At 34.5% G+C, this 72,089-nt stretch overlaps 1 non-coding gene across 1 annotated transcript; it reads left to right on the forward strand.

Moving 5' to 3' along the window:
- The first annotated feature begins 21,662 nt into the window (after positions 1–21,662).
- TRNAY-GUA (transfer RNA tyrosine (anticodon GUA)) lies at positions 21,663–21,734 on the forward strand. Its single transcript has one exon. It is a non-coding gene; the product is annotated as a tRNA-Tyr (tRNA).
- The last annotated feature ends 50,355 nt before the right edge of the window (positions 21,735–72,089 follow it).

Here is a 72,089-nt window from a genome sequence, read left to right on the forward strand (position 1 = left end):
ATATAGCGTCGTTAAATAACCCACTAAAATAAAAAAAATATAAAATATACAGGGTGTTTCAGAAATACTTTGACAAACCGAGGGGATATGTGCCCCTCACCAAAACAAGAAAAAAGTTCATATAAACATATATCCGAAAATCCTTAGTTTTTTAGTTACCGAAATAGTTGTAAGCCGCACATGCTTACATAATTAACACGAGTAAGATCGGTATTTACATTCAAGTGTTAAAAGTAGTCTATGAACAACATGGGCCAAGGAAGTCTATGAACAACTAACCTTAAATTCTTGCCCTTGGACAAAATACATTTCCTAATTACGTGTAACAAAGCGATACAATAAAAAACCAAGACATCTCAGACCTTGAGTGACATTTATTAGAACTATTCCGTGAATAAAATGAAAATGTAAATAATATATCCCTAAAATTCGATTACAGATTGTTAATAATTGTATATTTATGAATACTTCACCTATTCAGAATTTATGAAGTCGAAATAAATGGATAAGATTACTGCAATAAAGAAATTGAATGTTATTCAGTAATGCCAATTCAGAAAAGCGAAATACAGGTTTAAAAATGTTAATTACATGTACTGCACTTTTCTTTTGTTATTATAACAGAAATACGTTTTCATTATCTGCTGAAATCATAATTTAATTTAAACATTTTATAGTATAATTACAAATAAATTGATTAATACATTAATTAAATGAACAATTGTTATGAAGAAGTGTCATTTTCTTTAGATACAATGGACATGGAATTAGAAGATGAATATATAGATACGGAAGTACGATTTCGCACTTTATTTAATACAATGGATTCATGCTCATCGATTTACCTGGGAACAGTTGGCGACACTGACTAAATAAAAGAACGACCATACGATAAATTGATAATGATAAATCGAGCTGCAGAAATTATCGCGATGTATGACTGTGATTGGTTGGAATTCAAAATTTAATTACACTTCATTGGCCGAAAATGGAATGACGTCATATAAACAAAATAGTCTGTAGTAATGTCACGAGAGGTCTGAGACCTATCTGGGAAATCTCACACCTCGAGTGACATTTATTAGACTATTTCGTGAGTAAAATAAAAATGTAAATAATATATCCCTAAAATTCGATCACAAAATGTTAATAATTGTTTATTAACGAATATTTAACCTATTCAGACATTGTGAAGTTGAAATACTCGTAGATGAATATCGATTACTGCAATAAAGAAATTCGATGTTATTATTCAGTAATGCCAATTGTGAAATACAGGTTTAACAATGTTAATTACATGTACTGCACTTTTCTCTTATTATTATAACATAAATACATTTTCATTATGTGCTAAAATCATAATTTAATTTAACAGTAACAGTGGGGACAGCTATATACCAATGCTTATGTATTCACAGTGAGACATGTTGCTACACAGTGAAGCCATCTCTGTATAGATAGGCCTAATTAAAACACGAATTTTATTACGCCATACGGAAGACAATTTGATCAAAAACCATATTATTACTATTCAAGGTCTTTGGGTTTGATATGCGATGATGTTACATAAATTTGAACATCTGACTTTCTATTAATTGTTTAATTTCATTCACAAAATACAAATTTTATAGGTTACAATTATAGGTGAAGTTACCTGTGGGAGCAGGACCAATGTCAGCTGTGCCTTATTTCGACCGTTACTTACAATCAGTGCTACAAGAAAGCATTTTTATAGCTCGACAAACGGATTCTCGCTGTAGTGTGTAACGAAACTAGAACTGCATCTACACAGTTCAATATTCCAATCGCGTATACGTGCAATCTGGGAAGAATATTGAAAGAATCAAGTTCAAAAGGTACGTTCAATTAAGATGCATGAACATTTTGTGTCTACATGGTGCGCCGTTTTGAACGTCGTCTTCACTGCGTAAATATATTAATTAATATTAAATATCAATCTTGCATTCATTTCTTTAAAGTTGAAAGGAAAGTGTAACCGTGTAGTTGCATCTTAATATATTCATGATCACCAATTTACGGGGAAACAGTTGGCGACAACGACTAAACAAAAGAACGACCATGCGATAAATTGATAGCGATAAATCTAGCTGCAGAAATTATCGCAAAGTGTGACTGTGATTGGTTGGAATTCAAAATTTCATTACAGTTCATTGGTCGAAAATGGAATGACGTCATATAAACTAAATAGTCGAAATAAATTAACAAAATACTTATTTCTAAAACTGTAATTCATTGCTTGCTTCTCAAGTTACTGTTCACCCACTCACACACCCATCCACCCAACCATTCATCCATCAATCCATCCATTCATTTACTCACTCACCTTTCTGAATATCATGAAAATCTCCATCATATTTTAATAATGAATTTCATACTTCTTTCTCCACTCGAGAATTAGTAGAAGTTTTAGTAATTTTATAACAATTAAAAGTTGAACCTATTGTTGACATCGTGGATGGATGAAGGACAGTCAAGCTGATCATCAGGTATCGATCAGGTTCGCAATTGATACTGGGACATAAATCACGGACTGTATACAATGCTTCATTAACACAGGTGTGCCACATCAATAGGAATATGGGACGCAAATGCGTCTTAAGTTCAATGAGGCGTGACGTAATCTGGACAGTATTAATCACTACCCCTAAAACCACAACCCTCATCAATTTCATTGAAATCAATCTAAATATTTCTAAACCAATTGCTGTACTACGTAAAGAAAAAAAATTCACATAGCGACGAAGTTTGTGGATAGTAAAGTATTAGAGAAAATAAAGAAAAGTGTTATTTCAAATAGAAACCGAGAAGGAAGGAAAATTAATTAACTGTATGAAAGTAGTTGGTTTGAAAACATGATCTTTTTATTTTATTGGGTTATATTACTCCGCTGTATCAACATCTAGGTTATTTAGCGTCTGAATGAAATGAAGGTGATAATGCCGGTGAAATGAGTCCGGGGTCCAGCACCGAAAGTTACCCAGAATTTGCTGGTAATGGGTCGAGGGAAACCCCGGAAAAAACCACAACCAAGTAACTTGCCCCAACCGGGACTCGAACCCGGGCCACCTGGTTTCGCGGCCAGACGCGCTGACCGTTACTCCAAAGATGTGTACTGATCATTTTATGTCTCTGACGTATCATGTTCTATGAATTTAACTTTTATTGTACTCTCAGGTAACTGGGAAATAGTTGGCCCATTTGGATGAGTGTTGTTAAAAAGTGTGGATACAACTTGTTGTGCAAGTCGTCTTTCACCAAATTCTATCACCAGAATCTCAATTCTCTCATTTTCTGTTAAGAACATCTTGTTTTATCTTGATTCCATCAATAAAACTGCTTTCATAATACAGGAACTAACAAAATATATCAGCAATTAAATTGTTATCATAGTAACCATAACCTTAGTACTTCTGTGTGACACAAATTAAAATTAATACTAGTGGCTTGTGCAGCAAATACTGCTGCAAACTAAGTTCGTTAGACGTTCAAATAAAAATTTGTCAGATTTATTTTCAATTAAGAATACTTGTCTTTTTGATAGTTATTTGTTTCCATAATAATGAAACATACTCCCTCTGAATGGATTTTTTTAGGCCAAATACTTTCGCTTGAACCTATCCAACTTCAGTTTTTGAGTTTCAACGCGAAAACGCAAGTATCAATGTCAGGACGATAGCAGTAGCTATTTCAGGTCATTGTGGATTGTAGGCGAAAGTTGAAAAAATGTCAGGTTTGCTAAGCTTTCGAACAATAGCATTTTCGTATAGCTGCTGCATGTAGAACTTGAAATGTAGAACGTAAAATCATTTTATCTTACTAAGAGATCTTGCTGAAATGATCTGGAGACTACAAATTTTTCTAGGGCTCTTATTTTATTAGTAAGTAATACCTTTTGATCTTTCCTTAGGAACTGTAATTTTTGCGCTCTCTCGAGCCAATACTGAAGACAATGACACATATCAATATCTACACTACACCGCCATTAAGTATATGAAAAAGACCCAATCCCACTGGGCTAATAAGTATAAAAATATTTGACTTTTAATAACAATATTATTATCTCACTTAAGTTTTGTAGTTATATATAGCAGCCACTCAGTAAATTATAGAAATGAAGATCTAAATTAAGATATTCTCTACATTTACTTACATAACCTCAAATCGTTTCACTTTCATGTCATCAATATAGCATCAATATTATGTACAATTAATGAAAAATAGGTGCATCAGATATTAACTATAATAATATTTAATTTCTAATGATAATAATGCCATCAAACCACCTCAAGTTTCGTAGATTTGAATATCCAATACACAGCTGTACTCAGAAAATTATTATACACTGCAGAATCAGTTTTTAATAATAAATTGAATTAAGCTCTAAATATGTCGGCAATCCTGCAGGTCATGGCCTTCGTGTAATAGCCTATTGTTTATTGTAGTGTGTGTTTTGTTCTGAAAGTCAGTCAAGTCGGCCGTGATTCGATAAAATTAGTTCTCAAAACTGACAACAGATGGATTTTGGAAAATAGGAAAATTGTTTAGGAAAATTGACATTTCACTGAAAACTACTACCTTTCCGAAAAACTTTGGGTTCCAAGCTTCAAAATGAGGGGCCATTTATTAAAATCCGTTCAGCCGTTTTCCCGTAATTTCCATTACCAGTTCAAATTATATATATAGATACAATTTGATCCGTTTGGGTATGGATAATATTAATTTATTATTATAAAGCTATTATGATGGTAGGAAAAATTTCTTGCTGGTTATATTATGATTAAAAGATGGGAGTTTCCATGACAATCAACAATGCATAATCTGAAAGGACAAATGAAAATCGTAGATGATTAAAATGGCTACTACAAATCAACAGCGGGCAGAATGTGTTCTTTGGTATGCCAAATTTGAGAGGGTTAAACGAGTTCAAAGGGAATTTCAACGTGAGTATGGTGTGCGTAATGTACCTAAATACGGTTCCATTATGTTGTGGTATCGAACATTTGTAGAAACAGGTTCTTTGTTAATATAATAGCCAAAGATTCAGATAAAGGCGAGTAATTTTTCTACTTCTGTTTTGTATTATTTATGTTTGCGCAACAGGAAATTCAAATACCAATTCGATAAACCACAGTAAACTTTTGATTTTATGTAGTAAATTACAGTTCCCATTGTATGTAATAAACGATAGATTGCTATTGTGCAATTTTATATTACCTATATTGATTTACTTCGAATGAATTGTACCTGTTTTTCTTACATGTTTGTTGCTTTAGTTTTGCTCACGAGTGTAGTAGACAGGGAAATTAACTTCCTGCTCTGTCGGGCATTCATTATAATACTAATCCGCCACTGCACACGAGAAACAGCCAGGATTTCAATCCCTTCTTCAGCTTTTCGGTTAATGAACTGAATGTTATCCGGGTTGCGTTCACTATGGATTCAGCGCAAATAGTTTTCTGTCCACCCCTGGACTAGACGAAAAGAGAATCGAGAAGAATCGCCTTGTTTGTATGGCAACCAGCAGAATGCGCGTGGCAGAGAAGTGGCCGCTATGTCAAGGCGTACTGCAATCCAAAACGTTATTACTGGCTTCATCTCGTATTTCTTCTGTCTGCCTTGACAGAATTTGTAAGACTGTATCATAGCAACGTAAGAACCTAATATAAAATTTACGATGTTGACATTCAGCTGTTCATGAAAAAAACCGAGATATGCGAAAGAAAGGTTTGATTAAGAAAATTTATAGCACGTAAAAGTAATGGGAAATTCGTTTTATAAATATTTATTTAGCGCTCATTGCGGGCTTGGTTTTAATGAACGCATAGTGTTTGCTGATGTCTCATTGAAAGCACCATCTCCTTGAAAGTTTGTGTTACGAGAAAATGGAAGTATCAAGTGGGAAAGAACTCAACCCTAAGAAAACAGAAAGGCTACAAAAAAGAATGTTGTGTTCTTACGGCCCCACCCGGTAGAGTGCTTTCAACTCTGTGCAGTAAAGTGGCCACCTGTAATCAGTACACCCTCCATTCAATATAGAGACATGGACTACGACGGAGAAACAGCAGACAATCAAAACAAATTAAAGGCGTGTACTAAGAGCCAGTTATAAACTGCATGCTTGCATTATATTTTAAACTAGCCGTACCTGTGCGCTCCGCTGCACCCGTTAGAAATAAATATAAAGTAATTACATTTGATCCAGGGAACATTCATGTTTGATAGAAGGATAAATCGTTTAATATGTTACTTAATTTAAATTGCATCCAAATAGGTAAAATGAGATCATTTTTGTCCAGAGACACTCATTTGGTTTTCTTAATTTTTATTACATGCAACCATAGTTTAATGAACATTGACATCATTTAGATTTAATGTGTATATTTTATTTTACTTGTTATATGTTTCCATTGAATTATGGTAATAACTTAATTTTAACACTTGTTTTCTACGTATTCAGTAAATGGCGCTTGGCCCACTATGGTTCTGAACCCTCCAAATAACTTAAATTATATTATATAATATTACATATTATATTATATTATATTATATTATATTATATTATATTATATTATATTATATCATATCAGAAGTTACTGTAATAACATTATAGCATTATGTCCATCTAGAGAAACTACACTTTCCAATGGTGAAATAATAATTAATTATAGAAATCGGTTAATTTAGCTTCCGATATTACTTCATACAAACTCAGAAACATTCTCTGTAGACTATCTTTCATAGCTTTCGATTGTTGCTGTTCAAGGCCCTTATAGACGAAGTCATTTGTTTTTTTAATTCATTACACGGCCTTAGACGGCAGTTATTTTAATTTTAAAGCTCATTTATCTCATTAAATATCAGTCCTATCAAAATTTTTCAAGGAATAAAACTTATCGGAAATTATATTTTTAAAGAAACTTTTGTTGTGTAACATTTTTCACAAAAATCAATAATAAGCGAGATATTTCGATTTATTTAATTCAGGCCCCCTTATAACCCCCCTTTTAAATAATGTATTTTGAATGCCATATAGCCTAAAATCTAAGTTACAAAAAACTTAATTTATATTCCAATTTTCATCGAAATACGTTCAGCCATTATCGCGTGAAAAGGTAACAAACATACAGACAGACAGATACACAAACAAAAATTTCAAAAAAGCGATTTTCGGTTTCAGGGTGGTTAATTATATATGTTAGGACCAATTATTTTTGGAAAATCGAAAATTGCCAGAAAAATTTCGGCTACAGATTTATTATTAGTATAGATTTGACAATCGAGAATAAGAGCTTCGCGTTAAAAATTAGGAGATAAGAAGAAATATAAGACATATGAAGAATATAATTAGAGAGAGGAGGAAAAGAAATATAATAAGATATGTGAGAATCGAAAGATGAATTCCTCTGTGAAGTACTGGAGGAGAATGAAAAATGTGAGCGATGAGACACTGTGGGAGAAATGGGGATGAAAATGATTTGGAGAGAAGCGTAGAAGCAAATAATGATGAAGTAATAAGAAGAAGAAAGAAACGAAGGAATTAAGGAGAAAGGTTAACGTATCTATATGGCAAAAGAAATTGATCGAGAAACAGACAAGCACAAAGGGTTAAGAAGTACATGAGGAGAAAGGAACAGAATAATGTAAAGAGGTTTTACATAGAAAGAACAAGAAAACGATGAATAGGAAAAACAAAAATGGAAAAAAAAAAATGTGGAAAAGCAGACAAAAAAATAGAAAGGGAATATAAAATTAATCTTCTTTGGGGTAGTGTACTGTAACTATGTCTCTCTTTTCATTAATAAAGTACGACTGTAACAGCCACTCTGCTAACACGCTTCTGCGAGGTGAATCCCCATCTACATCGACTCTGCGTGCTGACAGTTGTGGAATGTAATTGAACGGAGCGCCATGTTGTTTCCATTCTTTAGCTTCCTTTTTAATATTCGTCGCTCGCTGGTGGTGACATCTGCATCCCACGTGTTTCTTTGTACATGGTTGCGTAACGCAATATTAGTACTTGGTCAGCTTTATCTTTATTCGTTTCTTGTGACGCTACCCTTAATTGCTACAGCCAGCCAATATAGAAACTTTCTCCATGGCAACAAGCACAAAGAGCGAACAGTGTTTTTTTTTCTCTTCTTCAGAATTGAATGTATACACACATCGAGTTTTAGTAATGGAAAACTGGTTAATGCAATGAACGCCTTTAAACATTTTATTGTATTAAGATAACAGATGTGAAATATTTAGAGGAATGACTTTTTTTGTTAACGATATACGCGAAATGTATTACAAACTTAATTTTGGAAAATGAAAATACCTTAACGAAAATCTAAAATCTAAAATTAAATTAAATGACGAGTTACTACCTTGGTTTGAATTGTAAATTATTTAAAAATAGCGTGTAAGAGGGTCTTAGACTAGAAATGTTTAGCTTAAATGTAGTTCTGTTTATAATTATGAATAAGGTTGTAATTATTTGTGTTATTTGAACTGTTGTATCAGTGAAGCGAGGTGAGTCAGTGAAGTTATGGTTTTACAGTGCAGTGAACAGTTCCGATCAGTGATAATTTATAGCGTCAATGAAATGTGTTCTATAGTGTCAGTGAAATGTGTCATAGACTGTCAGTGAAATGTGTCCTAAAGTGTCAGTGAAATGCGTCTTAGTGCCACTACATTGAGTGAGATGAGAGTAAAGTGAAAGATTATTATCAGTACCAATGTGAAACTTATGTAGGGCCTATACATATGTAGGTTGTATTGTAAAATTAGGTTCACTTATTAATTAGGTTAGGTATTTTATGTATTAGGGTAAACTAGGGTCTGTTGGGCATGTTGGACACCCACTCGTGGCTACTTCCGTCATTGACATCTAGCAGAATGTGGTGCCCACAAGTGGCGTGGTAACACGTTAAAATACAGAGTGTCCAACATGCCCGACTGTCCAACAGACCCTAGTTTACCCTATTATTAATTGCAATTATTGCATTAAATTGTATTGTATATTCTTATTGTATTGTGTATATAATTGTATTGTGTATTTGTATTGTAATTTTATTGTGTACTGTTTATATTGTGTATACCACTGCCACCGGGTGCTTGCCCACTTGCAGTGTAAATAAATACATACATACATATCAGCGAATTTTATATAAATTCAAGAAATTACTTCATAATCACTATATTTTCAACAAAAAAGAGTTTTCGTGGAGATTTCGCACGAGAAATAATTCTTTCTTTCAATGAAAAGTGAAATTTTTTTCGTTATAAAACATACACGAACATTTTCTAATATTTGATCGTTTTGCATTACGTACGTGTGGTATCTGGGAACGATGAACACGTAGTTTCAGGGGCTACATCCAGGGAGCAGCGCAAGCAAACAAAGGCCATTTCTCAGGAGTGGACCAGGACAGCACGTTTGCACATCTTCTTTTCAAACTGACATGACGAGTGAAACGTACAGTTAAAATTACTCTAACGTAACCTAACCTAACCTAACCTAACCTAACCTAACCTAACCTAACCTAACCTATCCTAACCTAACCTATCCTAACCTAACCTATCCTAACCTAACTTAACAAAAAGGTTAGGTTAGATTAGGTTTGGTTAGGTTAGGTTAGAGTAATTTTAACTGTCCTACGCTTCACTCGTCATTTCAGTTTGAAAAGAACCCAACGTAACATAAAAAGGAGATGTGCAAACGTGCTGTCCTGATCCACTCCTCATTTCTCTTTTCCGCAACAACTATTTTCATGTAATCAAGAAAACACTGACGTCGCCTCCATGAATTATGAATTTAATTAATGGTGCAAACAATTTTCTGTTATTTTCAAAGGGATTGTCTCAATAATAATAATAATAATAATAATAATAATAATAATAATAATAATAATAATAATAATAATAATAATAATAATAATAAAACATATGTCATTCCTTTAAGTATTTTTGGGTGCAAAATACAGGGTTGTTTCCGATCTCTGGAAACAATTTTTGAATGACAACATGTGCGTCAGGAATTACACGACAACTGAACTGTGGTGAGAGGTGACAGACCAGTAGTGAGTGATTTCATAGTCAGAGTGCACGGTGTGTCACAGCAGGAATGCCCAAGAAAATCGAGCCTTTTTGGGAGCCGTACATTACGAGCCTTTCCAATGCCAAGTACAGTTATGTAACTTCATGCAAAGCTTGTCTTCGGACAGTTAACGAAACAACAATATACATACCAAATGATTTAATCTCCAAAGAAATCAATCTTGAACATTCTAATCCCGTGTAGCATTAGATATAAGTTATAAATTTCATCCTTGACAGAACAAAACAACGATAAGAATAGGCTAGTGATAATAATAATAATAATAATAATAATAATAATAATAATAATAATAATAATAATAATAATAATAACAACAATAATAATAATAATAATAATAATAATAATAATAATAATAATAATAATAAGGCACAAATGGGACACAAAGCATGGATCGACATCAATGCTAGATTAGCAACACCATCATACTTAGGCAGGGCAGATCATATTAGGAAGTTCAAATGTAGAAAACAAAGAACGGATGTGGCAAAATTTTCCTTTGTTAACCGCACAATAGTAGACTGGAACAGCTTACCTGCGGCAATCTTTCAGGGTGGTCCTCTCAAAATCAATACATTTAAGGAAAGGTTGAGAAGATTAGACTGAAAATGTAATTGTAGGGCAGTGTAATTATCTAAGTTGTGTCATATAATTAAGTTGATATGTAATTAATTAAGATGATATGAAATTAAGTTGATTTGTAATTAATTAAGGTCATATGTAATTAATTAATTTAGATTATATGTAATTAAGTTGATTTGTAAATAAATTAATATGATATGCAATTAATTAAGATATGTAATTTAGTTGATATGTAAATAAATTAAGGCGATATGTAATTAATTAAGATGATATGTGATTAAGTTGATATGTAAATAAATTAAGGTGACATGTAATTAATTAAGATGATATGTAATTAAGTTGATTTGTAATTCATTAAGGTGATATGTATTTAATTAAGATCATATGTAATTAAGTTGATATGTAATTAAGTAGCTTTGTAATTAATTAAGTTGATATGTAATTAATTAAGGTGATATGTAATTAAGTTGATATGTAAATAAATTAAGGTGATATGTAATTAATTTAGATGATATGTAATTAAGTTGATATGTAAATAAATTAAGGTGATATGTAATTAATTAAGATGACATGTAATTAAGTTGATTTGTAATTAATTAAGGTAATATGTAATTAAGTAGAATTGTAATTAATTAAGGTGATATGTAATTAATTAAGATGATATGTAATTAAGTTGATTTGCAATTAATTAAGGTGATATGTAATTACTTAAATTGGTAATGAAGTTAGGTTTACTTTTGCTTATTGTGGACGTTATTATAGAATAGTTGTTATTATATTTTTATGGCAACTATTTATTTATAGTTAGAAATAAATTTTAGGTTTATTTTATTTTATTATTTTTTTAATATTTTGTTATTTTTTTATTTTCATTTAATTTTTTTTTCTTTTACTTTTGTATCTATTGTATAACTGTAATGGTATTATTGTATATTATATATCACTGCAACCGGGTGTATACCCAATTGTACTGTTAATAAATACATACATACAAAATAATAATGAAGATGATAATAATAATAATAATAATAATAATAATAATAATAATACACAGTAAATAATTTGTGACACAACAAGACGTTCGAGATGGGCAGGGCATGTAGCACGTATGGGCGAATCCAGAAATGCATATAGAATGTTAGTTGGGAGACCGGAGGGAAAAATACCTGTGGGGAGGCAGAGACGTAGATGGGAGGATAATATTAAAATGGATTTGAGGGACGTGTGATATGATGATTGAAACTGGATTAATCTTACACAGGATAGGGACCGATGGCGGGCTTATGTGAGGACGGCAATGAACCTGCGGGTTCCTTAAAAGCCATTTGTAAGTAAGTATACAATAAGAAAGTTTGTAACAGATTATGGGCCAGTAATCAGAGAAGTGTAACATATGTGCTCAAGTATCTTCTCTTGCAACTAACGACGAGAGAGTTCGTAGATTAAGCAGCACGTAAATAGATCTAAACAATTATCTATCCATTTATCTATCGCCTTCCGTTATCCATTTGCCGCCCCATCACATTATCTCGTCCTATTATCTCTGCCTCATCCCCGAGGCGCCCTTAATTCTAGTCTCCTTCTCTGTCTGTCTGGATGACACTTGAGATTCTCATTACAGCAGAAACCCCCCCCAGACCGACTAGGGCATTACTCATCCTGATGGAAATTAATGGGACTCCTACAGTTTCATGTATGTCTTCTGCTCAATGAGCTCCGGTTCGAAGTCCGGCAAATGCGAATAGATCTGCCGGATTCATATTTCGTGTTCTATACTAGGGCTTCAAGAGCGGCAGATTCGAACGAAATTTTTAGTTGATGAAGACATTGTTTGAGATGGATTCTTCTGGATGCTCACATTTCTTCTCTTACTTACTTACTGACTTACTGACTTTTAAGAAACCCGGAGGTTCATTGCCGCCTTCACATAAGCCCGCCATTGGTCCCTATCCTGAGCAAGATTAATCCATTCTCTATCATCATATCCCACCTCCCTCAAATCCATTTTAATATTATCTTCCCATCTACGTCTCGGCCTCCCTAAAGGTCTTTTTCCCTCCGGCCTCCCAACTAACACTCTATATGCATTTCTGGATTCGCCCATACGTGCTACATGCCCTGCCCATCTCAAACGTCTGGGTTTAATGTTCCTAATTATGTCAGGCGAAGAATACAATGCGTGTAGTTCTGTGTTGTGTAACTTTCTCCATTCTCCTGTAACTTCATCCCTCTTAGCCCCAAATATTTTCCTAAGCACCTTATTCTCAAACACCCTTAACCTATGTTCCTCTCTCAAAGTGAGAATCCAAGTTTCACAACTATAAAGAACAACCGGTAATATAACTGTTTTATAAATTCTAACTTTCAGATTTTTTGACAGCAGACTGGATGATAAAAGCTTCCCAACCGAATAATAACAGGCATTTCCCATATTTATTCTGTGTTTAATTTCCTCCCGAGTATCATTTATATTTGTTACTGTTGCTCCAAGATATTTGAACTTCTCCACCTTTTCAAAAGATAAATTTACAATTTTTATATTTCCATTTCGTACAATATTCTCGTCACGAGACGTAATCATATACTTTGTCTTATTTGAAGGATTCGTAACAAGCTGTTTTTTTACGGTGATGGGTTGTTAGCCCTTCACCCAACTCCCAAGCTGGAGGACCACCCCTTATCGGCTGTCCGCGACTGCTTATTCAATATATTCACAGCTACCCTCCATATCTGGAGGCCGTCTCCTCGATCCGCAACCTGAGGACGCGCCATGCCGTGGTGATAGGACCCACAATACATGGCACATTTCTTCTCTTATAATCCCAAAAGTTATGCGTACTTCAAACTCATTCTCATTATAAACGCAGAAGTCCACACCTGTGGAGTAACGGTCAGCGCGTCTGGCTGTGAAACCAGGTGACCCGGGTTCGATTCCAGGTCAGGGCAAGTTATCTGCTTGAGGTTTTTCCAGAGTTTTACCTCAACCCAAAATGAGCAAATGCTGGGTAACTATTGGTGCTGGACCCCGGATTCATTTCACCGACATTCCTTGTCACAGGAAATCAGGAGCTGTCGGAGTCTAAAATCGTTTAAGTTGACTCTACTTGGGAATGTTTTTATTGAACAGAACTGGACTCTTGTGGAAGTTTCTAAATAGTGTTAAATAACCAAGTTATTATTATTTTTTCTCCTCTCTCTCTCTTTTTCTTTTTCCTTTTTTTATTATCTTAATATATTACGTAATAATTTGTATTTGTATGCCATTCAGTACGACTTTGCTAATCAACATTTTATGTCTTGTAACCCACATGTATTCTCCTATTAGTATATTAACTGTATAATATATCTCAAGTGAATTAATCGTCGAATTTATCTCGAGCATTTTAGGTCTTATAAATTGTGTATGTGTGTGTGCGTGCGTGTGTGTGTGTGTGTGTTCCCCTATATTATGTAACTTATTTTGATTATGTGTAATTTTCTACTTTATTTTATATTGTCCTTATATTATGTAAGCGATGTTGACTATTTGTAATTTTATATTATGTAACTGATCTTAACTATTTGTAATTTTCTACTATATTTTATGTAATTTCTAAGGTATCATCTCTTGTGTTGTTTTGTAATCTAATTTTGTATTTCTTGTATAGGGTAAACTAGGGTCTGTTGGACAGTCGGGCATGTTGGACACTCTGTACTTGAACGTGTTACCACGCCACTTGTGGGCACCACATTCAGCTAGAAGTCAATGACGGAAGTAGCCCCACTCGTGCCTACTTCCGTCATTGACTTCTAGCAGAATGTGGTGCCCACAAGTGGCGTGGTAGCACGTTAAAGTACAGAGTGTCCAACATGCCCGACTGTCCAACAGACCCTAGTTTACCCTATTATTGAAATCTGGTTGAGTGGAAGAGAAGGCCTTATGGCCTTAACTCTGCCAGGCAAAATAAAACTACTACTACTACTGCTACTGCTACTGCTACTCCTGCTATTGCTACTACATTATCATCTTAATCTCATTCAGACGATAAATAACCTAAGATGTTGAAAAGCGTCATAAAAAAACTTACTACTAAACGCAGAAATAATTTACTTGTGTAATTTACATCATACATATTTCTCCTCTCAACTTTACATATACTGTAAGATGGGATAAACATATAGCTTACTGATGTACAAGGCTACGTAAAACTATTTGTGGTATTTTGAATCATAAAGATTGTTTAACAGAGGTGCATCTATGTAAGGAAAGTACGACTTAATGGGTTAGCACCCTTCATTTTATACTTTTTGGGCTACACAACCGTTTCATTTCACATCTCGCCTCTTTCTTTTTTCGTCAATCATTAAATAATGCCTATAAATCGATCTCGCGATTTTCTGGTATAGCGCTTTGACTAGGTTGTTCTGCTTCTACCAATATTTCGTTAGGAATTTCAATGCAATACATTTCTACAAATTAATCTCAGACAAACGCATTTGTAGTAAACTCTTTTGTTTTTTTTCCTACTATAGTAACGGATTATGATGTTTTCCTGTCATGGTAACTGATTACGACGTTTCTCAATTGTTATTTTATCTACAAATTCTCAATAATTTCTGTTCCAACAACATGCCAAATACAATAAAATTATTAATTTTATTTTCTCTTAAGAGAGGCTATACGATTCAAAATACCATAAAACCTAGTATAATAACGACCGTTATAAGATCTTAACATGCTCACATGCTCACCGCTTTTGGCGCAAGAATGAGTCACAGGTGAGCTACGAGAAAGACAATTTAGTATTATATTCTCATATGGAAGTTCCAGCCTTAGATTGAATAAAATGAAATTTAAAAAAATTGGCACTTAGCACATTTAGAATGTTAAGTATTCGTTTATACTATAATTAAATTAGTAAAAGGTAACAGGCACTTTCTTTAACACGGTAGTGCATTTTATTTGATATTCGTGTATCTTACTATTTTATGTAACGAATTAATTGACGAATAAATAAATAAATAAATAAATAAATAAATGATCGACTCTGTGGTGTAAAAGTCGGCATGCTGGTTTTTCAGGGTTTTCCCTCAACAGTAAGGCAAATTCCAGGAAATTCGGGCCACAACATCTCTGAATATCACCGACCTCATTCATAACACATCAGTAATACATACATTATACAGTCGCCATTTAGTTCACAACAATAGAACCAGTCTCAACAATAGTACATAGGCCTTCGGATTTAAACCAAAGATTAACTCGCGATATGACCAGAGATATTAAAGTGAGTGCAAATAACAGCGAGGAAAAAATAAATAAATAAATAGATAAATAAGTGAATGAATAAATAAATTAGTAAATTAATAAATAACTACATAAATAAATAAGTGAATAAATGAATAAATAAATGAGTAAATAAACAAATAAATAAGTAAATAAGCAAACAAATAAATAAATAAGTGAATAAATAAGTAAATACATAAATAAAGTGAATAAATGAATAAATAAACAAATGAGTAAATAAATAAATAAACAAATCAATAAATAGGCCTAATTAAATAAATAATCAAATAAATAAATAAGTGAATAAATAAGTAGGGGAGAGTCGGGTAGTATCGGACATCGGGTAGTATCGGACAGTGCGTTTTTTTCATCTACCACCATATGGCAGTACCTGAATGACATGGTTACATTTCTCTATGCGACATCACAAAAACGTAATCATGTCAATCAGGTACTATCATCGTGTGGTAGATGAAAGAAACTCACTGTCCGATATTACCCGACGTCCGATACTACCCGACTCTCCCCTAAATGCATAAATAAATAAGTGAATAAAGGAATAAATAAATGAGTAAATAAATAAATAAACAAATCAATAAATAGGCCTAATTAAATAAATAATCAAATAAATAAATAAATAGATAAATAAATAAGTGAATAAATAAATAAGTGAATAAATGAATAAATAAATGAGTAAATAAATAAATAAGTAAATAAGCAAACAAATAAATAAATAAGTGAATAAATAAGTAAATACATAAATAAATAAGTGAATAAATGAATAAATAAATGAGTAAATAAATAAATGAGTAAATAAATAAATAAAATCAATAAATAGGCCTAATTAAATAAATAATTAAATAAATAGATAAATAAATAAGTGAATAAATAAGTAAATACATAAATAAATAAGTGAATAAATGAATAAATAAATGAGTAAATAAATAACTAAATAAATAAGTAAATAAATTAATTAATGAGTGAAGACATAAGTAAATAAATAAATGAGTAAATAAATAACTAAATAAATAAGTAAATAAATTAATTAATGAGTGAAGAAATAAGTAAATAAATAAATGAGTAAATAAATAAACAAACAAACAAACAAACGAATAAATAAATAAATAAATAAATAAATAAATAAATAAATAAATAAATAAATAAATATCTTGTTCCTTATCAAAACGTAGATAAAACTTGAAAATACTTTCATAATTATATCGATGCTACGGGCTGGAACATATGTGACATATGCCACTGATCCATTCATCTCCTCCAGCCTCGCACTGGATCTTCGTAAGATCAATCGATACCTCTGCGAGGGAGTGGATCGTATTAATACATTTGTCGGCCGCAAATTCCATTATCACGAGTGTGCGATGTCGCCATACCAAACAAACTGCCTCCACACATCGGTAATCGATCTTGTACAACGCCATGCGGTCCAGTATTTCTCTGCTCAAGCGAATCTACGTGGGGTGAGTGACTAATAACTAGATTAACCCCGTTACTATAGGAACGAGCCAAGGCCTCAACTAGGTTACAATTTTTAACTCTAGATAGCAGGTAATATGAAACAAAATATGACCATAAAAACTTCTATTGTTGCACGTATGCATAACATAACTACTATTTTATTAATGTTTTACAGAATTATGAATGTATTATTTTTTGTTACTATCCTGTAGAGATGAATTTTAGTATGTGTTACTCCCTGTAACATATTCTGAAAAAAAAAAAAAAGAAATAATTTCTTATACAATGTATATGACAGCAATGTAAATTTATTGTCTGTAATAATGTCACGAGAGGTCTGAGATTTATTAGGACTATTTCGTGAATCAAATAAAAATGTAAAAAATATATCCCTAAAATTCGCTCACAAAATGTTAATAATTTTATATTTACAAATACTTAACCTATTCAGACATTGTGAAGTTGAAATACTCGTAGATGAATATCGATTACTGCAATAAAGAAATTCGATGTTATTATTCAGTAATGCCAATTGCGAAAAGCGAAATACAGGTTTAACAATGTTAATTACATGTACTGCATTTTTCTCTTATTGTTATAACATAAATATATTTTCATTATCTGCTGAAAACATAACTTAATTTAACAGTAACATTGGGGACAGCTATATACCAATGCTTATGTATTCACAGCGAGACATGTTGCTACACAGTGAAGCCATCTCTGTATAGATAGGCCTAATTAAAATACGAATTTTATTACATTATACGGAAGGCAGTTTGATCAAAGACATTATTACTATGCAAGGTCTTTGGGTTTGATATGCGATGATGTTACATAAATCTGAACATCTGACTTTCTATTAATTGTTTAATTTCATTCACAAAATACAAATTTTATAGGCTACAATTATAGGTGACGTTACCTGTGGGAGCAGGACCAATGTCAGCTGTGCCTTATTTCGACCGTTACTTACAATCAGTGCTACACGAAAGCATTTTTATAGCTCGACAAACGCATTCTCGCTGTAGTGTGTAACGAAACTAAAGCTGCATCTACACAGTTCAATATTCCAGTCGCGTATGCGTGCAATCTGGGAAGAATATTGAAAGAATCAAATTTAAAAGGTACGTTCAATTAAGATGCATAAAGATTTTGTGTCTACATGGTGCGCCGTTTTGAACATCGTCTTCACTGCGTAAATATATTAATTAACTAGCCGTACCCGTGCGCTCCGCTGCACCTGTTAGAAATAAATATAAAGTAATTACATAATTAAAATAGGACGTTTGATCCAGGGAACAACTTTTACAACAGCGCAAGATAATCTGCTTCGCTCATTACCCAATTTTTTTTTGCATTGCATTTATTGCATATATATTTTATGTATTTTAACACGATTCAATTGAGCATAGTTAAAATTTGAATTATAAAATAATGGATTGCTAAGCTAACGTACTATTACTGCATACTAAATCAATACACTCTCGTTGTTCGTTAATTCTCTGAGATTAAAATGAGTATACATAAATATTATTTTAAGAAATGCAGAAAACAAATGTACAAAATAGCCTATCAGATTTTCTGTGCATAAGAAGCTATTTTAATCTTACCTGTCCTCGATTTACTCAGAAGTTACTGTAATAACATTATAGCATTATGTCCATCTAAAGAAACTACACTTTCCAATGGTGAAATAATAATAATTAATTATACAAATCTGTTAATTTAGCTTCTGATATTACTTCATACAAATGCAGAAACATTCTCTGTAGGCTATGTTTAATAGCTTTCGATTTTTTATGTCCAAAGCCCCTGTTTCGATTGTTGTTGTTCAAGGCCCCTTATAGACGAAGTCATTTGTTCTTAATTCATTGCACCATCTTAGATGGCGTTATTTTAATTTTAAAACTCATTTATCTCATTAAATATCAGTCGTATCAAAATTTTGTAAAGAATAAAACTTATCGGAAATCATTTTTAAAGAAAGTTGTGTTATTTAACATTTTTCACAAAAATCAATAATAAGTGAGATATTTCGATTTATTTAATTCAGGCCCCCTTATAATTCCCCTTTTAAATAAAGTATTTTGAATGCCACATAGCCTAAAATCTAAGTTACAACGAACTTAATTTATATTCCAATTTTCATATAAATCGGTTCAGCCATTATCGCGTGAAAAGATTACAAACATACAGACAGACATACAAACAAAAATTTAAAAAATGCGATTTTCGGTTTCAGGGTGGTTTTTTTTATATATGTTAGGACCAATTATTTTTGGAAAATCGAAAATTATCAGAAAAATTTCGGCTACAGATTTATTATTTTATAGATATTAAATATCAATCTTGTATTCATTGCTTTAAAGTTGAAAGAAAAGTTTAACCGTGTAGTTGCATCTTAATGTATTCATGATCAATTCACGGGGAAACAGTTGGCAACAACGACTGAACAAAAGAACGGCCATGCGATAAATTGATAGCGATAAATATAGCTGCAAAAATTATCGCGATGTCTGACTGTAATTGGTTGAAATTCAAAATTTCATTACAGTTCATTGGTCGAAAATTTGATAACATCATATAAACGAAATAGTCACTATAAATAAATAATTTCTGAATAAAAGTTTGTACTTACCAATGTTCGCCTTCTTCTGAAATCCCTCTGCTAAATCCTGTGAACTTCGTAGTGGAGAAGAGGTTTTCTTGAACTACTTCGAGATCCCTTGTTAATCTCATTGGATCTGTGTTCCAGATTGGCCATAGATCCTGAAAATGAAAGAGAACTAATGATTTTCTGAACCTTGTTTTCAAAACTGTTTCCTCTTTATTCAGCCTTAATTAATTTCAATGCTTATTGTAATTTATGATTTCATTTTTCGCGAAGAATTAATATCGTGTACTGTTAATGCACCCGCAAAAGTGGGGAAAGTTGCAGAAGTTCAGTTTTGCTCAGGATTTTAAAGTTTCTTTATGCTCGACCATGCCGAAATGTAGTAATTATACACCTGGTAGCAACCTTTAATGCGTGTCATTAAAGTACACCTACTCATTAAAGTACAGGTGTTCAGCCAATGACAAGTCAGCTTACAGGTATTCAGCCAATGACAAGTCAGCTTTGTACCGTTATAAAACCGCAAGTATCGATTATACTCGGATATGCAATCGAAAGAGAATTAGCGAAAAGTCACGGAGGCTGGAAATCCAATACTGTCGCAGAAGGTTATGTTCTGTTACAATAATAATTAGAGTTAATTGTAAATAATATTCAAATAAATTCAATTCTAAATCAATTTTCAGGTTATACCGGAGTAATGTTCATTTTATTCTGTGCCAAGGTCAATGAAATTCGGCCTCGGAAAAAAATCAATATTTTCGCGTCTGCGCACATCTCACAATTCAGGTCAGTTCGCACATAACCATAATTTTGAATATTTTCAAGTTAGAAATATGGTCGAGCATAAAAAGTCGTATGAAACTTGCCTATAATTGTAATTAAGACGCTCGTATGAAAATTATGAAACTCGCTTGCGCTCGTTTCTTAAGCAATCATACTTGCGTCTTAATTACTACCATTATAGGCTCGTTGCATAATGTACTATTTACCAACAGAAATTTCATTGTAACTACACTCACAAATTTACCTCAAAGTGACGTAAAAACAAGGTTAAAAAGTCAGGTATGAATTTCGGGGAGAAATGTCCATGGAATTATACTGACAATTAGTGAGAAATTCTTCTGGGTAACAGTCAATGGATGCCTCATTGGCGAGACTCGTTATATTTAAAGAATGTTGACGGTAATGGTGTTAGTCTTGGGAAGTCCAGTTGTCAAGACAGGACATACATTGTTGGAAATGTTTTCTGTGATACTTAGAGGACTCTCATTTGGCGATACTTTTAAAAGCACATTAAGTTCCTTCAACGGAATGGTGGGAAACGTAATGAGCCGTGTCCAACACGCTTGGAGCTGACATAGATTCTTCCTCATAGCCCCAAATTCCCTTTGTTTTGTTTTTTTTTCCTCCCAGCTTCTCTTCTTTCATGATGAAAGAGTGATGGAGCGGAGAAAAATTCTCTCCAGCGCCGGGATTTGAACCCGGGTTTTCAGCTCTACGTGCTGATGCTTTATCCACTAAGCCACACCGGATACAATCCCGACGCCGTTTAGAATCGTCTCAGATTAAGCTCCATCTCTTGGGTTCCCGGGATTGTATCCGGCGTGGCTTAGTGGTTAAAGCATCAGCACGTAGAGCTGAAAACCCGGGTTCAAATCCCGGCGCCGGAGAGAATTTTTCTCCGCTCCATCACTCTTTCATCATGTGATGACGCAGAATATCTGCATGGAAATATATGTACTTCGGTACATCAATATATATATGATATGCGTACACTTTGTGATTTAAGACGGCGCCTATACCGTCGGATCCCGGCCAATCAGTCACTCATCTGAGTGCACCTCAACACATGTATGGACTTCGGTCCTGCGTTCATAGACATCTATGACGTAGTGCAGAGGGCGGCCACCAGAGGGAACCCAAGAGATGGAGCTTAATCTGAGACGATTCTAAACGGCGTCGGGATTGTATCCGGCGTGGATTAGTGGATAAAGCATCAGCACGTAGAGCTGAAAACCCGGGTTCAAATCCCGGCGCCGGAGAGAATTTTTCTCCGCTCCATCACTCTTTCATCATGTGATGACGCAGAATATCTGCATGGAAATATCATATGTACTTCGGTACATCAATATATATATGATATGCGTACACTTTGTGATTTAAGACGGCGCCTATACCGTCGGATCCCGGCCAATCAGTCACTCATCTGAGTGCACCTCAACACATGTATGGACTTCGGTCCTGCGTTCATAGACATCTATGACGTAGTGCAGAGGGCGGCCACCAGAGGGAACCCAAGAGATGGAGCTTAATCTGAGACGATTCTAAACGGCGTCGGGATTGTATCCGGCGTGGATTAGTGGATAAAGCATCAGCACGTAGAGCTGAAAACCCGGGTTCAAATCCCGGGGCCGGAGAGAATTTTTCTCCGCTCCATCACTCTTTCATCATGTGATGACGCAGAATATCTCTCTCGTGTATTTGTCTTCGAAGATATTTTTGTGCGAGATCGTGCGTATTTGCTTGCTTTCCGCACAGAACCAATACGCGGTAAGTGTGAAATACCACATTCAGTATTCACAACGTAACACACATAACAATTTCCCTATTCTTACCGCTTAAGCGTCATATTCATTTTACTGCTTTAGGCTTTTAACATATTATTTTTAAAGACGTTCAATATAGTAATAATTATAAATTGGAAACTTACCACTGCAATTTCACCTAAATTGCACTGTTAATTATTGTTTTTAAATATTTGCAAAAATTAAGTAAACTCTACAACTCCACTAAAGTTACTGCATTTGTAATGCAAGTAACATTAAGGAAGCCGTGAAAAAATCAACAAGATTCCAGTCTCATCATAGACTGGTGGAAAAAAAAAGACAGACGTATATCACGGCCTGCTGGAGTATAGTAAACACAGAAAACATTTTATAGGAACAATGTTGAAGATAGATATATTTGTTTTCCAAAGTTGCCGTCATTGAACAGAAACCAAGATGGAGATTTCATTGCAACTAATTAGAAATTCCTCTTTCAGGTATGTAATAAACGATCTTTGCACAATATAATGTACGATACAAGAGCGGTATGTTTGTTTTAATTTCCTCGAACATGAAAACGTCAACATACCGCTCTTGTAACGCATATTACTATTGTTTATTGTATTATATAATGATAAAGATTGTTTATCTAGATAGAGGATTCTAGGTTAAGAAAAAAGCATTGGTTTTATGGGCCTTGCCTAGTACATTGCAACTCTGTGGTAGGTAGGCGTATCTATGGCAACTTGTGATTTGATGGAATAGCTCTATTATATGCCCAGGCCTCTTTCTTAACCTGAAATCCTCTATAAATTGACGAAAGTACAACTTATAACAGTATTATGTATTCATTCAAAGGCCAAGTATATTTTACAGTGAACATCACTAAAGTATTGCACAAGGTTGCCATGTTTTGGCGCTTTACATGACGAAGTGTCATTTTGAATGACTTTTTCATGCTCTCTGCAAAAATAAAATCCGTTTTTCGTCAAACAGTTTTTATATAATTCCTTAAGTGCGCTATATTTAAATTTCGCCGTATTCTTATACTATAATCGATATAATCTACCGTAAAGTGATTGAACACTATCGATTGCGAAACAATCGATACTTCTCCAATTGTCTAGAAGTACAGAGAAGAAAAATATCATTACAGAACGTCTTGTGAAACGAGAAAAAATCATCTTGCCACTTCTTCACATGAAACTGGGAATAATGAACTGTATGTGAAAGCATTGCATAAATATCGTGATTGTTTTAAATATAGCCAAGGAAGCTTTTAATATAAAAGAAGAATCTTTTGCGGACCTCTGGAAAAAGTACTGAGGAAGAGACTAGTGAAGTGCTTTTGTATGGAGTGTGGAATTGTATGGGGCAGAAACAGGGTCATTACGACAAAGTGAAGAGAAGAGAATAGAAAAATTTGAAATGTGGATATGGGGAAGAATGAGAAGTGTGAAGTGGACAGACAGAATAAGAAACAAAACTATGTTGGAAAGAGTGGGTGAAGAAAGAATGATGTTGAAACTGATCAGGAAGAGGAAAAGGAATTGGTCGGGTCACTGGCTGAGAAGAAACTGCCTACTGAAGGATGCACTGGAAGGAATTGTGAACGGGAGAAGAGTTCGGGGTGGAAGAAGATATCAGATGATAGATATATGGATCATATGAGGAGACTAAGAGGAAGGCAGGCATAAAGTAGGGAAGATTGGAGAAAGTTGAGTTTGCAGTGAAAGACTGCCCTCGGGCAGAACACTAAATGAAATGAAAAATGTATTAGATACATGATTTGTTTCGGAAGATAAAAGAAATTGCTATGAAAATGATATCAGGAGGTATAATTTTCCGTAATAACAATCCATCAATAATTATGTACTTCCGAAAAAGTATTATTTATTTCCTAATAAGACTACATTGTTCATAATGTCATTAACAATCTGTTGCCGTAGAAACATTACGGTATGCCTGTATGTACACCCACAAAACGCAAAAAATGATGAAAAATTAGAATTTTAAAAATAGCCTATAACTATTTTAATAGAGAATTTTCTCCCCTTTAATTTGATATAAGAATTTTCGATTTATGCCTTATGGTTTTTCAGATAAGTCCCACTTTCCAAAATGCTGCGTCATCAGCAACGGTCACTTACTTTTGGAGTACATTACTTTTGGAGTGATCTTCGTAGCAGTCAATCCCCTCGTCCAGCATTGCTTGTAAAATAAACTTCTGTCTAGTTCCGAAATATATGCATAGACATCTGAGCATGATCATTAGATTGAAAACACGTTTTTACATAATGAAGTAATTTATAATCTTTTACTGTTAGTCATAAAACTGTAAATTTGTGTGTCAATGATGTTGTACGTCATTTTAATAAGAGTCCAAAAATAGAAATTACAATTCTGAGGAGGATGGGCATAAGTCCTGGGACAAACACCATCGCAGGATTTGTTGCATCAATGGAAATAGGGACAAAATGCCAAAAAAAAAAAACATTCAACATCTGAAGTTAAAACAAGGCGGAGGTATTTGAGAGGCAGAAAGAAGCTAAAACTGGACCAACATGAAGCTGCTTAAGGGGTGATATATGATGATGGAGTCTTCTAGGCTCTGAAAGTTTGTGGCTCATTTCCTGTAAATAGTAATTTTAGAATATTTAATTCTTTCAAACATGATATCTCAGCCAAATATGGTGATACCAAGAATATATTGGTGTCATTTTGAAGTTTGAAATGTCTCCCAGTGCCTGACAATGAGTAAAATAACATTAATATAATTAATATTTATCTATGAATGATTTATGCAACATAAAATATTATTGTAAGTTACGTACGGTATATGCTAATATTTAATTAACGTAAATAAAAATAAAAAGTAGCTCTATGTCAGGCACTAAATAATAGTTTTAGCAATAAAACAGTGAAAAAACTGTGGTTCTATCTTTAAAAAGGCATGAGCTATCATGTTTCAAGTTGCATGTCAAAATTATAAACAAAATAATTTTTATAAACAATTTAGACATAATTTCAAGGGATCTGTTCACTTCATTCTCTTTCTGGTACCATTCTCAATTTTATAAAAAGTTTACAGAGCAAAATTATACAAAACAAAATTTTTTGTATGTAAAGGTGTACATATACCTTAAGGTCAAGTGACATATTACGAAAAATAGCCTATTTTTTTAGACAAAATAATTAAAATGATATGTTCACTGTATGTCTGTTCATATTATACTGCACACACGAACGTCTTTTGTTTGTATATATTTTCTTATTTTAATTAAAGTTAATGGATAGAATATCTAATCTACCGCAAGTGCGATAAAAACAGCTGAACCCAATTCAGAAAGAGTTGAAGTTCTATCTTGCAAATCAGTTTTTTTTACCCTCTTCCTATACTTTTTATTTTACTCCACTCAACGCGATTCCATTGGAATTCGAGGAACGTGATCCTTCGCAGAATAGCAGACGGGGGGGGGGGGGAGGCGAAGTCCATTAAAATAAAGCCTACATGTCACATGTCCAATCATTATTCACTTTTGTGTCCCAGTCATTCATTATGAACTCTATGTCACGTCACAGACTCGTTTGCTGAAAATGCTAAATATTATTTAATGCAGACACTTTAACAAATGAACGCAGCTGTTTTATAAACCGATACATATGTAGGCCTACATCTGAAATGCAGATCCTGTCATATCCCTGTCTGTGTCAGATGTCACTACTGTGTCTGAATTTAACATACTTTGTAACTTTTTTTTTTGTACATGTGCTCTGAAATTAACTACAAGTGCTATGAAATTAATTAGAATCTATGTACATTCTGCGAATGCATCGCTTCGTTCACTTCACACTGCGTGGTTTTGTAGTGAAACAGAAATGTCTGTAAAATAAATACATTCCACATTTTGTAAGATGTACTATCAGATTAAACAAAGCTAAGGTTGTACAGTGAGAGATAAAGTGTGGATTTAAATTGAATAAAAATAGTACATTATATTAGCTACAAACATATCACAACAAAAATATATATACACTGAACTCACATAAATTGAGGGAAAGAAGACAGAGGACGGACACTGGAAAGTTTTCTTTTCTCAATCGTGCTATCAGGGAATGGAATGCTTTACCTGCAGACTTACTAAAGGCTTTACCAATAAGCAAAAATGTATTTAAAAATAGGATTAAGGACTTTACTAATAGACGGTAGTATATTATGTATACTATTTAAAGGGTGTAATTGATGCTTTGTTATTTGAAGTGTTGTATCAGTGAAGTGTGTTGTGTCAGTGAAGTGTGTTTGTGTCAGTGAAGTTTTATAGTTTATAATGGTAGTGTAATGTATTTGATCAGTGGAATGTGTTTGAAGTGTTATTGAAATCAGGATAGTGTCAGTGAAATGTGTCGTAGTTCCAGTGCAGCGAGTGTAGTGCTGAAAGGTACGTGTATATGTATGAACATATATATACTCGTAGATTTAAGTTCGAACCTAGGATTAAGATACAAATTGGATTTACCTTAATTGTTATTTTAAGTGATCGTGCTTCATTTATATTAGGATGCTCTCTTCTAATATTATTGTACTATTGTTATTATTATTAATACTATTATTTCATTATAATAATAATTATTATTATAATAATAAAATATAATAATAATAACAGCAATAATAATGTATGTATGTATGTATGTATGTATGTATGTATGTATGTATGTATGTATGTATGTATGTATGTATGTATGTATTTATTCACAATGCAGTGGGTATATACCCGGTGGCAGTGGTAACTAATTAAACTCAATAATGACAATAATAAACTTATTAATTAAAATACAATTAAAAATAATACTAATAATTAATAGTAACAATAATTAATAACAACAACAACAACAGGGAATATACTAAATTAAATGAAACGATCACTTAAAATAACATTTGAAATAAATCTAATTTGTATCTTAAAACTAAGATCGAACTAAAACCCACGAGTATGATATGTTCATATTTGCACAAGTACCTTTCAAATTACACTCATTTCGCTGTCAACTCACTCACTGCAATGGAACTACGACACATTTCACTGATCCTATCCTGATTTCACTAACACTTCAAAAACATTTCACTTTTCAAATACTATGCACTGTCACTATAAACTATAAAGCTTCCCTGACAGGAACACGTTTCACTGACACGACATACTTCTTCACTGATACAACACACTTCACTGACACAACATAATTCTTCACTGATACAACACTTCAATAACAACATATCATTTACACCCTTTAAATACTGTGTATAATTACCGTCTATTAGTAAGGTCCTTAAGCCTATTTTTAAATACATTTTTGGTTGTTGGTAAAGCCTTTAGTAAGTCTGCAGGTAAAGCATTCCAGTCTCTGATAGTACGATTGAGAAAAGAAAACTTTCCAGTGTCCGTCCTCTGCCTTCTTTCCCTCAATTTATATGAGTGGTCGTTCCTTGAAGAGTAATTTGGCGGCTGCAACCTATTTTTTATTTCTCTCCAGGCAGGCTCACCTCTGTATGTTTTGAACATTGCGCATAATCGAATTCGCGTTCTCCTGTCCGTGAGTGTGTCCCATTTTAATGGTGAATTTTTCCGACAACACTTAAGAGCCCGTTTTTGAATCTTTTCCAGTGTCTTAATATGTTGTAATCTGTAAGGATCCCAACATGCAGCACCATATCCCATTACTGGACGTACTAGTGATAATGAAAACAAAATAATAATATAATAATAATAATAATAATAATAATAATAATAATAACTATTATTTATTATTAATTGTAATTTATTATCAATTGTATTCAATATTAAATGTCATTATTGATTGTAATTAGTTACCACTGCCACCGGGTGTTCACCCATTTGCACTCTGAATACATACATACATATATAGGGTAAACTAGGGTCTGTTGGACAGTCTGGCATGTTGGACACTCCTACTTTAACGTGTTACCACGCCACTTGTGGGCACCACATTCAGCTAGAAGTCAATGATGGAAGTGGCCACGAGTGTCCAACATGCCCGATTGTCCAACAGACCCTAGTTTACCCTACATACATATATACACACATACATACATACATACATATATAGGGTAAACTAGGGTCTGTTGGACAGTCGGGCATGTTGGACACACTGTACTTTAACGTGTTACCACGCCACTTGTGGGCACCACATTCAGCTAGAAGCCAATGACGGAAGTAGCCACGAGTGTCCAACATGCCCGATTGTCCAACAGACCCTAGTTTACCCTACATACACACATACATACATATATATATATAGGGTAAACTAGGGTCTGTTGGACAGTCGGGCATGTTGGACACTCTGTACTTTAACGTGTTACCACGCCACTTGTGGGCACCACATTCAGCTAGAAGTCAATGACGGAAGTAGCCACGAGTGTCCAGCATGCCCGATTGTCCAACAGACCCTAGTTTACCCTACATACATACATACATACATACATACATACATACATACATACATACATACATACATACATACATACATACATACATACATACATACATACATACATACATACATACATACATACATTTCACAAAAGTAGGAGGAGTAGGACAAGTGGAATAGAAATTTCGCCCTTCACCCCCTTTTCAGTGGACGTTTGCGAGGGTTTTTAACACTATATTTTGATGACATTTTCCTCAGCAATAGTCAGTGCACAACTGATGGAACTCATGTTTACTAAACGCAAAGAGCTAGGAGTTAGGGAATGAAGAGTGATCTGCTTATTTCTTATTTTAGGGGCTGTTTTGTAACACGCAAAATGCAGACGTCTGCTTTAAAGGTCTTCTCGCACTGTTGGTGCCAGGAGTCGAAAAGCGGACCCAGTAAACGAGGTCTGAACGTGATTAAACTCAGCGGTGTGAAATGAAGCGCCTTCATTTATTTTGATGACACAGGCATAATGGGAGGTTGTAAAGCGATGCGTGAGAGGCCCTCGAAACCGTGTCACTTGCCAGCGGCGTGCTATCAGCCTCTCTCCACGCACTCTACGCGTGTCCAAAGATTTTTAGACACTCAGTACCTTCATGAGATGACAGTTTTCAAGAAATAATCCTGGAAACGATTCCGGACAAATAAGACAGTAAATCTGTTACGTGGAAATACTTTCATTTGTTCTGCATCATGGCCATATTAAAATTTATTTTAAAATACCTTCTATAATATAAGGAGTGCTGATATTTTTTCGATAATTTAATTCAGCGTAACGAATATAATTATCTCACGACAATATACACGAGTTTAGAAGCTCAATTAAATGATCCCAGAGAAAATATCAAGCACGAATTGTATTCAGTGAGATAGGCCTAATTCCGATGCGAGAAAGATGCCATTTTGATTGAAATTTTTATAATACAGTCATGATATCAATGTTCATGGCAGTGACTTACCTCTTTCATCTTCGTAAAACAAACAGATTTTATTACCTTTATTGCAAGGAGAACAACGCGGATATCTGAACTGTAATTTATTTAAAAACAACTGAACATTTCAGGTTATAGCAACACTAGTGGCTTGTGCAGCAAGCTAAGTTCGTTAGACGTTCAAATAAACATTTTTCAGATTTATTTTCAATGAAGAATACTTGTCTTTTTGATAGTTATTTTCTTCCATAATAATGAAACATACCCCCTCTGAATGGATTTTTTTAGGCCAAATACTTTTTTATGAACCTACCCAAATTCAGTTTTTGAGTTTCAACGCGAAAACGCAAGTATCAATATCAGGACGATAGCAGTAGCTATTTCAGGTCATTGTGGATTGTAGGCAAAGGTTAAAAAAATATCAGGTTTGCTAAGTTTTCGAACAATAGCATTTTCGTATAGCTGCTGCATGTAGAACTTGAAATGTAGAGCGTAAAATCATTTTATCCTACTAAGAGATCTTGCTGAAATGATCTGGAGGCTACAAAATTTTCTAGGCCTCTTATTTTATCAGTTATCTGTAATTTTTGCACTCTCTCGAGCCAATACTGAAGACAATGACACATATCAATATCTACACTACACCGCCATTAAGTAGCCTATATGAAAAAGACCCAACCCCACTGGGTTAATAAATATAAAAATATTTGATTTTTAATAAGAATATTATTATCTTACTTAAGTTTTGTAGTTATATATAGCAGCCACTCAGTAAATTATAGAAATGGAAATCTAAATTAAGATATTCTCTACATTTACTTACATAACCTCAAAACGTTTCACTTTCATGTCATCAATATAGCATCAATATTATGTGCAATTAATGAAAAATAGACGCATCATGATATTAACTATAATAATATTTAATTTCTAATGGTAATAATGTCATCAAACCACCTCAAGTTTCGTAGATTTGAATATCCAATACACAGCTGTACTCAGATAAATATACACTGCAGAATCAGTTTTTAATAACAAATTGAATTGAGCTCTAAATATGTCGGCAATCCTGCAGGTCATGGCCTTCGTGTAATAGCCTATTGTTTATTATAGTGTGTGTTTTGTTCTCAAATTCAATCAAGTCGGCCGTGATTCAATAACATTAGTTATCAAAACTGACAACAGATGGATTTTGGAAAATAGGAAAATGATGTAGGAAAATTGACATTTCACTGAAAACTACTACTTTTCTGAAAAACTTTGGGTTCCAAGCTTCAAAATGAGGGGCCATTTATTAAAATCCGTTCAGCCGTTTTCCCGTAATTTCCATTACCAGTTCAAATTATATATATAGATAATGAACCGCCATTAATCAATAGCAGAATGCATGTTTTCTCTACGTAATTAAATGAACCAGAGATGGTAGGAATAAAACAAATGAATTATAGAAGAAAACTAAACATTTGAGGTTATACACACATGCATGAGTACAGTTTTTTAACACTAAACTTAAGGTTACAGGCCTAATAATTTTATTAACTCTTTTACCATCAACTTTTATTTGTAATAATTAATGATACAATTTTATTGTTATAATTAATAACTGTTCCATGTTCAGAGTTAGATATTAGCGTTTGATTGTTGATATTTTCTTGGAGTGAATATGCATGTGTACAGGGTTACTATCGAAGCAGAGATGTTGGTAAAAAAAATGAATGTCAGGTAAACAAATGAACGTAAGAGAAAAAAAATTATGCCTTATTAATTTTATTTTAGAGCACCATGCTCTGTACTATCAGTATAATCAGATTCTCATGGGTCAATCGAGTGTCTATGAGCTGGTTGATTGGCTTTATGGAATTATCAATAAAATTTTATATTTTCTCAGTTACTTTTCCTTTCTTTATGTCATCTTTCTCTTTTATCTCCCTTCATATTTCTTCTCCGATCCATTCTTCACTATTCCGCTCTCATTTCTTCTATAGCTGACATTTTTCGTCGTCTATTCTCTTTCCCTTCTCTATTTTCTCGTATCTCCTGTCTTAGTCCCTCCACTTCTTTCCTCCCACATAACTTACACCACCTTCCCTCATTTTCAAATTCTCTCTTACTTCTCAACACCTGATATCTCTCCTCTCTTATTCTGCCCACCTAATATATGACCTATATCACCTCCTATTCATCCCGCGCCGTGGTGTCGTGATCTAAGTCATCCTGCCTAGGACTCGCGTTATGGAATGCGCGCTGGTTCGAGTTCGCGTGAAGGCCAGTGTGTGGGATCGGTGCCCAACTAGCATCGTGATGAATTTGGAGAGCTATGACAGGTAGCGAAATCGGTTACAAAATCCAGCTACAATGACTGGGGGCATCTTCGTGCTAACCACAAGATACCACAAATCTTGTTGGATGATCGTCCACCTCTGTTTCGGCATGTGGACGTGATCCAGCAGCGGGCTGGTCGGTCTGTGTTCTTAGTGGGCTCTAGCCCTGCGGATTATTAATATTATTATTGTCATCACTTATTATGTCATCTATATCAACTCCTAGTTTCTCGTTTTTTCATCATAACTTATTTTTTCGTCTGTTTCACCTCTTATTCTGGGTCTGTACCACCTCCTATTCTATTGTCTTTCATTCATTTACTGTTCTACCGAAGGGCAGGTCTTTCACTGCAAACCCAGCTTTCTCCAATCTTTTACTATTTTCTGCCTTCCTCTTCGTTTCCTCATATGGTCCATATATCTTAGTGTCGACTACCATCTGATACCTTCTTCTGCCTCAAACTCTTCTCCCGTTCACCATTCCTTCCAGTGCATCCTTCAGAAGGTGGTTTCTTCTCAGTCAGTGACCCAACCAATTCCTCTTTCTCTTTCTGATCAGTTTCAGCATCATTCTTTCTTCACACACTCTTTCCAACACAACTTCATTTCTTATTCTGTCTGTCCATTTCACACGTTCCATTCTTCTCCATATCCACATTTCAAATGCTTCTATTCGCTTTTCTTCACTTCGTCATAATGTCCACGTTTCCCATACAATGCCACACTCCAAAGAAAGCATTTCACTAGTCTCATCCTTAGTTCTTTTTCCAGAGGTCCTCAGAAAATGCTCCTTTTTCTATTAAAAGCTTCCTTGGCCATTGCTATCCTTTTGACTTCTTGGCATTTATAACCTCCTATTCAAATGCAATAGGAAGGACTGGAGAATGCTGGGTTTGCAGTGAAAGACCTGTCCTTGGGCAGAACTCTATGAAGGAATGAATTCAGACGTATAAGACCTCACGTTATTTCTTCTGCATTCTTTATTTCCTCTCTTTTTTGAAGTCTTACTCTTTCTTCTCTCTCACACCTTATCCTCTCTCGTCTATAACTTGCCATTCTCTCAGATCTCTCGTCCTTTCTTATCACCTCTTATAATTCTAATCTCTTCTTCAGTCTCCTACATTGTATTATTATGATGTACTGAAGTACAGAAATTCTGCGTCATCATATGATGAAGGACGGATGGAACGGACAAAAATTCTCTCCGGCACCGGGATTTGAACCCGGGATTTCAGCTCTACGTGCTGACGCTTTATCCACTAAGCCACACCAGATTCCATTCCGATGCCGGATTGAATCCTCTCAGTTTAAGTTCCACCTTTTGGGTTCCCTCTAGTGGTCAACCCTCATGCACTGCGTCATAGATGTATGACAGTGGCACAATGTCCAACACATTAATGTGCAGAGGTGCACTCATTACGAGTGACTGAGTGGCCGCGATCCGACGGGATGGAACCTAAGAAGTGGAATTTAAACTTGGTGTAGCTTAGTGGATAAAGCATCAGTACGTAGAGCTGAAAACCCGGGTTCAAATCCCGGCGCCGGAGAGAATTTTTCTCCGTTCCATTACACTTTCATCGTATGATGACGCAGAATATCTGTATGGAAATATCATATGTACTTCGGTACATTAATAAAATATATATGATATGCGTAAATCACTTCGTGATTTAAGACGGCCCTTATTCCGTCGGATCCCGGCCAACTAGTTACTCATGACGAGTACACCTCAGCACATGTGTGGACTTCGGTCCTACGCTCTTAGACATCTATGACATAGTGCAGAGGGCAGCCACTAGAGGGAACCCAAGTGTTGGAACTTAAACTGAGACGATTCTGTCCGACGCCTGGATGGGTATCCGGTGTGGCTTAGTGGATAAAGCATCAGCACGTAGAGCTGAAAACCCGGGTTAAAATCCCGGCGCCGGAGAGAATTTTTCTCCGTTCCATTACTCTTTCATCGTATGATGACGCAGAATATCTGCATGGAAATAGCATATGTACTTCGGTACATTAAAATAATATATATGATATGCGTAAATCACTTCGCGATTTAAGACGGCGCTTATTCCGTCGGATCCCGGCCAACTAGTCACTCATAACGAGTGCACCTCAGCACATGTGTGGACTTCGGTCCTACGTTCATAGACATCTATGACGTAGTGCAGAGGGCGGCCACTAGAGGGAACGCAAGAGTTGGAACTTAAACTGAGACGATTCTGTCCGACGCCGGGATGGGTATCCGGTGTGGCTTAGTGGATAAAGCATCAGCACGTAGAGGTGAAAACCCGGGTTCAAATCCCGGTGCCGGAGAGAATTTTTCTCCGTTCCATTACTCTTTCATCGTTAAACCGAGAGGATTCAATTCGGGATCGGAATGGGAATCCGGTGTGGCTTAGTGGATAGAGCGTCAGCACGTAGAGCTGAAAACCCGGGTTTAAATCCCGCTGCCGGAGAGAATTTCTCTTCTTTCCACCCATCCTTCATCCTTCATCTCCTATATTGTATTTGCTGCCTTCTTTCTTTTCTACAATTCACTTCTTCTTGCATTTCAACTTGTGAAATCTAAGATAGGATGGCAAGAACAGGAATTCTGACCTACTGTACTCTAACCACGAGAAAGTCTCCAGGGAATGAAGGGAAGCGGGGTAATGCTGTGAATGAATGTTGATGTCATAAGATGTCATAAGGTCACACACGTGGGTACTCATATCTCTATTGGTTATGTCTCAAAACACAAACCATAACACATTTTTATACTACCTTAGTTACAAAATTAGATCACTGTTAATCTCTTGGGGTGGTATTCATAGACATTTCGCTAGCCCGGTCTACGAGCGTGCTAAACAGGATTCATATCATATCACATCGCTGACACTGGTTTATGAATACGAAAAACCTTAGTTCGCTGATCATCCACCGAAAGCCCGCGCTAAGAATGTCTATGAATACGGCCCTATGTCTTTTAATACCTCCATACAGGAAATAACATATGGAGGCGAGCGCATGATTTTTAAACTGACGTTATAACTCTAATATTATCTATCTGATTCGCTCCAATAGATGACGCAATAGTAAGCACATTCCTTTCACGGTTTATCTCCTGGTTGGAGAAAAGTAGGCTACTAATGACAACGGAATGCAGAGGATCAACAAAGGGCATGCGATGAAAAATAGAACGGATGACAAAGGAAGCTGATGAAGAAGCTTGCAGACATACAGTAGTGATACGATATAAATGTGAATAATGGGGAACCTGGCAGCGTCGCCTGTTTGGGACGGACGACCGAGTTTTAACTAATGGCAGGCACAGGGGCTTGAAGTGTTGACACGGAGGCATGGAGGACACATCAACTCCTCTTTTTTCTGCTCCTTGTTTGTCTTCTCTCATGTCACCAGCTGAACAATAGCCAGTCCGGTCACTCAAGACGGAAGCTACAATTCTCTAGTCCGCAGGCTTGACTTCCATTCTTTTTTACCGAGAAGTTCCTTTTCTTCTTTGCTTTACCTTGGCCATTACGGCGTCTGCCGGAATCTCTTAGTGGGCGCTAATGGAACTCTGCCCTCTCCACTCACAGTGCAGACGGGGGGAAATGGACAGCCGGCACAATTGCCTCTCTAGCTCCTTTGATTGGCCTCCGGGCACAGAATCAAGGGTTCAAAGAGAGTGAGCAGGAATGTGTCTAGAACAGTTGAGGGAGGAATTTCTCTAGGACTGGAACAAAGACTTTCTAGAGCTCAACCTTTAGTCACCTACATGAGCATCAATTTTTTAAATAAGTAATTTCAGTAAATAAACTTAACAACATTTTTGATATTGTATGTATTTATTCACACTGCAATGGGTATATACCCGGTGGCAGTGGTAACTAATATTTAGGGAACGGAATTTGGAGTAGTAAAAGCTAGTATTGGTATCTACACAACCATTTGTTTACAACCCTTTATACCAAGTCCTCCCCTCCATGACATACTCGCAGATCCCTGCACGTCAACAACAGGTGAACGGGGCAGTTGTCGCATAAGAAATTCAACATGCAGGTTTGCAGTTCAGAGTAGTGAAGTGCAGGTACAATGCCGAAAGTGAAACCAACTAACAATACAAAATTGAAAAATATATTTGTAAAAGCTCCAGATCGAGTATTAAAATTCAGGAAACAATTCCCTAAATTGTCGCTTCCCACAAGTCCAGTCCTTAAGAGCTGGGGGTCATGGTTAGAAGCTTGCAATTATTACGCACATCACCTCCAATCTGTGAAGAAAGTGGTCCAGTCTTTAGATTCCCGATGATGCCGCTGCGACGATTCAAATACGCCAGGAACTGCTAAATGATAGAACAATCGAGAAAGAAGTCACGGATATTAAGTAAAATTTTGGATATTTACCGGATGCCATTATTCAATTAGGAAAGTCAGGAGTAGAACTAGTTGAGCAAATAAATATTATGAGGACTATTGTAAATAAACTGAGTGCAGTAGAAGGTGAAGTAGGAAAACGTGTTGGTGAAAAAATGAACAGGGTTTTGATTAAAAATGATGGGTACGGTATTCTTAGTCGAATTTCAGATGTACTAACAAAGACGTGTTCCAATGACGTCATTCAACATGTGAATTTAGTTGACGTATCTTGTTTCAAGTACTCTACAATTGTCTCTGCAGATGCAGAGCGGAGTTTTTCCATGTTAAAAAATTTCCTTCCTTTCAACAGAGCAAAATTGTATTTTGAAAATTTGAAAATAATATTTACAATTTATTATAACAAGACATGGCAGGAATAATTGTTTCATGAACAAAACATAGCATTAATTGAAAATGTAATTTCGTTTGGTTCTACATTTTGTTCAACATTTAATGATACTGTATTAGGCAATGTTGTAAATATTGTAGTATATTGGATATATTGTAAATACTGTAGTATACGTTGTATAGGTTACATATTATCATATTTCATAATATTGTAAATAAAGGTTTTAATTTAACACGCTCCTGACAGAAAAACATATATATTCAAAGGCGAGTTCCATACAGAAGACAACTGTCTATCAACCATCAATATGTCCACTGACACGCGAGGATGCAGAGGTTGATATTTAACTATGTATATTTGTAATGTTGTTTATTGGTGTCTTATGCGTTACCAAGAAAAGCACATGTAGTTAAAAAAGAAATGCAGATTATGTATGTAGGTCATTATAAATCATTAAACTATAACAATTGTTTATTCTGCAATACGTTCACAGCACGTTGCGTGTAAGTTTCTATGAAGTGTCCTGTACCCGTAGATGCTCTGAGACGCAGCTCGCTTGGCAGTCACTGAGCTACGAATATCTATACTACGTTTCACCATTCTTTATAATACTCCAAATCCCTTTCCCTGCTAATTACACTCAATAATGACAATAATGACCATCATCATCACCATCTTCATCATGGCATAAGCCTTGTGGCTCGTTCCGTCTTCAAGAAAACTGATCCGACCATCTCATCCGTGGCCTGCCGACATTTCTTCTACCTACAGGTTTATACTTATTTATTATTTGTGGTATACGATCTTCATCCATTCTTTGTATATGATCTTGCCATCTTCGTCTGTATTCAATAATTGTTTCATTTAGACTCTGAATTTCCAATTCTTTTCTAATATCTTCATTTCTCTTTTTGTCTGAATCTATAACCTGCCACCTGTCTCAAAAATTTCATCTCAGCAGCCTCTATTTTCTTCTGCTGTGAGACAGTCAAGACCCAACTTTCACACCCATAAAGCAAGGTTGGGATCGCCATTACTTTGTAAAGTTTTAACACTGTTGCTCTATTACAATTTTTAAAAGTTCTTTTTATTGTACCACATAGTGTTTGGAATTTGTTTAATTTATTTTGCACATCTCTATTGCCGGTATATGACACTATGTAACCAAGATAATTAAAATCACTTTGTTGTTGGATGGGCTTATTATTTATGCAAATTTTTGCTCTTAACAGATCTCTTCCTCTAAGAGCCATTATTTTCGTTTTTTCATATGAGATTTGAAGATTATATTCACTTGTAATACTATTTAATTCATGTATGGCTCTTTGTAAATTATCTTCCGAATCTGCAATTAAGATCTGGTCGTCAGCAAACAACAGTGTATCAATGTTTCTCCCTTTTATTTTAAAATGTGTTTTAAGCATAGTCTGCCATCGTACAACTGCGTCATTAATATATATATTAAATAGGGTAGGCGATAATGGACACCCCTGTCGTACTCCTAAATTAATCTCTAATAAATTATCCTCTTCTATGGATTTCTCCAATTTAAACTTTGTATTTGTATACATACTTTGCATTACTCTTATAAGATGTTGAGGAAAACCATTTTTAATCATTATTTCCCATAGCAAATTTTTTTTAACTTTATCAAAAGATTTTACATAATTTATAAAAGCTATTAGAGTTGGTAGGTTATATTCTCGTCGTTTCTCCATAAGTTGTGTTATCGTGAAGATACAGTCATTGCAGGAACGCCCTTTTCTAAATCCTATAATAAACTTGTTAATTAAAAATACACTTAATAATAATACCAATAATTAATACAAATAATTAATACTAACAATAATTTATAATAATAATAATAATAATAATAATAGGCAATATCCTAAATTAAATGAAGCACGATCACTTAAAATAACATTTAAAATAAATCTAATTTGTATCTTAAATCTAAGTTCGAACTAAAACCCACGAGTATGATATGTTCATATCTGCACAAGTACCTTTCCACATTACACTCATTTCGCTGTCAACTCACTCACTGCACTGGAATTACGACACATTTCACTGATTCTATCCTGATTTCACTAACACTTCAAAAACATTTCACTGTTCAAATACTTTGCACTGCCACTATAAACTATAAAGCTTCACTGACAGGAACACGTTTCACTGACACAACACACTTCACTGACACAACATAATTCTTCACTGATACAACACTTCAATAACAAAATATCATTTACATCCTTTACATACTGTGTATAATTATCGTCTATTAGTAAAGTCCTTAAGCCTATTTTTAAATACGTTTTTGGTTGTTGGTAAAGCCTTTAGTAAGTCTGCAGGTAAAGCATTCCAGTCCCTGATAGTACGATTGAGAAAAGAAAACTTTCCAGTGTCCGTCCTCTGTCTTCTTTCCCTCAATTTATATGAGTGGTCGTTCCTTGAAGAGTAATTTGGTGGCTGCAACCTATTTTTTATTTCTCTCTAGGCAGGCTCACCTCTGTATGTTTTGAACAGTGCGCATAATCGAATTCGCGTTCTCCTGTTCGTGAGTGTGTCCCATTTTAATGGTGAATTTTTCCGACAACACTTGAACACTTGTTAACTGGGACTGTTTCGTTTTCGTTGTTGGTAACTCTATAGCATCTATTACATGCTTTATGGTTGTACTCTCAGATGGAGTTACTTGTCAACAATGTGACGCTGAAACGTGTTCAGGTTACTGCCCAGCGACAGCCCTGATTTATTTTTATATATGTGATGATTAATTAATATTAACCCGGTACACTCACATTCACACAAATTTCCAGACTCCAGACACCCAAAGAATTCTTCCTCTTCAATGAAAATTCACCGAGAGCCGAGCCCGGGAATCGAACCCGTCACTTCTTGATCTGGAAACCAGCATGCTGACCAACAGACCACGGAGGCAGTCCGGAACTGTTAAATAAAAAAGCTAACTCGGACTGGAGCCAGGAATTGCTGTTATTTAATAGTTGTATAGAGTAGATCGGGGGAAGATGCCTCACATTTTCTATGAATGAAAATCTAAGATACTGTTAATTTAGTTTTGAATTTCATATTATTGAAATATCAAAGTCTGGAAGGTATTTTGAAACTATATTTGTGGTAGAAAACAGAAAACATTAATTACCTTCCTTATACAGTATATACAGGTTTTCTTCTTACCTGCACTGTAGGCATCTTTCCCCGATAGTCGGGTAAGATGGCAAATGCAATTAACACATTTACTGATATATGTATTTTACCTGAACTTGGTTTGATACATCTATATAACAGAATTGACTTAAATCTTAACCAACTTTTGTCTTGTGGCAGATGATTCACAATTGTTTCTTCCCAGCTATAAACTATAGAAGGCTATGGAGGAAAGTTTTCGATGTGGGTCTCTGGCGTTTCGTCAACCCACGTGAGTTGTGTGGATATAAAGGGAAGAATTGAGACGGTGTCGGGTAGAGTTCCCGGGTAGCTCAGTTGGCAGAGCGCTGGTACGTTCAACCAGAGGTCCCGGGATCGATACCCGGCCCCGGAACAATTTTTCCCTTGAAATTATTCAAATCTGCTTACAGGGAGCTTTACCTGAAAGACTAGATTTGCATAATATATACGTCACTGTGTACGTTAACAGAAAACCACAATTCCAAGTCACACAGAGATTGTGTGCACTCGATGTGGGTCTCTGGCGTTTCGTCAGCCCACGCTAGTTGTGTGGATATAAAGGGAAGAATTGAGACGGTGTCGGGTAGAGTTCCCGGGTAGCTCAGTTGGCAGAGCGCTGGTACGTTCAACCAGAGGTCCCGGGATCGATACCCGGTCCCGGAACAATTTTTCCCTTGAAATTATTCAAAGTTTTCGAAAATCTAAAACAGGCTAGGTGCAAAGAAAGCTCAAAGAAACTACCGACAGGAAATCTAGCATAATTGTAAACCTTGAAACGAGATAACGCATTATAAAAACATTGAACTTATTACAATCCTTTTTGAAAATTACATTCCGCCACTGATCGGCCAGAGAATGTAAATAACTCTGCGTGGAAGTAGATCATCCCCAATGGGAGTGGAGTGAGGCTGACGTCATACTTCCCCTACTTCCCCTATAGTGATCTTAGTGTTGAATTGTCATTGAGGCTTCAGCGTGTTCATAATGCTTGTGTTCGTTTCATTTTTAACAGCCGTCGCTATGATCATGTCTCCGAGTATTTCTTTCAATTATCTTGGCTTCGTTTACGGGAGAGACGTTCAGTTCATTCACTCTGTTTGCTGTATCAGATTTTAAATAATTCCACACCTATTTACCTAGTTCCTCGCTTCACACTTTTAGCATCCCACCACAACCGTGATACACGTTCACAGCATAACCATGTTCTATCAATTCCATTCCATTAAACATCTCTCTACTCTGCTTCCTTCACAATACACACAGCCTGTTCCTGGAATTCCTTGTCACAGGAAATCAGGAGCACTCGGAGTCCAAAATCTTTTAAGTACACTCTACTTAGAAATGTCTTTAATGAACAGAACTAGACTCTTGCGGTAGTTTCTAAATAGTCTTAAATGACCAAGTTATTTTTTTCTCCTCTTTCTTCTTCTTTTTTTTCTCTTTTCTTTTTTTTATTATCTTCATATATTACTTAATCATTTGTGTTTGTATGCCATTTAGTAGGACTTTGCTAATCAACATTTATGTCTTGTCACCCATATGTATTCTCCAATTACTATATTAACTGAATAATATATCTCAAGTAAATTAATCGTCCAATTTGTCACGGGCATTTTAGGTCTTATAAATTGTGTGTGTGTGTGTGTGTGTGTGTGTGTGTGTGTGTGTGGGTGTGTGTGTGTGTGTGTGTGTATTCCCCTTATGTTATGTAACTGATTTTGATTATGTGTAATTTTCTACTTTATTTTATATATTATGTAACTGAACTTGACCATTAGTAATTTTATATTATGTAACTGATCTTGTCTATTGTAATTTCCTACTATATTTTATGTAATTTCTAAGGTATTTTCTTTTGTGTTGTTTTTTAATCAAATTTGTATCTCATGTATATTATTGAAACCTGGTTGAGTGGAAGAGAAGGCCTCATGGCCTTAACTCTGCCAGGCAAAATAAACCTACTACTACTATACTACTACTACTACTATAACTACTACTATACTACTACTACTATACTACTACTATACTACTACTACACTACTACTACTATACTACTACTACACTACTACTACTATACTACTACTACTACTACTATACTACTACTAACTACCACTACTACCTACCACTAACCACCACCACCACTACTACTACTACTACTACTACTACTATACTACTATACTACTATACTACTACTATACTACTACTACACTACTACTACTATACTACTACTACACTACTACTACTACACTACTACTACTATACTACTACTACTACTATACTACTACTAACTACCACTACTACCTACCACTAACCACCACCACTACTACTACTACTACTACTATACTACTATACTACTACTACTATACTACTACTATACTACTACTACTATGCTACTACTATACTACTACTACTATGCTACTACTACTACCACTACTACTATACTACTACTACCACTACTAGCTACCACTAACCAACACCACCACCACCACCACTACTACTACTACTACTACTATACTACTACTACTACTACTACTACTACTACTATAACTACTACTATACTACTACTACTATACTACTACTACACTACTACTACTATACTACTACTACACTACTACTACTATACTACTACTACTACTATACTACTACTAACTACCACTACTACCTACCACTAACCACCACCACCACTACTACTACTACTACTATACTACTATACTACTACTACTATACTACTACTACTATACTACTATACTACTACTACTATGCTACTACTACCACTACTACTATACTACTACTACCACTACTAGCTACCACTAACCAACACCACCACCACCACCACTACTACTACTACTACTATACTACTACTACTACTACTACCACTACTAGCTACCACTAACCACCACCACTACTACTACTACTACTACTACTACTATACTACTACTAACTACCACTACTAACTACCACTAACCACCACCACCACTACTACTACTACTACTATACTACTACTACTATTACTACTACCACTACCAGCTACCACTAACCACCACCACTACTACTACTACTACTACTACTACTACTACTACTACTACTACTACTACTACTACTACTACTACTTACGAGTTCGGCAGGCCTGGGGTAGACTGATGTGAAATTTCAATTTTCTAAGCTATTCTAGATCTCTGAGATTTTGCACAATTGTCCTGCTACATATAAATAGTCTCTGTATTTATCCCTAATGCTGGAACATAGATTACGCCCTTGACCCGGAGCCTGCGAAATGGGGATGTTCGCGAAATATTGTGGAACATATTAATACGAATAGCACGCCTGTGCCTCTGTATGTATGCAGACCGCAAAACTTCCGGACGGCATGGACGCACGTGCGCTACGCGCTGGTCACGTTCTACGGCTCTGCGACGTGTGGCTGCAAAGAATACAGTTCCACGGCCCCCTGCAACATTCTACTCCACCCCAGCAGGAGGCAGCGGAATCTTCAGTGGATCAACAGCTGCAGTTTTTGTAATACATTGAGGAAGAAGATATAGCCTAAATTTCCTGACGCCTATATACACAAATTTTTTACTTTCTCATTGCATAAAATCAATATATATATATATATATATATATATATATATAATTTGAACTGGTAATGGAAATTACGAGAAAACGGCTGAACGGATTTTAATAAATGACCCCTCATTTTGAAGCTTAAAACTCAAAGTTTTTCACAAAAATAGTAGTTTTCAGTGAAATGTCAATTTTTCAACATAATTATCCTATTTCCCAAAATCCATCTGTCGTCAGTTTTGAGAACTAGATAATTGCATTTCAGAATAAAACAAAACACACACTACAGTAAACAATACTACACGAAGGCCATGATCTGCAATAGTGCTGACATATTTAGAGCTCAAATTAAATTGGTTATTGAAAACTTAACTTACTAAAAATAATTTACAGGTTCGATTCTGTGGTGTGTAATTTTCTGGGTACAGCTGTGTATTGGATGTTAAAAGCTACAAAACTTGAGGTGGTTTAATGACATTATTACCATTAGAAATTAAATACTGTATTTTTCTAGTTAATGCCATGATGTGACTATTTTTAATTAATTATACATATTAATGCTATATTGATGATATGAAAGTGAAACGTTTTGGGGTTATATAAGTAGATGTAGAGAATAACTTAAATTAGATTTTGATTTCTATATTTTACTGAGTGGCGGCTATATAGTATATATAGTATATGTTACTGAAAGCTATAAAACTTACATAAGATAATAATATTATTAAAAATCAAATATTTTTATAGTTATTAATCAAGTGGGGTTGGGTCTTTTTCATATATTTAATGGCGGTGTGGTGTAGATATTTATATGCGTGGCTCGAGAGAGAGTGTCTTTCATTAGTATGGAAGCAAATAACTTTCAGAATATCTGGTATGCTTCATTGAAAATAAATCTGAAAAATGTTTATTTGAACGTCTAATGACCTTAGTTTGCAACATTTGCTGCACAAGCCACTAGTATAAATAGAAAGTATTCTAATGCGGAGAATTTCGCCTTCGAGACTTCCGAGATAATATCACCCTTTCTCAGCACCACTAATACACAAACATTCATAATCTAGCGACAATTTATTGAGGAATTATGCATATGAAGTACGTAACAACTTAATAGAATTAACGTATGTATTTATTCACACTGCAAATGGGCAAATACACGGTGGCAGTGGTAACTAATTACACTCAATAATGACAATTAATAATAAACACAACTAATAAAAACAATAATAATTAATAATTATGATTAATAATAATAATAATAATAACAATAACAAGGAGCATCCTAAATTAAATGAAGCACGATCACTTAAAACAACATTTAAAGTAAATCTAATTTGTATCTTAACCCTAAGTTCATACCTGCACAAGTACCTTTCGGCACTACACTTATTTCGCTATCAACTCCCTCACTGCACCGATTCTATCCTGATTTCACTAATACTTCAAAACCATTTCACTGTTCAAATACTTTGCACAGCCACTATGAACTATAGAACTTCACTGACACAAACACACTTCACTTACACAATAGACTTCACTGACACTACACACTTCACACTTCACACTTCACTGACAATACACACTTCTTCACTGATACAACACTTCAAATAATAAATATCAATTACACCCTTTAAATAGTGTGTATAATATACTACCGTCTATTAGTAAAGTCCTTAAGCCTATTTTTAAATACATTTTTAGTTATTGGTAAAGCCTTTAGTAATGGAGAATGGATTGGTATGAACTGATGGGGACCTTAAGAAAATGTGTGTGGATTGGAAAGACAGAAGACTGCTCAATAATCTTTATATGAAACGAGTTAAAGTCAGGATAGGAGAAGAAATGTCAGAAGGAAGTGACATAGGGAGAGGAGTACGACAAGGATGCCATTTATCACCTACACTGTTCAACTTTTACTTGGAGAATTTAGTGAAGAACTGTTTTCAGAACATGGGAGGAGTGATAGTAGGAGGAAGAATAAAGTGCATAAGATTTATTGATGATATGGCGTTGTTAGCAGAAGAGAAGATGATACTAAAGGATATGCTACTGGAGCTAAATGACATCTGTGAGCAGTATGGGATGAAGATAAATGCTAATAAGACGAAGACCATAGTCACAGAAAGAAAAATACATAGGATAAACTTTCGAATTCTAAATGAGGCAGTAGAGCAAGTGGACAGCTTCAAATACTTGGGGTGTACTATAAGCAGTAACATGAGCTGCTGCCAGGAAGTCAAAGGGAGGATAGGAATGGCCAAGGAAGCTTTTAATAGAAAAAGGAGCATCTTCTGCAGAGCTCTGGAGAAAGGATTAAGGAAGAGACTAGTAAAGTGCTTTGTATGGAGTGTGGCATTGTATGGGGGCAGAAACATGGATATTATGACGAAGTGAAGAGAAGCGACTAGAAGCATTTGAAATGTGGAAATGGAGAAGAATGGAACGTGTGAAGTGGACAGACAGAATAAGAAATGAAGCTGTGTTTGAAAGATTGGGTGAAGAAAGGAAGATACTAAAAATGGTCAGGAAGAGGAAAAGAAATGGGTTAGGTCACTGGCTGAGAAGAAACTGTCTACTGAAGGATGCACTGGAAGGAATGATGAACGGGAGAAGAGTTCGGGGTGGAAGAAGATATCAGGTGATAGACGACATTAAGCTATATGGATCATATGAGGAGACTAAGAGGAAAGCAAAAATAGGAAAGATTGGAGAATGTGAAAGTGACCATGCTTCTTCAATTACTCACTTACTTACTGGCTTTTACTGGAGGTTCATTGCCGCCCTCATATAAGCCCGCTATCGGTCCCTATCATGTGCAAGATTAATCCAGTCTCTATCATTATATTTCATCTCCCTCAAATCCATTTTAATATTATCCTCCCATCTACGTCTCGGCCTCCCCAAAGGTCTTATTCCCCCAGCCTCCCAACTAACACAACTAACTGATTTTATTGTAATTGTAAATTTAATTCTAATTGTAATATTATTTGTAATTGTAATTGTAAATTTAATACTAATTGTAATTTTATTGTTGATATTGTAGTTGGAATCTCCTGGTAGAGGGGCAGAGAAGGCCTGACGGCCTTATCTCTACCAGGTTAAATAAATAAATACTAATACTAATACTAACACTCTATATGCATTTCTGGATTAGCCCAAACGTGCTACATGCCCTGCCCATCTCAAACGTCTGGATTTAATGTTCCTAACTATGTCAGGTGAAGAATACAATGCGTGCAGTTCTGCGTTGTGTAACTTTCTCCATTCTCCTGTAACTTCATCCCTCTTATCCCCAAATATTTTCCTAATTACCTTGTTGTTAAACATTTTTAATTTCTGTTCTTCTTTCAAAGTGAGAGTCCAAGTTTCACAACCATACAGAAGAACCGGTAATATAATTGTTTTATAAATTCTATCTTTCAGCTTTTTTGAGAGCAGACTGGATGATAAAACCTTCTCAACCGAATAATAACAGGCATTTTTCATAATTATTCTGCGTTTAATTTCCTCCCGAATATAATTTATATTTGTTACTGTTGCTCCTAGATAATTGAATTTTTGCACCTCTTGAAAGGATAAATTTACAATTTTATTATTTCGATTTCGTAGCTACAATATTCTGCTCACGAGACATAATCATATACTTTGTCTTTTCGTTCATTACCATGTAAAAGAGGAGTATGCTTAATTTCAGACCCCTAGTCCCAGTACTTTCTGAGAAAAATGTTCCTAAAATACTCATGTTTTAAACTTAAATTTAATTAATATTTTTTATGCTCGACCATGCCGAAATGTAGTAATTATACACCTGGTAGCAGTCTTTTAATGCATGTCATTAAAGTACACCTATTCATTAAAGTTCAGGTTTTCGATTATTCTTGGATATTCAATCGAAAGACAAGTAGCGAAACGTCACGGAGGCTGGAAATCCAATACTGTCGCAGAAGGTTATATTCTGTTACTATAATAATTAGCGTTAATTGTAAATAATATTCAAATAAATTCAAATTGTCATCCCGTTTTTCAATTCTAAATCAATTTTCAGGTTATATCAATATTAGTTCATGTTATTCTCTAGATTGTATCAAGGTCAATGACATTATTGTTCCTCGGAAAAAATATCAATACTTTCGCGTCTGCGCACATCTCACAATTTACGAGCTATGCACAAGGTCACTTCCGCTCTCCAGTCAGATACGAATAAAATGAATACTTCTGAATAATTTCAAGTTAGAAATATGGTCGAGCATAAAAGGTCGTATGAAACTTGCCTATAATGGTAATTAAGACGCTCGTACGAAAATTATGAAACTCGCTTGCGCTCGTTTCATAAACAAACATACTCGCGTCTTCATTACTATCATTATAGGCTCGTTGCATAATGTACTATTAGGTCTGAAAATGTTTATAAAATCAAGTAGGCTATATGAGGTAGAAAGATAATCTAAAAACCAAAATATACCTGCAAATATTGTGTGTATTCTGTAAAAATTTTGTAAACTCATATATTCAATAGTACAAGAGTAATAGCAAATTTTGTTCATTTATTTCACTTTTGCACCACAGCCATTACGCTCAGATACCCAGTACCCTTAATACGAGTAAAGACGTTGTACGTATCCATTGAAATTTTATTAACTTCTCTGTAATTTCCTTTGTATATACTAATCCCCTATTATTTTATCTCCACTTTGTATTTTTATATCGACACCTCTTAGTAATATACAGGTAACTGCGCTTTGCTTCTACATTACAGCTTTTTGGTGTGGTATTATTTGTGACGCATGACTACATTGAAACAAAGGAGAGTAGCGCAGCTCCTAAAGCTATTTATAAGGTTGGTTTCAAAAGACTCAGAACTTTTGAGAGTTTAAACGGCAGGATCCTTAGACTTTGCCTATTTCTAATGAACTATCGAAGTTGAGGAGCTCTACCCAACGCTCTGAAAGGCACCCCAGCACAATCAATATTCTCTCTTGCGACAGAATACTTCAAAGTGAACAAGTTTGCGCCGGTCGCTTTTCATACACACGACTTTGAAAATCGTGTGCAAACAGAGTTCTGTACAATCTGATAAGTAAAAGTTTATTGTCTATTCTAAAATGTGGATTAGATGGCCTTAGAGTACGGAAGTTATCTTACCTTGTGTTCATTTATTGGAACACAATGGGGGAGAGATTATGGAAAGGACCCAGAACTGTAGAAGATTATCCCCCATTGTTCCAGCGTTTCGTTTATATACACATCTACACCCCTGAGAGACGGAGCTGAGTGCCAACTGTGCAGCAGTTTTCTGCGATTAAGACCCTCCACCCTCCCCCCAGGATTCTTACCTTTCCAATGTTAGAATAATAGAAGCCTTTGCACCTCAAACTTAGACACAGGTGCTTGAGTCTTTCGGGTGCATTAATGATAAATTTTCCTTCTTCAAATATTAGTTTTACCAAGCTAAATAGGAAAGTTAGCACCAGATAACATAAAACAAAAGAATTTCTAAAGTCAAAAGCCATTAATCTGTAATAAAGGCGTTTCCAAGGAAACAGCTAAGAAGAGACGAAGGTAATCATTTTTCTTCTGAGTGCTTGGACCTGGAAATAGACTATATCATTTACACGAGCCTCAATTTAAAGAAGCATCGTGATAATTACAGCCCTAATTGTCATCAATATTATCATCGCCATCAAGTTCATGGTCATAATAATTGTCATCATCATCATCATCACCATCATCATCATCACTATTATTGCAGTCATAATAAAAGTCAATATTAACAGAATTGTAGAAAATATCGACATAATTATCACCAATGGCATAATTTTCATCGTCAACACATTAAAATCGCCATCAATTTCATTACTGTTGTCATGGATACCATGACTGTTACCATAATCGATTGAATTACGGCTAGCGCGTCTGGCCGCGAAACCAGGTGGCCCGAGTTCGATTCCCGGTCGGGGAAAGTTACCTGGTTGAGGTTTTTTTCCGGGGTTTTCCCTCAACTCAATATGAGCAAATGCTCGGTAACGTTTGGTGCTGGACCCCGGACTCCTTTCACCGGCATTATCACCATCTCATTCAGACGCTAAATAACCTAAGTTGTTGATAAAGCGTCGTAAAATAACCTACTAAAAATCGATCGAATTATTATCATAATGATCAACATAACGAGTTTCGTCATCAACATAATCAGTTTTGTCACAATCGATATTATCAGTTTTGTCACCATCGACAGTATGAGTTTCGTTACAATCAACAACCATGGTTTCGTTCCCATCGGCATGATCAATTTCGACATCATCGAAATCATCAGTTTCTTCACCATCGACAACAGTTTTGTCACCATTTACATCAATTTCGTCACCGTCGACATTATCAGTTTCGCCACCACTGGCATAATCCCTTTCGTCATCATTGACATCATCAGTATCAGTTTCGTCACTAACGAAAATATCACTTTCGTCACCAACATCATCAGTTTTTTCATCATCGACATCATCAGTTTCGTGAGCTTCGGCATCATTTTCGTTTTACTATAGACATTATTAGTGCGGTCTCATCGGAATCGGTCTCGTCACCATCTACATCACCAGTTTTGCCACTATTGACACTATGAGTTTCGTCACCATCAATATCATGAGTTTTGTCACCATAGACATCTCCAGTTTCGTCAACATTATGAGTTTCATCAGTCATCACCATTAACATCATGAGTTTCGTCACAATCGATATCGTTAGTTCGTCATCATGGACATCACCACTGTCATCATATCAGTTTCACTATCACGGACATAATTATTTTCGTCATCAAATCATTGCCATTATTATATCACTATTTTCATAATCTAAATACGAGACTAATGCCATCAGCGATATAATCACTTTTGCCATCACATTAATACTTTTATCGTCATCATAATCAACATCACCATTATTAAAATTATCATCCTTATCATTATTCCCATCATCGATGTTAACATTGTCATTATGATTGACTTAGTAATTGCCATATCCATATTATTGCTATCGACATAAGTTACGTCATCATTTTTAGTTGGTTATTTAACGACGCTGTATCAACTACTAGGTTCTTTAGCGCCAATCCATTTATCTGGCCCTTTATTATCTGGTATGCAAAATTAGATACTATGTAGTATGTACATGTACTTAGGAAAGAATTTAATTCTTTCACAGTTTTTTGCCCACGGTCAGGTTTTTCACTGCAAACCCAGCATTCTCAATCTTTCCTATTTTGTGCCCTCCAGTCTCTGCATAAGATCCAAATATCTTAATGTTGTCTAGCATCTTATATAGTCTTGTTCCCTGAATTTTTCTCCCGTTCACTCTTCCTTCCAGTGCATCCTTCAGTAGGCAATTTCTTCTCAGGCAGGGACCCAGCCAATTCCTTCTTGTCTTCCTGATCAGTTTCAGCATCATTCTTTCTTCACATGTTCTTAGTTCTCAAATTCTCTCCGACAATTGAATGACAAAATTATTCCAAATCCATAGAACGTCGCTTCATCACCGAAAACAACATTTTTTTTAATACACGTTTATTTGTCACGTACAATTTTCACATGATATATGACATGAGTTATATAACACTATTTACACTACAATACCTGAGATCTTGTAACACATTAATTAGGCTACATAATAAACATTATTTTATGACATTACGCAAAAGAACATTTGGAGGTTGTACTACGATAAAACCTGCCAAACTATAACATTTATTTTGACAATATATGCACATATGAAACAAAATACTGTAATGCTAAAATATATTCGATCTTAAATAATTTTTGGAGGCTTCCATCACTATTTACAAAACAACTTTTGGAAACTACACCTACAGTTAATATGGTAGAAATTTAAAAAATATAGGGGAGAGTTGGGTAGTATCGGACATCGGGTAATATCGGACAGTGCGTTTCTTTCATCTACCACCATATGGTAGTACCTGAATGACATGGTTACGTTTCTCTATGCGACATCACAGAAACGTAACCATGTCAATCAGGTACTATCATTGTGTGGTAGATGAAAGAAACTCACTGTCCGATATTACCCGATGTCCGATACTACCCGACTCTCCCCTATGTATATACATAGGCCTATATATTAACAGAGTACAATTAGTAACGTAAATTATGCACATAATCGCCATATCTTTTTATACAAATTACTGAGTTTTATTTTCATATACTGAGAATGTTTTTCTTCTTTTCAAGTATTAACAAATTGTTACGTCCTTTTCTTCTCAGTTTCCTTTCAGCTTCCATTAGTAACTTTTGTAGTCCAGCTATCGTTGGATTGTTGTCACTGATCATGTAGTGTAAGTATCCCATAATTATCCATGTTAGTGCGAATTTATTGCTGTGGGTGGGCATGTCCAGTTGAAGTACCATCCTTCGAACGTCGTTCGGGTTGTCCGTGTGAGAGGCATTTATTAGTTTTCGACACAACCAAGACCACACTACAGGTCGGCATGTTGTTAATCGATCATTAAGGAAGAACTGATCATTCTTAACTATGTGGTTTAGAATCTAGAGTTTGTCGGTTGGGTCCTGTTACACCCTGTATAAACATGTAGTTTTAGTTTCTTGTGCGTTACCTTATGCACTGTTGATCTTTGTATATTGAATTCCAAACTTGTTCTTCCTATTGATCGCCTTGAACTCCTGATAATTGCTTGTTCAATATTGTCAACAGCGTCTGCTGGGACGCAAGGTCTTCCTACTCCTTTGTGATGCAACACACAGCACGTATCTGAAAGCTGTTGCAGCCACAGTCTAAGCGATTGTGCAGTTGATGGGTCTTTGTGGAACTGCGCTGGAAGCGTCTTTGTGCAGACACTGGGGACTTGGTTTCCAACAGCCACAACACACAATGCTATCTCTTCTGGAAGAGCCATTTTAGCAGCTGCATTATTGAAATGCATGATGTAATTATTCTGGTGAACAACAACGAAATTTTCTGAACTATTTTGGGATTTAGTTTAGTACGAGACATGTCTCTAATTTCGACCCAAGACTACACAATTAATTTATTAAAAATTATCCTCACCTAACATTAATGAATGATTTTGGTTTAAGGGGTTAGGTACAGCTTACAGCAGCAAAATTTTGGAAATATTCAACATTTTTTCCCTCCATTACTGTATCTTATACACTAATGAAAATAAGTATGTGTAAAACACTGTGCTTCTGCTATATAAAAAATATTTTACAATTTAAAAACAATTATTTACATTTTTTTTTTTTTTCAAAATTTAGTTCACTGTGCAGTGACGAAGCGTTTCCCACATAACTCAAAAACTATCCAACATTCTGTGATGAAATTTTTTGTGTGCATTTATGCATGTCATGTCTCCAATATGATATAAGATCTCTTTTCTAACGTTATTAGATTGTGTGATAAAAAATAAATTAATTTAAAAAATAGTCAAATACTTACTTACTGGATTTTAAGGAACCCGGAGGTTCATTGCAGCCCTCACGTAAGCCCGTCATTGGTCCCTATCTGAGCAAGATTAATCCATTCTGTATTACCATATCCCACCTCCCTCAAATCCATTTTAATATTATCTTCCCATCTACGTCTCGGCCTCCCTAAAGGTATTTTTCCCTCCGGCCTCTCAACTAACACTCTATATGCAAAAAATGGTCAAATATCAGTATTTTCTTCTAACACAAAATAAAAAAAAATATTAAGGAATGTAGTTGAAAGAGCATGATATTGTAAACATGAGTTTCAGCAATAAAATAAAAGAGAGAGAACATGAAAAAGTTAATAAGGTTATGAGTTATGAGGGAAACGTTTCATCACTTAACAGTGAATTGCCACCATTTTGAATTGAAAAATATATATAAATAATGTTTTAAATCGTAAAAACATTTTTTCCCATAGCAGAAGGACATTGTTTTACATATGCCAATTTTCATTTTTGTACAAGATATAGTAATGGAGGGGGAAAAAATTTGAATATTTCCAAAAATTTTACTGCTGTAAGCTGTACCTAACTCCTTAATGTACTACTTCAAAACTGCTTTCCTTTCATCGAATGTCAGCCTTGCACTAGCCATGTTTACTCAAGTAACCAACAACAGCGGCGGTTGCTATATAACCTACAACAAAACAAAAGAACGCTGAAGTGGCGACTGCCATCTAACAACAGAAGACTAAACTATAAAACTACCAAAAATGAGACGTTTCTGTCAATTAATTTGAAAGTTGTGGACAATTAAACAGTGTATATATTTTTGGGACACTCTGTATATGTTTTCGTTTCATCTGTTACTACATTTTTAACATAAATTCATAATTATGGAATCTTACATTTTTAGTAGATACTGAAAAATTGAGACTCTCTACTTTGTTAGAGATGTCTAGCATGACAGTTGTGTGGAGTCATATTACCATTTTCGTAGGAATAAAATATTCCACTCCACTGATAGATTACTCATAACATCCAACCATTTCTGCCACAATGTGCTATATCTAGCAGATAAGAAGAGGAGACCGTTACTGACCATTAACCCGCCTCAAAGGCATGACTGACTGATAGGTATTGCTTGGTTGTGTGATTTTGTATCTAGATTACGGATTACAATATCCGGGATATTACCAGCCACTATGCCAATCTGCTGGCCATGCATTACTCTGTGATGACACACAGAAGCAACTGATTTCGATATATGGCAATATGGAATACCTAGCATTTCTGATCTACATTGCCAGGGTTGAGAGTCGAGCGTACGTATGTAACTTACTAAAGTATTCAGAAACTTCAATCTGTAGTTTTATTGCTTGGCATTCAGTGCACATAAGTTTTTTGTGTCTCAATTCTAGAAATATTTAGCAGTTATGGTGGACGGCCTGAGCGACGATTTGCTTTTGCGTTCCAATCCCCAGAATGTTCATAGCCAGATTCAAAAGATCTTTTTCCTCATACCTTCATTGTAATCATAATAGATTTCTTTAGGAATATGTATGATAAGACTTTCTTGTGTTAAATTTTAACATACCTTGTTAACATGTTTCGACCTATTTATGGGTCATCTTCAGAACTGGTCGTTGTTGGTCTTGGCGCCTCTTGTTTCCTGTGAGGGTGCGTTCGTAGTGTAGAGTCAAAGAGTGTATGTGTTTTGAAATTGAGTTGTGTGTGTTGAGAATATCGTTGGGGTGTGTTTTCGTGTGTCTGTATATTTCATATTGTTCTAGTGTGTTGAGTTTCTGGCTTTTTGGTTGGATGTGCAGTATTTCCATGTCTGTGTTGATGTCTCTGTAGATGTCGTTGGCATTTGTGATCTGTTCTGCATATGTGGAGGTGTTTTGTAATTTTGTTATGGCTGTGATGTGTTCTTTGTAACGTGTTTGAAATGACCTGCCTGTCTGTCCTATGTAGAAGTTGTTGCAGATGTTACATTTGAGTTTGTATACGCCTGTGTGGTTGTATTTGCTTGTTTGTGTTGTTTGTGTGTTGAGATGTTTTTGTAGAGTGTTGTTTGTTCTGTTGCAATTTTATGTGTGTTTTTGTTTTCGTATGTTAGTGTGATGTATTTTTTGTGTTCTTGTGTTTGTGTTGTATTCTTATGTTTTTTGTGATTATGTTTTGTCTTACGTATTATGTTGTCTATTATGTTAGGGTTGTATCCGTTTTCTTGTGCTATGTATTTGATTGTGTTTAGTTTTTCGTTGTAGGCTAATCCTGTTGGTTCATTGGTATGTTGAGTAGTCAGTGTAACATTGTTCGGAATGCAGCTTGTTTGTGTTGAATGGGGTGATTGGATGTGTTGTGTATGTCTGTTGTTGTTGTGGGTTTTCTGTATACTTTGAATGTGTGTTTGTTGTATACTTTTGTTATTGTGATGTCTAGAAAATTTATGGATTTGTTGTTTTCAATTTCTAATATGTAGTGTAGCTTTGGGTGTATTTTGTTTACAGTATGTGTTGATGCAGGTTTGGATCTGTCTTTTGTTTCCTTTGTATAGTATTAGTATGTCATCTACGTATCGGTGCCAATATATGATGTTGTCTGCGTGTTCGTTGTTGTCTTTGTTTACATTTCTTTACTTTATTTCAATTTGTGTGAAATGATTTTTGAAAAAAAAATGTAAATCTTTTTTTTTAATCATAAAAATATTATTTCCACATAGCAGAAGGACAGTGTTTTACATATACTAAATTTAATTTTTGTACAAGATACAGTAATGGAGGAAAATATTTTGAGTATTTCCAAAATTTTACTGCTGTAAGCTGTACCTAACCCCTTAAGTACGAACACATTAATCAGATTCAACGTCAATAGTGAAATAATGAGTTTCCTACACAGCCACTGAACGTGTAACAATTGCGCGTATTCGAGACAAATTTCACGGCACAATACCTGTGAGAAATTTGAGACATCCATTTTACCTACCATCCGAGAGCTGTATGGGGACAAAAGTTTTACTTTCAACAAGATGGTGCACCACTCCACTACCATAATCTTGTCAGAGGATATCTCAACGAAAATCTACCCGCACGATGGATAGGTCGAGGAGGTGTTATCGGGTGTCCACCATGTTCCCCAGACCTAACAACTCTGGACTTTTACTTATGGGAACACTAAAGGACTTCGTTTTTCGACAAAAGCCACTTCACTTCAGTAAGGCATTTGATACAGTAGACACAGACCTTCTATTATGTAAATTAAGACTTTTGAATCTTTCTGAATTGAGACACTTGTCATACCATGCGATCAACAGGGAGGTTCAGACGGCTGTCACACACTGGTTGCGATATAAAAGCTGATCCCATGATATGACAAATGTTTCAACGGTGGGGAATATGTTGAAAAATAGCTCAACAATTGCTGTACTTATTGCAAAAACCTTTTCATGAAATTGTGTTTTCTTTCTGTAAACTGACCAAGAGCTTCTGGACGGCCTCATAATTGCGGTCGAGTGGTCAAAATTTGTATAAGCACTTCTTTTCACATTATTAATATGGTGGAAGAAAAAAAAATAACTTTTTGTCTGCCCCCATGAGAAAGTTCGCTTGTAGCTAGAGGGTCACTATAAAATTTTTAAGTTAATTTTGTTAATTATTAACCATTATTTCACCACTAGTTCCCTTAAAACTGATTTATAATGTATAAATGAAATTTGGGTTTCAATATTATATGCAGTGAGACTGAAAATAGGATAACAGAGAAGGTTTGGAATTGAACGGGTTACATCAGCTGCTTGTCTATGCGGATGACGTGAATATGTTAGGAGAAAATCCACAAATGATTAGGGAAAACACGGGAATTTTACTTGAAGCAAGTAAAGCGATAAGTTTGGAAGTAAAGCCCGAAAAGACAAAGTATATGATTATGTCTCTAGACCAGAATATTGTACGAAATGGAAATATAAAAATTCGAGATTTATCCTTTGAAGAAGTGGAAAAATTCAAATACCTGGTAGCAACAGTAACAAATATAAATGACACTCGGGAGGAAATTAAACTCATAAATAAATATGGGAAATGCCTGTTATTATTCGGCTGAGAAGCTTTTATCATCCAGTCTGCTGTCAAAAAATCTGAAAGTTAGAATTTATAAAATAATTATTATTACTGGTTATTCCTTATAGTTGTGAAACTTGGGCTCTCACTTTGAGAGGGGAACATAAGTTAAGGGTGTTTCAGAATAAGGTGCTTAGGAAAACATTTGGGGTCGACATGGTTGGCGAGTTGGTATAGCGCTGGCCTTCTATGCCCAAGGTTGCGGGTTCGATCCCGGGTCAGGTCGATGGCATTTAAGTGTGTTTAAATGCGACAGGCTCATGTCAGTAGATTTACTAGCATGTAAAAGAACTCCTGCGGGACAAAATTCTTGCACAACCAGCGACGCTGATATAACCTCTGCAGTCGCGAGCGTCGTTAAATAAAACATAACTTTTTTTTTATATTGGGGGCTAAGAGGGATGAATTTTCAGGAAAATGGAGAAAGTTACACAACACAGAACTGCACGCATTGTATTCTTCACCTGACATAATTAGGAACATTAAATCGAGACGTTTGAGATGAGGAGGGCATGTAGCACATATGGGGAATCGAGAAATGTATATAGAGTGTTAGTTGGAAGACTGGAGGGAAAAAGACCTTTGGGGAGGCCGATACGTAGATGGGAAGATAATATTAAAATAGATTTGAGGGAGGTGAGATATGATTGTAGAGACTGGATTAATCTTGCTCAGAATAGGGACCAATGTCAGGCTTATGTGAGGGCGGCAATGAACCTCCGGGTTCCTTAAAAGCCAGTAAGTAAGTAAGTGAGACTGAAGACCCTTTTTGAAAAAAAATTCATAGCGGAAAAACTGAATTTCATAAATGAAAAATAAAAAGATGAAACAGTTTTCAGCCTTTATGATATCTCTCAACAAGTTGAGTGCTAATATTTATGTACAAACTACACAGTAAATGGCCCTAATATCTCGACATTAAAAATATCGCATCGTCACTTAACCTTCTCTTGTTTTCAGTGTTTCCTGTTAATTAAGAAACGAACGTTGATGCTTCCGGCTTTTGATCTGTCGCAGCTTTCTGCCGCGTGGGTGCCTCCTTACAGTCTAACACCCTCCATGAATCTCATTAATAGCACGTGGATGAATAAATATCCGCGCGCAGTGTTCTTGCAGCGGGGTTATCTATTTGGGACAGTCGCACAAGCTCTGTCATTATTTTAACATCGCGCGTTCAATGTAAACATTGTCACTACAGAGATGTCGCCTCCATTCACATCTCGTCATTATGCTGTAGACGGATTACAAAATAAAAGACAGGCTTTAATATACCTCAGATACAGTGCTCCGACGACACAGAAAGCTGTGGGGGTTTCCTTTGGTCTCTCTTGTTCATGATCCGTAAAGATTTAACGTTGGGTATAATGTCAACAACTTATTGAATTGTACGTATCCAGGCAACACATCTTGTGATCGCGTTTCGATATTGTTTTCGTCTTTTATTTATTTATATACATAATATCCGTCAGTTACATTTACCTGTACTTACTTACTGGTTTTTAAGGAACCCGGAGGTTCATTGCCGCCCTCACATAAGCCCGCCATTGGTCTCAATCCTGAGCAAGATTAATCCAGTCTCCATCATCATATCCCACCTTCCTCAAATACATTATAATATTATCTTCCCATTTACGTCTCGGCCTCCCTAAAGGTCTTTTTCCCTCTGGCCTCCCAAATACCACTCTATATGCATTTCTGGATTCGTCCATACGTGCTACATGCCCTGCCCATCTCAAATGTCTGGATTTAATGTTCCTAATTATGTCAGCTGAAGAATACAATGCGTACAGTTCTGTGTTGTGTAACTTTATCCATTCTCCTGTAACTTCACCCCTCTTAGCCCCAGATATTTTCCTAAGCACCTTATTCTCAAACACCCTTAACCTATGTTCCTCTCTCAATGTGAGAGTCCAAGTTTCACAACCATAAAGAATAACCGGTAGTATAACTGTTTTATAAACTCTAACTTTCAGATTTTTTGACAGCAGACTGGATGATAAAAGTTTCTCAACCGAATAATAATAGGCATTTCCCATATTTATTGTGTGCTTAATATCCTCCCGAGTATCATTTATATTTGTTACTGTTGCTCCCATTTTTCCACCTCTTCAAAAGATAAATTTACAATTTTTATGTTTCCATTTCGTACAATATTCTCGTCACGAGACATAATCATATACTTTATCTTTTCGGGATTTACTTCCAAACCTATCTCTTTACTTGCTTCAAGTAAAATTCCCGTGTTTTCCCTAATCTTTGTGGATTTTCTCCTAATACAGGGACATCACTTTATTTTTACCAACATTTTTAACATTAACCTGGCTATACTCGGAAAGACTGTTACCCTCTTCCATTACAGGAGTTTGATGTTACTAGTGCAATATGTAAACAAATCATTTTACTAGGTATAGGAGGAGAGAAAAGTAGTGTATCCATTTATATTGTAGGGAAATACGATATTACGATTTTCAGTTTGATCATCACTTTTACGGAATTTATCAAAATACAGTAGAGTAGTAACATTCTTTTTTCAAAAACTCAACTTTTCAGGCGGCTATGTTCGTTATGTAATGTCTACTTTATTTAGCATATTAATTATTAATGTTAACATACAATATAGAGAGTGCGTTTAAATTGAGGGGGTCATACGTAAAGGACTGTAAGTGCACTTAAGTTACTTTTGAGAAAATGGGGTTAAGATATTTATGCTTTCGTAAAATCGGTGAAATTTTTATTTAAATTTTAATGTATGATGAGATTAAAATATCCCTTTGCCACTAAAATTTTAGATACTTTAGCTTATACTGGATGCACTTAACTCATGTTATTACAAATGTCACTAGCATTCCTTTGCTTCTAGCCACCTCAATTCAAAATAAGCTAATCTGAATTTTTAAACAAGTTGCTGAAAATAGTTGCCGTTCATTACAATGCAGCCTTCAATTCTTTACGCATATTATTAAAAACATTTTGAAGCATATTCTCTGAAATTGAATTTATCGTTTCTTGAATATAATTTTTAGTACGATATTATTAACATAGCCTAGGTTTTTTCTTCTATAGAAAACGCAACCATATTTATGAAACACTCTATACACTGCAGTATTTACTTCACTGCTTGAAGACTTCCAATGCAACAGCGGCCGTAAGTTTGTGTGTCTGACGGGAGCAAGGACATTAGTGAAGGGGTGGGAGTGAAGTACATTCAGAAATGCAGGTACAATAAAAATACAAGAAAAAATAAAATGATGTCCCTGTATATTCACGTCATCAGCATAGACAAGCAACTGATGTAACCCGTTCAATTCCAAGCCCTCAAACATACTAATTTTCATTATTGTACAAGACACAGTACTGGAGGGAAAAAAAAAGTTTAATATTTCCAAACTTTTACTGCTGTAAGCCGAATGTCAGGTAATCTACGGTGAATCCTCGGTCTCACCTCGTCAAATACAACTCGCTATCACCAATTCCATTGACGCTAAATGATCCAGTACTTCATATAGCGACGTTAAATAACAAAATAAAAAAAAATCATTAGTTTCTTTTAAGTATTTCTAATCTCCTGTGAATGTCGTTGCACTACACACTTCGTCGATAGCTTTCCGACAGAGTGTGCTTGCTGTTTAAACGTGTTTACACATTCTTATTCCCACTTGTTTCGACATTTCACTCCGAAGAGTGTCTGCAACCCCCTTATCTGCGTTCGTACCAGAAGCAGCCCCCGCGGAGTGTATAGTGCTTGGACTTGCGATACGAGGCCCCTGGAGTGTAGGCAGAATGTCGTAAAGCGTGCTGGTATCAGGAAATGCAGCGGCGGTCTCGATAACGACCCTCGTCTTGAGATATTGCACTAATCCACACTTGTATAACTTTACGACGCCCCATCTTACAGTTTCCTATCCAGAATTATGGCCTCAATTTGGATTGTAATGAATTAAAGTTTCGGTACTTCAAATACATTTATAACACACGATTATTAATCATCCCCTAGAGAACAGGGAAGGCTGTGTGGAAGGATGTTACGAAATATCTTCCTCCTTTCTTCTGAGATAATATTTCCTTTCATGCTCACAGCTTTTGAACGTAAAAGGTCCTTATATCATCCCCTTCAGTATCATGTGACTCACTTCTATACATCATCGTCATCATCATCATCATCATCATCGTCGTCATCGTCATCATCATCATCATCGTCATCGTCATCATCACCATCATCATCATCATCATCATAATCTTTTATATATTATGATGTTAGACATCTCTTTTCGCTAATAACATATATTTAACACGTTTCTTTCGTCGGCCGTCTATTGCAATAAGTTTATTTTTATCATCACCAACATCATCGTCGTCATCATCATCATCATCATCATCATCATCATAATTTTTTATATATTATGATGTTAGACATCTCTTTTCGCTAATAACATATATTTAACACGCTTCTTTCGTCGGCCGTCTATTGCAATAAGTTTATTTTTATCATCACCAACATCATCGTCATCATCATCATCATCATCATCATCACCACCAAGTCCATACCTGGGGAGTAACGGTCAGCGCTTCTGGCCGCGAAACCAGGTGACCCGGGTTCGAATCCCGGTCGGGGCAAGTTAATTGGTTGAGGTTTTTTCCGGGGTTTTCCCTCATCCCAATACGAGCAAATGCTGAGTAACTTTCGGTGCTGGACCCCGGATTCATTTCACCGGCATTATCACCTTCATTTCATTCAGACGCTAAATAACCTAGATGTTGATACAGCGTCGTAAAATAACTCAAAAAGAATCACCACCATCATCATCATCACCACCGTCGTCATAATGATTTATGTATTAGACGTATACTATCTATAGTCGAAATATGTTTTTCAACAATATTGGATTATCATTACTCTTATCCCTTATTGATTAGGAATCTATCACCTGAAACTTTATACTTGTGATCCTATTCATTTGTATTCAATCTTTTATCTTAAGGGGTTAGATACAGTTTACAGCAGTAAAATTTCTGGAAATGTTCAACTTTTCTTTTCCTACATTACTTTATCTTGTACAATAATGAAAATTGGTATATACAAAACACTGTCTTTCTGCTATATAAAAAAATATTTTTGCGATTTAAAATATATATATATATATATATTTTTTTTTTCAAAATTCATAATGGTGGTAGTTCACTGTGCAGTCATGAAGCGTTTCCTTCATAACTCATAAACTTGTTAACTTTTTCATTTTCTCTCTCTTTTATTTTATTGCTGAAACTCATGTTTACAATATCATGCTCTTTCAATTACAATTCTTAATAAATAATTTTTTTGTGTCAGAAGAAAATACTGATATATGAACATTTTTAATGAATTTATTTTTATCAGACAATCTATCAAGGCAGAGAAGTGATCGTGCATCATACTGTAGATATGACATGCATAAATACACACAAAAAATTACATAACAGAATGTTGGTCTTGGCGACTACTCACCATATCAATAAACCAACAGGATTACAACGAAGAACTAAACTTTTAATCGTAAAAATATTTTTTTCATATAGCAGAAGGACAGTGTTTTACACATACTAATTTTAATTTTTGTACAAGATACAGTAATGGAGAAAAAAATGTTGAATATTTCCAAAATTTTACTGCTGTAAACTGTACCTAACCCCTTAAGTTAATACTTGTACACCGGTAAGTATTTTCCAGTATGTGCTTTAATCATGGTCGAGGGATAGAGAAAGCCTGATGGCCTTAACTCTGCTAGGAAAATTACAACTATATATTATTATTATTATTATTATTATTATTACACTCGGGAGGAAATTAAACGCAGAATAAATATGGGAAATGCGTGTTATTATTCGGTTGAGAAGCTCTTATCATCCAGTCTGCTGTCCAAAAATCTGAAAGTTAGAATTTATAAAACAGTTATATTACCGGTTCTTCTGTATGGTTGTGAAACTTGGACTCTCACTCTGAGAGAGGAACATAGGTTAAGGGTGTTTGAGAATAAAGTGCTTAGGAAAATATTTGGGGCTAAGCGGGATGAAGTTACAGGAGAATGGAGAAAGTTACACAACACAGAATTGCACGCATTGTATTCTTCACCTGACATAATTAGGAATATTAAATCAAGACGTTTGAGATGGGCAGGGCATAGCACGTATGGGCGAATCCAGAAATGCATATAGAGTGTTAGTTGGGAGGCCGGAGGGAAAAAGACCTTTAGGGAGGCCGAGACGTAGATGGGAGGATAATATTAAAATGGATTTGGGGGAGATGGAGTATGATGATAGAGACTGGATTAATCTTGCATAGGGTAGGGACCGCTGGCGGGCTTATGTGAGGGCGGCAATGAACCTTCGGGTTCCTTAAAAGCCATTTGTAAGTAAGTATTATTATTATATTTTTCTCTAAAATCACGAACAAAGAAACGAAATGAGACAAACTTTTTGTTTCTTTTATTTCGACAAGGCATTATTGTAAATAAATTCATAAAGTCTTATTCATTATGCTTTGCATATCTTTCTTCTCATCATTTATATCCTAAAAAAAGTCATAAAAATTTTACTTTAGTTTGCTTGTTTCATCTGCCTTGCCCATGTGCTACCATATGGTACCAGACAAAATTAATTCTGCATTTTATTACACGCATCGTCATTTGTTATACAGTATATAAAATCTTATAAAATCAACTCTAATGAAATTAGGAAAAATTTTAAGGGCAAGGAAGAGGAAGACGGAAAGAGTAGTGCAATTATGGGCTTCTTTTCTCGAATTCATTTTTCAATGCCAATCTTGAACTTAAATCTTTACACTTTGATGGCCGGTTTTCCCAAGTATTGTTAGAACATTAATTTAACGAATGTTAAACCTAAACAGTTTGTTAAATATATTTTTTTCATGTCTTCAACACTAGTTTGGCTTAACAGATTGTTAAGTGTTTGTTAACTATAATTGTAGGATTTTAGGCAGTTAAGTCATTTGACAGATAGTTAAATATGGCAGATGACACCATAGCTGTTCACAAAGAAGTTGTGAAATAGTAATATGCGTTACAAGAGCGGTATGTTGAAGTTTTCATGTTCGAGGAAAAGTTTGAAAAAGCGAAACGTAATTGAGCTTTTTTTATTTCCGAGATTTGAAAGAAAACATACCGCTCGTGTATCGTACATTATTTTGTGCGAAGATCGTTTATTACATACCTGAAAGACGAATTTCTAATTAGTTGCAATGAAATCTCCATCTTGGTTTCTGTTCAATGACGGCAAATTTGCAAAACAAAAATATCTATATTCAACACTGTTGCTTTAAAATGTTTTCTGTATTTACTATACTCCAGCAGGCGTGATATACGTCTGTCTTCCCCCCTCCCCGTCTATAAATGCGAACTTAAAACAAACGGTAAGGTTATGTAATGATTTAGAGTTTACTTAATTTTTGCAAATATTTAAAAACAATAATTAACAGTGCAATTTAGGTGAAATTGCAGTGGTAAGTTTCCAATTTATAATTATTACTATATTGAACGTCTCTAAAAATAATATGTTAAAAGCCTAAAGCAGTAAAATGAATATGTCACTTAAGCGGTAAGAAGAGGGAAATTGTTATGTGTGTTAGGTTGGGAATACTGAATGTAGAATTTTAGACTTTCCGCGGATTGGTTTTATGCGGAAACCAAGAAAATACGCACGATCTGGCACAAATAATATTTTATGTCTCTTTTTAAGGAATGTTTCGTAAATGACTGATAACATAATATTTAAAAGACACTTTGAAAAGCTAATATAGGGAAGATAATTTTCAAAAGTGAACTGATTATCATATTAGCTGCTGCTTCAAAATACACAGTGAATATTATATTTAAAAAGTTTCAGCAAAAATTGCTTCTTTGAGAAGTCATATTATGTTAGCATTAGTACTATAACCTTACTTTGTAATAACATTATTATTTAATAGAGTCACCTACAACTGTCATTTGTCTTTTACTTTATCGATCATGACCTACTGCACCAGGTTATGATTTTATACAAGTTTCATGACTTACTCTGCAATACAAAATTTAAAGAATAAATCAGCCAATAAAAAATTGCCTTACATGTGCAAAATCATTACCAACTGCTACTGAGTGATTGAAATTGTGTTAACGACTGTTATAGTTGTGTTGATTGTTTTAAACAAATTGATGTTGAAGAAATGGAAAATACATTAACTAAAAAGTTAAAAATAAACACCAATTAATTAATTTAATTTAAGGGAAGACTCCACTGAAAATCATGAAAATTTTTGCAAATTTTTTTTAGCTATTTCACTTATTCAGAATTTATATTTTCATACCCCAAATGGATTCAGCTCAATTCTGATTACAAATACTCGTATGTTTACTCTTTTTAAATTAAGGCTGGAAGGGGGCGTGGAACTTAAAGAGCTGTCAAAATTGTTTTTCATCGAAGAATTCTTTTTTAAAATTTCTGATTACAAATCTAGTAACTTTTTGTTGGCTCCCTGAAGTTACTAGATGAATGTAGCGGAGGAGAATATTAATTTACATAAATATTCATTTTATTTTCAAATCTATTTTTCTGTGTTCATTTTTGTTGATTCAACACCAACTTTCTTATGCCAAATATTAATCAATCTGGATGAAATTTTTACTGCAAGTATTTATGAGGTAGCTGCATGTTTCTATGCATTTATTTTGTGAGAAATGCTGCTAGTTTATTTTAAGAAAAATATTAATAAAATAAACTAGCAGCATTAAGGAAAATATTAATAAAATAAACTAGCAGCATTAAGAAAAATATTAATAAAATAAACTAGCAGCATTTCTAATAAAAATAAACGCATAGAAACATGCACCTACCTCATAAATACTTGCAGTAAAAATTTCATCCAGATTGATTAATATTTGGCATAAGAAAGTTGGTGTTGAATCAACAAAAATGAACCAGAAAAATAGATTTGAAAATAAAATGAATATTTATGTAAATTAATATTCTCCTCCACTAAATTCATCTAGTAACTTCAGAGAGCCAACAAAAAGTTACTAGATTTGTAATCAGAAATTTTAAAAAAGAATTCTTCGATGAAAAACAATTTTCACAGCTCTTTAAATTCCACACCCCCTTCCAGCCTTAATTTAAAAAGTGTAAGCATACGAGTATTTGTAATCAGAATTGAGCTGAATCCATTTGGGGTATGAAAATATAAATTCTGAATAAGTGAAATAGCTAAAAAAAAAAAATTGTAAAAATTTTCATGATTTTCAGTGGAGTCTTCCCTTAACACTATTTAAGCCAAATTAAACATTTCTTGGAGAAATTGGCCATGAATTTTTTGTATGCTTCACAGTGTGTTACAATAAAGTTAATATTAAGTTAATATATATTTATAGGACTATTATTCATAATTTCTCCAATATTTATGCCTGCTAAGTGCATATCAGCAACATAATGTCTGTTAATTCCAAAAATTAATATTTTCAATGTACTCTCTTCTTAAAATCAAAGAATCAATTAATTATTTTTGTTAGCATATGACTGATTATATTTATTATACTGTTGTAGGTTAACAATATAATCTCTTATTTATTTTTGAGTCATCATTTCAGTTGTCTAGAGATTGTCAAAAAGCTCTTTGATCATAGATTGACAGGTTCAAACGTAACCCATGTCGATAGATTTTGAATGAGTATAAATACATTGACATACTTTCCTCTGAGAGGAATTTTTTCTTTTGTCATCATCTTCATCATCATCATCATCATCATCATCATGATGTTATTATTCAATTGAGAAGCTTTTGTAATCCAGTCTACTTAAAAAAACTGAAGGTTAGAATTTATATTACAGACTCTGTATGATTGTAGAACCTGGACTGTCACTTTAAGATAGGAACAGAGGTTACGGATGTTCGAGAATAAGGTTCTTAGGAAAATATTTGGGGTAAGAGGAATGAAGTTACAGGAGAATGGAGAAAGTTACACAACGGAGAGCTGCACGTATCGTATTATTCACCTGACATAATTGGGAACATTAAATCCAGACATTTGAGATGGGCAGGGCATGTAGTACGTATGGTTGAATCCGGAAATGCATATAGAGTGTTAGTTGGAAGACCTGACGGAAAAAGACCTTTGGGGAGGCACGGATATAAATGGGAAGATAATATTAAAATGGATTTGAGGGAGGTGGGATATCATGGTAGAGACTAGATTAATCTTACTCAGGATAGGGACCAATGGCGGGCTTATGTAAGGGCGGCAATGAACCTGCGGGTTCTCTAAAAGCCATCTTTATGTAAGTATGTAAGTAAGTAAATAAGTAAGTAAGCCGTTTGACTCCTCGCTGGGAATAAATTAATATCGTGTGTCCAATCTGAGTAAATGCGCATTGCATTGAGTCACAGTCAAGGCAGAAATGTGTCGTAACTCGGAGATTTTAGTGGGGATTATACTAAAAGCACGACGACAAAGCATGTAATGGACGGATTATTATTGGAGGTTATTAGGGACTTGCTAGATGTGGGCTTTATTATGTTGTTTAATGCATATACACTATGCCACTTTGATATTCAAACAGTTGGATTTTATAAATAAAACAGTAACATTTTCATATCAAAATTACTCCAATTAAATCTTTCCTTTAACAAAATTTTCCAGATGAACTTATTACTGTACATAGTACGTAAAAGTAAATAAAATTAACTATAATTATTGAGCATGTAAAATAGGAGTATAATATAGAAAAAAATATTGCACTTTATCATGTCATATTCTTACTAATAGAATGAAAAATAAATAAATAAATAAATAAATAAATAAATAAATAAATAAATAAATAAATAAATAAGTAAATAAATAAATAAATACATAAGTAAATAAATAAATAAATAAATAAATAAGTAAATAAATAAATAAATACGTAAGTAAGTAAATAAATAAGTAAATACGTAAATAAGTAAATAAATAAGTAAATAAATGAATAAGTAAATAAATAAATAAGTAAATAAATAAGTAAATAAGTAAATAAATATGTAAATAAATGAATAAGTAAATAAATAAATAAATAAGTAAAGATGTAAATAAGTAAATAAATAAATACATAAATAAGCAAATAAATAAATAAATAAGTAAATAAATTAATAAATAAGTAAGTAAATACATGAATAAGTAAGTAAATAAATAATTCAGTAAATAAATAAATAAATAAGTAAATAAATAAGTAATAAGTAAATGAGTGAGTACATATGTAAATAAGTAAATAAATAAATTAATAAATAAATAAGTAAGTAAATACGTAAATAAGTAAATAAATAAGTAAATAAATAAATAAGCAAATAAGTAACTTAATACGTGAATAAGTAAATAAATAAGTAAATAAGTAAGTAAATACGTAAATAAATAAAGTAATAAGTAAATAAATAAATATATAATTAAATAAATAAGTAATAAGTAAGTAAATATGTAAATAAGTAAATAAATAAATATGTAAATAAATAACTAAATAAGTAAGTAAGTAAGTAAATACGTAAATAAGTAAATAAATAAATAAGGAAATAATTTAATTAATTAAGAAATAAATGAGTAAATTAATAAGTAAATAAGTAAGTAAATATGTACAGTAAATAAGTAAATAAATAAATAAGTAAGTAAGTAAATAAATACATAAATAAATAAATAAATAAATTTAGTTTCGAATTTCATATTGAAATATCAAAGTCTGGAAAGTATTTTGAAACTATTTTTTTGGTACAAAACGGACAAAATTAATTACCTTATTTATAGATATAGATTTTCTTTTTATCTGCATTATAGGCATCTTTCCCCGTTAGCCGGGTAAGATGGCAAATGCAATTAACACATTTACTGATATATTTATTTTATCTGAACTTGGTTTGATACATGTATATAACAAAAGTGACTTAATCTAACACTCATGGACACTTTCTCACTCGTTTATCACTACTCAGGAACACAGACATTGCACTTCTTGTACACAATGAATTCAATCCAGTACAGTTTTTGTCATCATTATTTTTTAGGAGGCGTTTAAGTGTACGCTAAGAAATCCCGTATGCTTGCGATGCTCTAAAACAGTTCATACCCTCTGTTATAACATGTTCCATCGCAAGTTGAAGACTGTCCTCAATCCACTGACTTCTATCAGAGGATCTTACATCTGCATTAAAACAAAAAATAAAACTCTTGCAACAAGTTGTCATCTTACCCCGAAAAAAAGTCATCTTCCCCGAATATCGGGGTAAGATGCCTAGTGCTGTGACGCAACCTAAAATGGCGGAACAAGGTCGCTGGTTGTTAACAATACAAACTTTAGAACCTTTACTACAATATCCATTACAAAGGTTTGACAGTTATTACGAATTCAAGGATGTATTAAAATGTTAACATATCTTTGCAAATATTTTATCGCAGAAACATGTGCTGTTTTCTTGATTTTCTTCTTCTCACAACAAGAACACGTGGCAAAATGAGTTAGCTTCCACTCTACAGACATTCAACTGTCTCAGTGATTATGAACACATGCGTTCTCTCTTGGAAGAATGTGAAACTACCAAGAAATAAGCATCTTCTCCCGATAGTCATCTCTCCTCAATTCACTCTATGGAAACTCCTATGTTTTAATCATAATATAACCAGCAAGAATTTTTTTCTACTATCACAATAGCTTTATATTAATAAATTAAAATTATCCATACCCAAACAGATCAGACTGTATTTTCAAAAACATTAGAATTGCTTAGTGATATACAGATAATCTATATTAAGTACGCAAATTTTTATTTCCAAAGGACCTATAGATTATGGGGGGAAAATATTAAAATATAGAGAAATTATACTAGCAAAATGTGTAAGTCTGACTTTAAGGTTATATGTACACCTTTACATACAAAAAATTTTGTTTTGCATAATTTTGCTCTGTAAAATTTTTATACAATTGAGAATGGTACCAGAAAGAAAATTAAGTGAAAAAAATCCCTTGAAATTTTGTCTAAATCGTTTATAAAAAATATTTTGTTTATAATTTTAACATACAACTTGAAACATGATAACTCATGCAGTTTTTAAGATAGCTAAAACTATTCTTTAGTGCCTGACATAGAGCTATTTTTTATTTTCATTTACATTAATTAAATATTACCATATATGTAACTTATTCTAATATTTTATGTTGCATATATCATGTAAAAAATCCATAGATAATTATTAACTACATTAATGTTATTTTACTCAATGTCAGGCACTGGGGGACATTTCAAGCTTCAAAATGACACCAATATCTTCTTGGTATCACCATATGTGACTGAGATATCATGTTTAAAGGAATTAAATATTCTAAAAATTACTATTTACAGGAAATGAACCACAAACTTTCAGAGCCTAGAAGACTGCATCATCATATGTCACCCCTTAAGCAGCTTCATGTCGGTCCAGTTTCAGCTTCTTTCTGCCTCTCAAATACCTCCGCCTTGTTTTAACTTCAGGTGTTGAATGTTTTTTTTGGCATTTTTGTCCTTATTTTCCATTGATGCAACAAATCCTGCGATGGTGTTTGTCCCAGGGTTTATGCCCATCCTCCTCAGAATTTTAATTTTTCCTTTTGGACTCTTATTAAAATGACGTACAACATCACTGACACACAAATTTACAGTTTTATGACTAACAGTAAAAGATTATAAATTACTTCATTATGTAAAAACGTGTTTTCAATCTAATGATCATGCCTTGATATCTATGCATCTATTTTGGGACTTGAAAGAAGTTTATTTTACAAGCAATGCTGGACGAGGGGATTGATTGCTACGAGGATCACTCCAAAAGTAATCCACGATATTTATTTAAAAATTACATTTTTAGTCTACAGCTTTGCTATTTTCATAGAATGTAGATACATCCTTCAGGAACAATACGTCACTTTTCCACATAATCCCCGCACCTTTCAGCTGCCTTACGCCACCTTGGAATGAGGGCCTGTATACCTGTACGATAAAAGTCTGAACCAACACGTCTGAGCAACTCTCTGGCGCCACTCACGGGAACGACTTAAATTAAATTTGAATACAAGGGGGAAGGATGTATCTATGACTTCCATAATTTGCAAAGGTTTAGAATAAAAAATAAATTTAAAAAAAAATGTTGTGCATTACTTTTGGAGTGATCTTCGTAGAAGTGACCGTCGCTGATGACGCAGAATTTTAGAAAATGGGACTTATCTGAAAAACCATGAGGCATAAATCGAAAATTCTTATATCAAATTAAAGGGGAGAAAATTCTCTATTAAAATAGTTATATTTTTAAAATTCTAATTTTTCATTATTTTTTGCGTTTTGTGGGTGTACATATACATTAAGTCATAGGCCTACTATATTAGCTGTACATAAAATTTCAATATGAAAACAATCTAGAAGAAGCATGTCTGTTTTTGCTTTAGTTTTTATGAATAATTCAATTTTTCGATCTTCTCTTCACCACATTAATAGCTTGAAATTATAGCGAATTTTTAATGACTTCAAAACTTTTGCATTTCACGTACGCATATAAAAGTGGCATTTGTTCCGTTCTTCATTCATTCCGAGATTATAAAACGAGGTTTATATTATGTATAGAAGCAGAGAGTAGGAAATTGCTTTTATCCCCATTTAATGTGCAATAAAGAAACAATATAAA

This window comes from Periplaneta americana, chromosome 9, assembly GCF_040183065.1.
Source record: "Periplaneta americana isolate PAMFEO1 chromosome 9, P.americana_PAMFEO1_priV1, whole genome shotgun sequence".
Taxonomy (NCBI): Eukaryota; Metazoa; Arthropoda; class Insecta; order Blattodea; family Blattidae; genus Periplaneta; species Periplaneta americana.